A 60,279-nucleotide genomic window follows, 5' to 3' on the forward strand; every position below is an offset into this window, starting at 1 on the left:
ATACTTGTTACACTGTACGAATAACTCTGGCTTTATCGTCTAATACAAATAATAGCTTTTTCCGTCTATATGATCAACTGTATTTGGTCCACATATGACGGAACTTTTCCTAAAATGTCCCAGAACTTAGCGAAGCGGTAAAGTTAAAAACGTCATTTCCAGTCCCACTAAAATGAGTACAGTAACATTTTCACTGGAATGACCTTATTTAACAGATATCGAAAATCTTTAGTAAGGCGGTGTCGTCTTTTTCTTGGCCTCCATGGCAAAGGTATTATATTATAAAAGTGTTCCCGCTACGCCTACATTCTATAACAATAGGTAAAAAGGATCAAAGAAAGTGTAATTATAGTCTGTTTCATACAAGTTTCTGATACCGTACTTCGTCTACTTACCTGGAGTTTACCTATGCGTGCATGTGTGCATAGTAGAATTAGTAATTTACTAGTAGTAATAATAGTAGTTTACTAAATAATTCATCAATATTACATGTACATAATAGAATCGTCCTCATGATGAAATATCATATTATAAAACATTTATTATGATTAATACATTAATGAAAAAAACATGTTGAAAATCATAGTTACTGCAAAAGTGTGTTGTAAAATGCACATTCTTACGGCATCACAATCTTCTTCGTGAAAATATGTGATTTGTTACATCATATTCTCCAGAATTAAACCTGCAGTATGTACACCATTGAATGAAATATCACCTATAACACTCTCTAAGTCACATCATATACCATACCAGTTTGTATATGATGATTTGGAAAGAAGTTAGACTTACAAAAAATATGCATGTAAGTAGGAAATATCATGTTGTATGCGTTCGATTTCAAGGTTTGTCATACCTATTTTTGCTGATTACATGATAGATGGTATTTTGCTATTTTCTTATCTTTTTTATTTTTTTTTTACAAAATTAATGTTAGTTCTCCTTGTGAATGTATTTGCCGTCTATTTGATCAGAAAGTAGACATTTCATAAAAATCCGTATATTTTGTCATGGGTTGTATAACTTATGAACTTAATTAAGGACTACTACTAAGGAAATTTTGTTTCACAATTTTTCATTTTGATATTAAATATAGAAATTCAAAGAGCGCATACATTAAATTCCTTGATACAATAGATTTATAACGGTTATAAAGAATATAACATTGTGGCCTGCAGTTGTTATGGTAAAATATTAACATGATATACATGTAAAATTACTAATTTATGTTTCTGAAACTCAAATAATTTTTATTTTTATAATTTGCTAAATATAGAAAACATAGAGTGCTCATTTAACCTGAAAACTTCGGTTTTATCTTCATAAATTTGGTATCTGAACTCAAGCTCATAATCTCAGTAAAAAATTACATTACATGTATGCATGGTATGAAATTTATGTTTCTGATTGAAAATAATTTTTTTTTTTAAGTTGCAAATAATTTAACTGCTCGTCCGTTATATAACTTCGATTTGTCTTCATAAATTTGTATCAACTCAAGCTCATTGAAATATGTCGTATATTGAAATTAACGCATACAGGAAATTTCTGTTAATCGTTCTATGATTTGTTAATGCATCTGGTTGGACAAGGGGAACACTTGCATTCATCTTTTATTTGCTACAAAAGCCCAAAATCTATTTTTTTTTTCTCTAAAAATATTGTATAGATGGGTAAGAATGGATGTTATATGTACTAACATTACGATGTTTGTCTCTAAGGTCGTATGCTATTAAGTTTTATTAGATTCCATAATATAAGAAATTCATTCGAAATTGATAGAGAAATATTGTCATAAAAATATATATAATGCTGTTATGTGTGGCCAAAAATATCGGTGATAAATATCTTATTTTCATTTGTTATTTTTTGTTCGTCTTTGCAAAAAATATATATATACTTATACCTCTAGATACAATTACCAAAATCCATCTGACGACCTTTTGCCCATAATGCAAAACATAGTATATATGTCCAGGTAAAAAATCCAGGTAGATCACACACAGGTAAAGTTACTTTTATGATACAGACTATAATTGTTATAACAACATACTTGCTGGTAGATGTTTTTAAAATGTAGGCGTTCCGGGATACAGCCATTAGAACTCTTTACCCTATGGCCTTTAGAAGCACTTTCTCTGAAGGACTTAACCTTTCGGTTGGGTTCCCCTATACACAGGCACTTACTACATGAGAACGTGCTCAGAGCCTGGATTTCATTAAGTCCATGGATCATAAGCAGGACATTACGGATGGTTGTAGAGTGAAACATATTCTTATGTGACAGCCCATGTTTGTCAATATGGAATTTTTGACAATAACAATTGTTTATTTCTGAGAACATGATAACTTCAGACACCATTATACAGTGTACCGTACGTGGTGCATTATATATCAATTTAAAGTGGTCATAAGACGCTAGGCAACTTTTGATGTCAATGTTCTCTAGAAAAAAGGGCGGTTAGTAACCGTCAAAAGCGCGGAAGGATTCGTAATGTAACTATCCAGTTTACAGGTGTTATTTTGCTCCCCTTTCCTTTAAGCTCACTTCCACTAGGAGTGCATCTACTTCTGCCTTTTTTTAACCATGCTGGTGTGCCACTTCATCATGTACAAATTATTCTCAAGCAGCCAATTGGACCATTTCACGTAATTTTAAACGTCTATCGAAGGGACGTGGTGGGTTGCAAGTCAGTTTTTACTTTCTCGCGCGGACAGGTTACATAAGTGTACTTGTCTGTCACTGACGGTCTTACATTTACTGTAGTCAAGACCGTATCTACCGGACAAATTTTTCCCATTACCATTTCAGATTGCCAATAAAAATCTTTATTTCTCTATATTTTGAATTTTAGACATAACACATTTATCAGCATCGGTATCTCCATTCGAAAGCCGGAGCCTATCGGAAACTTCCCCCCTTTGTTTCCCTCCTTTCCAGTACGGAACGAGGAGGATTCACTTTGTAGCTGATCATGAAACCGGAGAAGGGGGGTTGAGTTTTGGTCTCTCCCTGTTAACCTAATCAGTGGGCTTCATAGTCAGCAGCTTTATATGGGGTTTTCAGGAGCATCCTTTGCAGTCTTAGACTGGCATTTACATATTTTAATCATATTTCTCTGCTTAAAACAGGCAAGGTTATAGCCTAGTGAGGATGAGCGGAAATGCTTTCTTTCAACCCCCTCAGCCTACGTTGCTGATTTTCTCTTGAATCCTCTTTCTCATATATCACTGAAGCTAGGATAGGTGGGGGGCGGTTCCTAAGAAGGGTGCCGGTGGAGGGTACAATATGTGCTACTATATTCTTCCAACGCCCCAAATAAGGGTGCCGGGCCTTTAAACTGTTCCCAAAAACAAAAATTTATTTGTTCGCTTTTGTAATTATAATACAGTCATCTATATCACACTTTCTGCTATGGTATATTAACACTATCCAGCTCATTATAATTTAGACGATAAAATGGTATTTTTGCTCTATTAAAACCAGGAGCAGAAGAACTTGTATTTTTCCTTTAATCAGTTCGAAAAGTAAACTTTACATCATTACCACCAATGAAAAGTTTTATTTTCTTATTGTAATTCAAGATTAAAAATATTTAAAAAAAAAAAATAATTACTTCCGGAAAAAATTCCATGGCACTATACCCTATATCTCAAGTACTGAATTGTGCATGAACCAAAAGCAAAAATAAAATATTTCATAAATTATATGCATTTTTTTGTGTTAGTTAGGACACATACAAACACGATTAATGTCGATTTATACATCAGTTATTGTTCAAAATGATGGCTATGATCATCTATGCTCTGTCGGCGGGTGGAGCATCTTTGAAATATTATGAATCTAACTAGATGTGCTAAACTTAAGACCTGATTACATTAAGTACTCTTAAAAATGTTCCATGAAAGAATAAAATGTATTCTTTTTAATCCTATGTTTACATTTCAGTTTGAAGAAGACGTTGTCTCGTTAAATCATGATTTCAAGGTCAAATTCCATAATTTTGTACATGCAGACAATCAAAATATGTTAAAAGTCAATATAGCACAGACAATACTTAATTTAATCCATAATCTTTTTCAAGATATTATCTAGAAACTGAAATTAAAGAGTGGGCATGCAGTATTAAAATATTAGTAATGAAATGATAAATTGTTGTAATTTACAGAAATGTATAATCTTATTTCATTAGTGATGGTTTACTGATCAGTTTAATGAAAAATTCAAATATGACATGCCATTATAGAATACTGGCCTGTGTGGTTAACATTCGAAAATCCCTTGTTGGGAAATGATCCATGAATCTAAATAAAACATGGCAGATCTACAGGGCAGGATATGTTTATATTCGAAAAGTTTAACTACTACCTCTTTCGATCCACCAAGGATCCAACTTGAGACCTCAGAATGATTAAATACTAGCTATAGTATGATGCTCATTGCTCAACCGATCGAGCTAAGGAGTTCTCCTTGGCTGAGTGGAATAAAATTATATTGTGGTTAATATTGACCAAGGTTGCACAAAAATGACAATAAAGATATCATGAAAATACATGATTTCAAGAAAAACAAATCATAAAATTAAAATAAAACTCTTTGGATTATCAGTTATAATATGTATGTATACCTTTACGACTAAATATTGTCATCATTTGGCATACTGCGCTCAGTACTGGTTTCAGTACTTTAAAATTACTGTACTTTAAATTATTTAACTACTTTTAATAGTACTGTACATTTTACAGTTTTACTAATATGTATCGTTACATGTACAGTGCACAACTGTTTTTCATTATGACCTAATAAGTATTTCATGATAGGTGAATAAAAGCTCAGGTAGAATTTTCATTAAGGAAATCAAGGACGTATATGAGAAGGATAAGTCACACTGGGTTTTGGGGAAGTCCAAGGCAGGCGCTTTTGTGTTTGTGCACTGACCGTGACGTTGGGCGACGATTAATTTTCCTTTGATATCCGCCGGCGCTGCCTTTGATGTAGCTTGCGGGTGCGAGAGTTACCGTCTTACTTTCTGAAGCGGGGCCGTCATTTCATAAGCTGTCGATTATTTTTAACGAAAATTTAAGACATATCCTCTAAATATTCCGTCTTTAATGCAAGTAATATACTTCGTGAAATTTAATAAACTTTACAATGATGTTTCGTTTGACTCGATAAGACAAGTATTTGTTGAGAAAAACGTTTTTTTTATTCCCGGTTCATAGGCGTCTCGCGTGGTGTTTAGTAATGTAAAGAGACAGTCACGAATCCTTCTCACTTAAAAATCCTTGAGGAAATATATTTCAACGTTTTTGACCGAGACAGAAAGTGAAAACTTACGTTCATGTCTGGGGTACTGCACCTTCAATGCGATCGCTTTTGACCCACCAAGTTTACCGACTGCAACATCCTTGGGAGTCGTAACGGGGTCGTATGCCTCCCTCTTTTCTTTTTGCTTTTCCAACAAAGTTTTGTGTTTAAACGTTTTTACTGCATAATAACGACATAACATGAACGTTTGAAACTGTCGACCCGGCAGGATCCTTACGATTCTTTGATGATGCATGCCCGCAGAACTACAGAACTACTCACAAAACAATTCCGGAAATGTCGTTATGCTTATAATATACTGCACGGTTTACGGGGGAAGGAAATCCGGATTAGTGAGTAGTTTCCCATACGACGTTTCTAGCTTAAACCTGAAATTTTTAAATGCTTATGACACAAAATAAATGAATTTAAAGCTAATAATTATTTGTGGGCTTTTGACATTGTTTTATACACCACATGCTATATACAGTATTGACATTGGTAATTTTATAGTGCATATTGCTATGTTATATTGTCATGTGATTTTTTTTTCTTCAGAAAAATATGAGATTTGAATCTCATATTTTGAGAATACTTTTTTCATATATCATTACATATAATCTTTGTACATATCTATAGACAGTGACGAGCGTGCTAGTTTGGGGGGTCCGGGGTATATATCCCCTGGAAAAATATTACGATAAAAAATGACTGAAATGAGTTTTATGATGTATTTTGATGATTTTGCGAGCGCCGAAGGTGCGATATTTTGGTGTTTGGGGGATCCGGGGGTCTCATTCAGGAAAAAATTGTACGATTTAGAATGGGATAGATGTGTTTTACGACGCATTTTGTTGAATTTGTGAGCACCGAAGGCGTGAGATTTTGTTGTTTTGGGGGTCCTGGGTTCTCCCCCAAGGAAAAAAAATGCGATTTAGAATTGCTGAGAAGAGTTTAACGATGTATTTGATGAATTTGTGAGCACCGAAGTCGTGAGATTTTGTTTTGGGGGTCCTGGGTTCTCCCCCAAGGGAAAAAATACGATTTTGGTGTTTGGGGGTTCCGGGAATCTCCCCATCCCCCAAGAAAATGGCTGAGATGAGTTTGACATTGTATTTTGATGATTTTAAAGTGTTCTTAACACGGAAATTTTTCGATATAAAGTTACCTGCATTTAGAAATGATAATTGTGAATGTCGTCATATAATTATGCAACCCTGCTCGATTTGAACATACCGGCTTCATACCATCGGCACACTGTTCTTTAACTCATAAAATAATGAATTGATTTAATTGTCTTGCTAAGATATATAAACAAATTAATATTTTAAGAAACATTTTTGAAATAGTAGAATCCCTTGATAGACATTTTTAGGCTAGTTCATGTGTATTGACTTTTTGGGTGTGTAATTAGGGGAAAGTTGATAACTTTTTATAATATATGTACACTAATTTTCTTTTGTCGATTTACGGACCCTGAAAGATACGGATCATGCGGCTATATATACATTTTGCCACTGCGACTCCCATTACTCTAATGGTAATCGTGATCTGCATTATGAGCCAATAAATGCAGCCTAGACTTGGAGTAGTAATACCTGCATACATGGATATGAGCATTGTTTACTGATACCATGTTAGTCCGCGCAGGAAAATTGGCATTATAGTTGAATGAACCATTTTGGTTATGAAACTTATGAAAAAAAATCTTTTAAATGTATGGATTATTGAAAGTAAACTGAAAAGCTATTGAAAAACATTGAAATTTTGTGATATTTTCAATTTTTTATAGGGACTGTTTTTTATCACATTGAACTTCGCTGATGAGGTTAACTGACTGAAGCAGGAAATTCAAATGTTCAATCGCATCTAAATTATGTTTTACTTTGAACTAGAAAGTAAAATGTAAATATAACAATTAAAGGAATGTTAGATTGCATTTATTGGAGAAATAAATGCAATCTTGTTGGCAGATAAATATTCATAGCGCCCTAACTTTATCTGCCACCCAGATTGCATTTATATCTCCAATAAATGCAATCTAACAATCCTTTAATTGTTAATTAAGGTTTGAATATTACGTGCTTGAAAGTTTTAGGAAATGCGCCGCAAAGCGGCAAAATTTTCTAATATGTCAAAAGTACGAAAAATGTGCAGGAGGACCCTTTTTCTTCCTACGCCCCTGCAAAATCTTTCATTTTGATTGGTTGGCCAAAATGAATCATGTGCGTTAATTGGTTACTTGCAATTGTTGATGTCATGTTTGTATGATGTGCCACATGGATTATTACAATCAAATGATCATATGATAAACACAGAGTCCGAAGGGTTGACGATTATTATTCTCAGAAAGTACACAAGACGGCGCTGCTTGATAGCAGAAACCAGAAAACAAAATTCTAGAGAGATCCGAAGGTTATCCTGAAGCGTTTTGACATGTGCCTGATTTAGAATAGAGGCCCAGACACACTGTACCATACAATTGTATTGCACTTCGAATATGATGCATTTAAAACACTTGGAAAGTAATAGTCAATGTAGTCGAGAATATATGAAGCCTAATTACTTAAACTCGATGTAATATTTCTTTAATGTCTCCGTAAGCAATTTGTTCCTATATTTTAACCCTATTTTTAGCGTCGGCGAATGGTTATGTAAATTGATATACTTGATAAAATAATATCCAACTTTTGGAGTGTATATTGTTAAATGTGAGGACCTAAACTATTTTTTGGCGACAAACGCACAAACTAGTCAGAAATTCCTCAAGTCTTCGTTGGAAGGATTATGATGCAGGGATTGACTCCAGCTGAAACACGAGTTATATTCAAACACGATAGAATCCATTGTGTAAATTAGGAACAATGTTTTTAAATGAATCTAGGTTATCGACCTGTTTATCTGTTGTATTGTTTCGCATTTCATTTCTCCAACAAAACAAAACCCCTCTTTAACAGAGAGGATCTGTGTGGGTTATACATAGTCTTAAACACAGGGATCTGAGAATTAGTTACAGATTATATAATCATGGACCCACCAGAGAGCCCTAAGACCATTTTAGACGTTTTAGAGCTCTAGATAAAACAAGAGCTGTTGGAGAACAGCAAAGCTCGCCTATTCAGAAGAAGTTGATCTTCAAGTATTTACTATTTAAACATGGAGATATGACAAATTAACAGACTCAAAAAAAAACCTAAAGGGCCCCAAATTGGTTGTATTATCACGTTCAGCATCCATACACATTAGGAAAATAAAATCATAAACATTTATGATGACTTAAGCTTAAACAATTGACGAAACAGAAACTTGCTCAAAAACTTTAACGTGAAATGGGACGCCAACGCTGACGCTAGGGTGACAACATTAGCTCCCGCTATTCTTCGAATAGGCAAGATACAAAGTATTTAGGTTTAGGAAAATAAGATCATAAACATTTATGATGACTTAAGCTTAAACAATAGACAAAATAGAAACTTGCTCAAAAACTTTAACATGGAAATATGACAAATTAACACTCAAAAAACCCGTCATAAAAACGGTTACTACCGTTGGAAAGAGCGATGATTTTCCTTTCGAAATCACCCTACATATCTATACAAAGTGCCGTCATTAAGACAATATAAGCCCCATTATGACAAACACCTTGAACGGCAGCTAATTTGAGCTATCTTCCCTTTTTCGATGTGTCTCTGCTGCGTAGCTGACGCCACACATAAACTACGATTGGCTGGCTATATAAAGTTTCTTCGAGGATGCATTGCCATAAACGTTAGCAATTTTCAGGAACTGCACGACACACTATAATAGTTATTAGTTAAACAAGTATTAGCTTCCCAAGAAGCTAAGAAGGCTACCATACAGCATTATTTATTAGGAAGCAACTATAGGAAAACTTGACAAATTGTTCTATTCACAGTTAGCTGTCATAGTTAACGTTCTTATGACAATTCATTTTTGACGAATGATAAATTTAAATACTTTCACATTCAATGTAAAAGATAATCAACTTCATGACATTCATGAAAGGGCCACTAGGCTACCTTTCTGGGGGAAAAAAATAAAAAGTTTTTTTTTTAAAACGATTTCAATATAATTAAATTGATAATGATGCCCAAAGATGAGGTTAAAACACCAATCAAATTAAAATCTATATATTAATAGTGGAGATACTTGTCTGTTTTAATATGAACTAATTATAAGTTACTAGTCATGATCAGGAGAATGGCATTATGGGTCCGTTCCTTATATAACTGGAAAACCTCAATTACTTATAAAGTCACAATAAAGGTCACATAAATATAGGTCATTGTTGATTATCCAAGCCAAAACTTTAGCCAAACCTAAGCATATATTATAGGTACATGTAGTTTTTTAGGATCTCAGAGTAGGGCCCAGTTGTTCAAAAGATTTCCCATTTGCTGCAAAACCTATGGTTATAATTACAAAAAAAAAATCTTTTAAAAAATTGGCTAAGTTAGTATAAATAGAGAGGATTTTATCTTTATTTGAAAATTATCGTTAAACTGTGATTAGCCTAATCACATTTTGAACAACCGAACCAAGAAATCTAACACTAATTCTAGATCTGTTTATCCGCTTTATCCACAATTGGAGCTGCTTCTTCAAACTTCTGGCTTCTTTTCAAAATAAATTCCATGTGCAATACATCAAACAAGATCTGACAAGACAATACTTTTCAAAAGAATTATTGATTTTATTCTTTTCAACCTTGATAACAGTTTTCATTATTTATACATATACATCAACAAAATACCGTATTTGATCCAATAGGCACCCATGTCCCTAGAAGCGCTCCTCTCCCTTTTGAGGCCTCAAAGTCAATCCCTGGGCATAAAAAAACACCAAAACTGTTTAAGTTTGCAATAATTTTGTCTTATATGCAGCTTTTCATTTGTTTGTTTTTTTTCTTCATTTTTTTCAGTTCTTTTAAACACCCTGGGTGCTTATTGGTTCGAATGCGATATATATATTGCGTCCCCATCCCTTCCAACCCCTTTTCCTTTTGCTATGTTGTACAACCTGGCTCTTATTTCTGACAGAAATTCTGGACTTTCCACATCGGAATCACTGTCATCATTAAAACACACAGAATCTCTGACATTTCCCAACTTCAGCTCACCTCGGTACACCCTTAGCTTATCCCCGGCCTGTTCGAAGAAACCAGCTTTTGCTGCTTCGTATTTTAAAGTCGCTGGTAAACCACTAGACAAATATCTATAATTCACAGCTAACCATGCTACAATGATCATTGTTAAGCTTATTGTTCTGGAGGTGGATTCTTTCCCAGGAATGATAAATGGAATGGCAGAACTCTCCAGCAGAACATCATGATTCGAGTCATAGAAATCTAACACAAGTCCATTTGATGTAATACTGATACAAGGGAACAGCGAAAGTGAAATTTCAGGCCGACTCTGTCTTTGGAGAAATGAGAAACTTACAGTCTTTGCAATGAATTCAGAATTTCTTGAAAGGCGTCTGACGTGACTAGAGAAATGGCCAGGGTCAGAATTCCCCGGATCAGACGTACTAGGATTAGACTCATCGTTTACGGTATTGATGGCCACTTCTTGATTTAGGATAACATCCATGTTACCATGCCATACTTCTTCATTTCCTAACATGAAAAAAAAACACATACTAACGTTGAACAAGAGCATCAGTAACCACATACCAAGCATTGAATGATTTTATATCAAATGAAAGATGAAAAAAAACCACAAAAAAACGCCACATTGAATAAAAATAAACAATTAAATTTTCTAAAGCTGTAGTATTAGTGAAATTAGGCCATACAAAAAAATGTTTGCATTTCAGTTTTTCACTGCAAGAAACTGGGATGAAGAGAAAAAAAATATTCAAAAAAAAAAAAAAATACATTATAATATGTAACCTCTATCTACCTTCATTTCAAAAGGGTGTTACCGGAAACAAGTATTTTTTTATGTATGGTCTTTGTAAATAAAATCTGACTGCAAGTAATTATATATTACACATGTATACACCTTTTAATTATATATGAAAGATATCTATAAAGTGCTTAAAATTAATAGTATAGACAATTAATGGAGAGAGAGGTTCTAATGTAAACAACATTTTAATGGTAATGACAATCTGAACGGAACACATGTACCGGAAAACAAGAGGCCCATGGACCTTAATGGTCACCTGAGTTAGAATATATAATGAAACAAATAATGAAACAAATTAAAGACATATAAACACTATATGCTGGGCCTTGAAGTTGGTCAGTGATTTATAAATTTGACTTTTTAGACTATGAAGAGTATTTGCTTCCATCAAACCTGTGAACTTAGAGGTATTTTTTGAAATTTTAATCATTTTGACCCTGTTTGGTCCTGCCCCTCTGGTCCCCCAGGGGGTCATCGAGGACGGATATGGATGTTAAAATGCTATATCTTAGGCTAATAATTCTAATCAAGTTTGACTAATTTCCTACGAAAATTGGGCAAATAATGTTCACAAATATGTTTTTCCTATATAAACTAAAGTAAACTTGACCCCTCCCCAGGGGGTAACGCGAGACCCCCAAGGTCATATAATTCACAATTTTTATAAAACACCTTAAGACCTTTCCATCTATATTTCTCCTACAACTCCAACGGACCCTTTTAATAACAAACAACACAAACAAATCACTAAAGTGCAACCGGGGCGACCGACCCGTTACTGTTTTATTACACACCACTTTCTAATCAACAATCCTCGTACCAGTACAGTATATGTATACATTATTATCAGAATTCAATAAACTGTTTATGAACAGTGTTACCTTAAAACAAATTTAAATAGTCTCTGCTTAAATATACCCTACAAAAATGTAAATGTACACATAACGTAATTTAATTACCATGATTATATCGCTTATTGAACAAACAGAAACTATTAAAAATTCACCACCACCGAATTAGATGTTTACGGTACAGATGCCGGTCGCCTGAATGACCACGCATTGAAGCACGCACGTGCTTTCCGACCACGCTCACGACGCCACCTGGCGGCCCGTGCTACGATAGGAGAAATTAATTTCGTTCTAATTCCGTTGTCAAACGAAAGAAATAATATTTCTCCTACAACTCCAACGGACCCTTTTAATAACAAACAACACAAACAAATCACTAAAGTGCAACCGGGGCGACCGACCCGTTACTGAACCCAAAGAAAGGGAGCGCATTTTATATACCGAGGTTTCTAGAAACCAAAAGCCTTTCTTCTAACGAATCTTTAACATACCCATCCTTCGCGTTTTCGGATTTCCACCTCCCGTGTCGCTTAAAAATCCTGTCAGACACTTTTAAATTTGCCGCGCTTGTCGCACCGCCAGCCCTCAAGCTATGTAACCCGTACTTAGAAATATCCGGTACAAAAGGAGTAAAGACCTGTAAAAATAATTCGCGCATGCGAGTATACGACAATGGCTTATTGTCATCACGTAGCGTATGTCCGCTTGAGGTCTTCGTAATAGATCGAAATATGTACTGATCGGTACCTGAAATTAACCCCGCGAGAACAATGTACCTCTCCAAATTACACACGGGACATAATTTAGAGTATGTCTTAGCTATAACGACATGATTCCCGTCTCTATATATATCGGTTTTACTCTGTCGAATTGACACTATCAAGTATCCATCATGAAAATCAAGATCACACATACGTAATTGCAATAATTCCGAAACGCGCAAAAAACCAGCATAGGCTAACAAGCAACAACAAATAGTGCGCTGTGAAAATAAGTCGTTATCCTTATAATTGGCACAATACACTGAATCCAACAGTTCTGGAGTAATAGGGTCCTTCCTGTTCTTCGTTGTAGATAGAAGCCTCTTTGCACCCTCGAGAATATTTTTCACTAATAACGAATCTGTTGGTGAATCACTACCAATCACAGAATGAGCCCATTTTATACTATAAAAAGCTTGAATAACAACACTGGGCGTTGAACTGTTCTGCACTAAACTCGCGAGATAGAGGGCTACATGAATGGCCCTAGCCGGAAAACACTGTACCTCCTTAAGCCCTTTTCTCAAAGCCCATTCCTTCCACCGCAAGAAACCCTGATAATACGCTTTGGTGGTACTGTTAGCTTTGCTCTCAACCAAAAGTTGTGGGAGGAGACTGACGTATCCGACTAAGGCCTCAGGCAGCTCTGCTATCTCCCGCTTGAAAGCCTGCGAAAATACATTTAAACAAACGAGAATTCCAAATTAAAATATCAAACTATATTGCATTAAAATGTAAAACAAACACTGGCATTCATCTATGAATGACTTAATTTGTTGTAAATCATAATTTACATCAACAGAAAAAAGTATATACTTTATGTTCTGATATCCCATCTCAAAAACTACTAAAGTTTAACTGTAGAGCAATCATATCGAAGGGGAGATCATTCCTCCCAAAAATGGATTTATTGCCTCTACCTGGAGTATAAGACTCTTTGTTAGTAGGTAAATAGATAAACCCCACCACCTCTGGAATAAACCCATCACCACTTGGACATAAAAATGGCCAAAAACTGGCTGACCTCCACATCGGTACCACCATGGTCCCGTATGCGCCACACTGCTGCATATAACACAGAACCCGATGCACTATGCATACTGGTGGAACAAACCACCCGTTTACTCCATGCCAATCGGCCGTAAACGCATCCGTACCGGATGACCCAACATTCCAATACCTTGAAAAAAACACAGGTAGTTTGTTATTGTTAGTACTAGCAAACCAGTCTATCTCGTGGGGCCCCCACAGGGTATCCAAATAAACAAAAATATCGCTAGACACGCCCCAATCGTCACAATCGACAATACGACTGACATAATCAGCCTTTTCATTTTCGGTCCTAGGGACCCAATCAATATCTATTGATATACAGTTGCGTACACACGTGTCAAAAATAGAAAGGGCAATGCTCTGTAAATCGGCCTTCATACTACCCTTGTTAACAATAGATACGACATTCTGATTGTCCGTGTACCACTTGACCTTTTTGCCGCAAAATAAATGCAACATTGATAACAATACCCGGTCAACTGTAACCAATTCCCGCCAGGTAGAACTCTTTTCCATTTCTGATTCGGACCACATACCATGCGATGTACCCATAGGAGAATCAACAACATAACCGCCAAAACCTGTATGGCTAGCATCGCTATAAACAATAGACTGACATGACTGATCAACCGTGAACTTTCTTTCGTTTATCTTTTCTACACACCTGTCCCAAAACTTGAGTTGTTCCACACTCTGACTGGACAAAGATATACGACAATTCCACGAGGCTGACATGGCCACGTCCATACTTAAATTCCTCGTCATTATATTTACAATATTTCCCAAAATATATGACATGGATATAATCTGCCCAATGACTGAAGAAACTTTCTTCACGCTAACACATCCGCTCCCTGAAATACCTGCCATTACCCCAGAGATGCTAGAATGCAACTTGATCAATCTAACATCAGGTATTTTTAAAATACCTAAAACAGTGTCAATGTAGTTACCAAGGAAAACCAACTGTCTTACAGGTATCCAAGTAGACTTCTCAGGCTTAGGAACAAAACCACTCTGTACCAAATCGTATTTGACCTGTTTAGAAATCAACGTACACATAGCCTCGTCTCGATGAGTACCCAACCCGTCATCTAAATACATAAGTATCTCCTTTCCTTCAGACCTCCATTTTTTAATTAGTGGTCTGGTCAATTTTGTAAAAATGTAACAGGCAGAACTTAAACCAAACGGAAGTACTTTGAATTTGAAATATTTGACTGTTCCTCCAAAATTCCAAGAAAACCCTAAAAACTCTCTATGGGGCTCGAATATGTCAACATGATGATAGGCCGAGTGAATATCAAACTTGAAACAAAAAGCATCTTTCTTAATAAACTGCATTGCAACTCTGATATCTTCAAACTTAACGCTAGTTTTCCATAAATGACAGTTTACATGCCTTAAATCTAAAATAAGGCGTTTCTTTCCACTGCTTTGTACGGAAACGGTTAATGGATTAACAACATAAGGCCTCACTTTGCACACTTCTACTAATTCTCTAGCTATCAACTCTGAAATAGCTTCACCAACAAAAGTTGTATGTTCCATCGCTGAACGATTATTCCGTAAAACTACCGACACAGGTGTAGAATAAAAAGGTATTTTATAACCTTCCCTAATAGTATTAAGGATAAATTCACTACAACCAATACGCTCCCAAAAACCAATACGTTCACGTAACCTGCCCCATACCCTGATATTTGCCTGACCCTGCTCATATTCAAAATAATCATCAGTAAGTACAAATTCAGAATACTCATCTTTTATAAAGTCATTCTTTCCCGACGTTTGGGATAGCCTTTCCTTGGTTCGGGCACTCGTTTCTCCAGTGTTGGAAGGATCCACAACTGTGACAGGCGCCTGATCTACCTTTCCGCTGTGCGTATGCGTGTGTGACACCTGAGTGACCTTGTCCTGTCGTTGAATGGAACACAGGGACCCCGCTAAACCACGGCTCTGGGGGCCCACGAAAGGGCTGCTGGTAAGAAGGAAAAGGCCCACGAACACTGCCGACACCGCTGTGAGACTTGAACCCTGCTGATTTCTTTGCCTGCAGTTTTCCTTTTTTCTTTTTAATGGCACGGTTCTCAGCCCTGTTGATCCTTCCTTCATCGTCTGAGTCACTGGCTATCGGATTGTTTTCGTACTGACGAACTGTCTCCCAGCCGCCCTCACTAGAATCTGCAATTTTTATGTGTTTGTTTCTCTTGGACAGTTTCTCTGAAACACTCGTGACTAAGTCACGTGCATAATCCAACTTTGCGTTGTCCAAAGCCCAACTAATTTGTCCGATATCTTCAGAAATTTCCGCGTTGAAATTATGCTGAACTTTATTACCCTCAAACTTCCACTTGTACGAACTTTCAACTTTCAGCTTCTTAACTTGAGTCGCCACGTTGGCAGCTGACCCTTTGACCTCCGCCTTCAATTGTATTATTTCTTGACGCAAATTGTTGTTAATTGCGCTAATGTTGGTACCTTGCGCCTTCACGGCATGCCAAATGTCTGTCAAGCTAATTTGCTCGTTAGCGGACTGTTCGTTAATGTCATCCATGGAAATAGCAATAATTCACCACCACCGAATTAGATGTTTACGGTACAGATGCCGGTCGCCTGAATGACCACGCATTGAAGCACGCACGTGCTTTCCGACCACGCTCACGACGCCACCTGGCGGCCCGTGCTACGATAGGAGAAATTAATTTCGTTCTAACACCTTAAGACCTTTCCATCTATAATTATTTGATTCTACTACATCCAGAATTTTAGAAGATTTTTGATTTATGTTTTAGCCTATTTGACCCTTTTTTGCCCTGCCCCTAAGGGGTCGGCCAGGACCAATTTGGATATGATATTAAATACTATCTTAGGCTAATAATTCTAACCAAGTTTGACTCATTTCCTATGAAAATTGAGCAAAAAATGCTCATTAATGTGTTTTTCCTATATAAACTTAAACTTGACTCCCTCCCCAAGGGGAAACAGGAGACCCCAGGGTCACATAAGTTACAATTTTTATAAACAAACTTTAAGACGTTTTCATCTATAAAGTGTATTTGATTATACCATTTCCAGAATTTTAAAAGAATATTTTTGAAGTTTTAGCCTATTTGACCTTTTTTGGCCCCGCCCCTCTGCCCCCAGGGGGTCGGCCAGGACCAATGTGGATATGATATTAAAATGCTATCTCAGGCTAATAATTCTAACCAAGTTTGACTTGTTTCCAATGAAAATTGAGCAAAACATGCTCATAAATGTGTTTTCCCTATATTTATAAACTGTAGTAAACTTGACCCCCTCCCCAGGGGGAAACGTGAGACCCCAGGGTCATACAATTCACAATTTTTGTAAAGGACCTTAAGACCTTTCTATTTATGAAAAGTATTTGATTCTACCATTTTCACAATTTCAGAAGAAGATTTTTGAAGTTTTAGCCTATTTGACCCCTTTTGACCCTGCCCCCAAGGCCCCTGGGGTCAGTCATAGAAAATTTGTTAATAGGATTAAATGGCCATCTCATACTGATAATTCTGACAACATTTGACTCATTTCCTATTACAAATGACCAAATAATGCGCAAAAATGTGTAACTATAGTAAACTAGAGACCCCAGGGTCATATAATTCACAATTTTTGTAAAGGGCCTTAAGACCTTTCTATCTATGAAGAGTATTTGATTCTACCACATCTGTGAGTAGAGAAGAAGGTTTTTGAAATTTTACTCAATTTTACCCCTTTTGGCCCCTCCCACAGCCCCCTGGGGGGGTGGGGACCATATAATTCACAATTTTGATTGGCCTTATGCCTTAGAAGGTTTGTGCAAAATTTCATTAAAATTGCTTCTGCAGTTTTGAAGAAGTCGAAAATGTAAATTGTTTACGGACATATGACATATGACGCACGACGACGGACAAAAGGCGATAAGAATAGGTCACTTGAGACTTCGTCTCAGGTGACCTAATAATGATATATTCAATCCATGAAAAAGCAATTAGCAAGCAGTTTTAATTTTATTTTAAATCAATATTAGAAACTTTACGCTTCACTGAATCTGATATTAACTACCTATACTTGTATCTCCAAAACTGCATGGGCTATCGCATCCTGTGTTGCAGGGACATGTCTTTGGTCCAGAGTTGTTTACGTTGATCAGAAATCTTGATGTGGTTGATAACTGCCCAAATAGATGATTAGTGACCACAATGGAAAGTTCCTTTTCCGTGAGATCTGTAAGACTTTTGAGAGGAGCCTGTATTTCTGAAAATTAAAAGCAAAAATAATAAGCACTATGAAATACATACAGTTTAATACATATCCTGTAGCTATAGAATATATACAATGTTAACCTGGTAGGTCCATACTTTTGAAAACTGCGCCAATTCATATGACGCTATACCGGAAGTTTCGGAGGTTGTTTTGAATTCCGGAATGGTTTCCGATACGCCACGACATCCCACCTGGATATTTTTTCAATAGATGAAAATTGTCTACATATAATATTAAATGTTTAAAATCATCAAATAAATCAAATAAAAGCAGTGAAGTGAAAATTATATGCTATCTCAGAGGTTTTTCCGTTTCCTGTCGTAAATGGGAATGGACTTTCAAACATCGGAAGTGCAATTCGTCGCTATAAATGATAAGAGGGGATCCGGCCAGACCGAAATTCCGGAATTCTAAAAAAAATCGCATACGGATTTCCTTTAAACACAAAATTTGGAGAAAATCATAAAAACAAACAGACATAAACCATATATACTATCACAAAAACATATGAACTGATGTGGAATGTTTTTTTTGCTGCATGATTTTCAAAAAATAGTCAAATATGACCCATCTTAGCACTGGATGAAATGGGGGTAGGGTTGTGAGTTACAAACTTCAAGCTTACAAAATTGTGAAATTTTGATCGAGGACCCCATGTTTTTATATGATATTTGAAAAATATATTATCTTTGGCATATCATATACAAATATTGTGAAATTGACATGGGTTTTCATTTCCTTTTTGGCCTATTCATTGATTTTTTACGCGCGAAAATATGGCAAAACATGATAATTACGTATAGAAACGGTCCTGGAAAATAACAAAAAATAGTTAGCATTTGTAAAAATACAAGAGTTTTGTATATTGTTCTATCGTTAGAAATTTAGGACAAAAAATCAACAGGATCGAGACAACATTCACCCTTATATTACAGCAAACATAATTTTATGAATTTTTCTATTTTCGGCCTAAAAAATTTGCATTGATGGTATATTTCAAGCTTAAATATCTCAAAAAGTAATTCGAGAACACCCATTTATCTTTACAGAATTGAAATCTACATGAAAAATGCAAGAAATTAAGACCTGTTAGAAAAAAATGACATGGGTTTTCCCAAAAGTATGGAGCTACATTAAGCTGTGAAAATCATTGATATTGATAATCAATTACAATGGTGTCTGCTTGTATGACCTAACAAGAGGCCCAAAGGGCCTTACCGGTCATCTGACTACCTTGGCAATGGTAAATTTAATTTCATATGGTGTCACTTTGTCAGGACAATGTCAGGATCATTTTCAATTTCTTTCAACAAATTTTCTTTCAAACAAGAGGCCAAAGGGCCTTAACATGTAGGAAGTTAATTAGATATAGTGCCATGGTAGCCATCTTCGATTTGGGATCAACCAGAGATGTAACAACACTTTGTCGGGACGATGTCAGGATCATTTCATGCAAGTTTCAGCCAAATCGCACTGGTAGAACTTGAGAAGAAGTTCAAAATGTGTTTTAAAGATGGCGGCTGTGGCAGCCATCTTGGTTTTCGGATTGACCCGAAAAATAACAACACTTTGTCGGGACCATGTCAGGATCATTTCATGCAAGTTTCAGCCAAATCGCACAGGTAGAACTTGAGAAGAAGTTCAAAATGTATTTTCAAGATGGCGGCTGTGGCGGCCATCTTGGATTTCGGATCGACCCGAAAAATAACAACACTTTGTCGGGACCATGTCAGGATCATTTCATGCAAGTTTCAGCCAAATCGCACCAGTAGAACTTGAGAAGAAGTTCAAAATGTGCTTTCAAGATGGCGGCTTTGGTGGCCATCTTGGATTTCGGATTGACCCGAAAAATAACAACACTTTGTCGGAACCATGTCAGGATCATTTCATGCAAGTTTCAGCCAAATCGCACTGGTAGAACTTGAGAAGAAGTTCAAAATGTGTTTTCAAGATGGCGGCTGTGGCGGCCATCTTGGATTTCGGATCTACCCGAAAAGTAACAACACTTTGTCGGGACCATGTCAGGATCATTTCATGCAAGTTTCAGCCAAACCGCACCGGTAGAACTTGAGAAGAAGTTCAAAATGTGTTTTCAAGATGGCGGCTGTGGCGGCCATCTTGGATTTCGGATCGACCCGAAAAATAACAACACTTTGTCGGGACCATGTCAGGATCATTTCATGCAAGTTTCAGCCAAATCGCACCGGTAGAACTTGAGAAGAAGTTCAAAATGTGTTTTCAAGATGGCGGCTGTGGCGGCCATCTTGGATTTCGGATCGACCCGAAAAGTAACAACACTTTGTCGGGACCATGTCAGGATCATTTCATGCAAGTTTCAGCCAAATCGCACCGGTAGAACTTGAGAAGAAGTTCAAAATGTGTTTTCAAGATGGCGGCTGTGGCGGCCATCTTGGATTTCGGATCGACCCGAAAAGTAACAACACTTTGTCGGGACCATGTCAGGATCATTTCATGCAAGTTTCAGCCTAATCGCACCGGTAGAACTTGAGAAGAAGTTCAAAATGTGTTTTCAAGATGGCGGCTGTGGCGGCCATCTTGGATTTCGGATCGACCCAAAAAATAACAACACTTTGTCGGGACCATGGCAGGATCATTTCATGCAAGTTTCAGCCAAATTGCACTGGTAGAACTTGAGAAGAAGTTCAAAATGTGAAAAGTTAACGCACGGCGCACGGCGCACGGCGCACGGCGGACGACGACGGACGAAACATGACGACTATAGGTCATCCTGACCCTTCGGGTCAGATGATAAAAATACAATATACTGGTGTAATACCAATTTACCCAATGTAATATGCGCCCTCATCTCGGCTGAAGTTGTATTACATGGCTAGCGACGGCTCCTTTACATGTATATGCAATTTAATCATACAATGACGCAATATATAATTAGCAGAAATTTATTAAACAGCTTTTGTAAATATCAAGTCTGTACAACTGTCAGTTTATAATTACGAGCCTTTTTTTTCAAAATTTGATTCATTAATGTTAAGATCGTAAATAGTCATGATTTATAAACATTTATCAAAGGATAACCACAACAATTAACCTCAAGCTCTAACATAAAATATTAGTTATTGAATAATACTAGCTCATATTCATTGACTGACCCGTTTACAAATAAAACACAACTATATATGCATGTACGTACTGTACCTGATACTGCCATTTTTAACTTGAACATCGAGGTGTCTTCAACGTTAACCCAACCGGACACACATCCCTCAAAAGGGACGCAATAGTCGACGTACTAGCTCATATTCATTGACTGACCCGTTTACAAATAAAACACAACTATATATGCATGTACGTACTGTACCTGATACTGCCATTTTTAACTTGAACATCGAGGTGTCTTCAACGTTAACCCAACCGGACACACATCCCTCAAAAGGGACGCAATAGTCGACGTACAGCATGTCTTTGTGTAACCAAGAGGCTACAAACAGATCCATTTAACTGTTGTACTCTTTGCAATATTATACAACCTTAAGCTTGTTGGGTCACTGCGTCAACAAAATTACAGCTATTTTCTCAGTAAAATTAAAAAAAAATAATTTCAGACACTACATTTTTGTCTAGGCTAGTGTTACAATAAAGAAAACAAAGAATGTGACTTGTGTTAACATATATATCATAAAATTTTCATGTAGGGATTATTAATATTTAAAGTGGTGGAATAAATATGTTTCTTTCATACCTACAGGTGTAATACTGGATGGTCTAAGGCAATACACTCATGCCGCCTGAGCTCGAGGCTGTATTGCATGTCTACCCATATGCAATCAAGCCTCGTGACATCACGGCGTTGCACACCCACATACACACATGAACATATAAACATATGATACAAATACAGACAGAAAGACATACAATAGAGACAGGCACAGAGATATAGATAGACACAACACATACACCTTTTCATACACCATCACACACTTGCACACCCACATACACATATATGAACATATAAACATATGATACAAATACAGACAGAAAGACCTACAATAGAGACAAGCACAGAGATATAGATAGACATAAAGATAAAAAAAAAAAAAAAAAAAGGTAGAGAAAAAGAGAGAGATGGGGGATGGATTAATTATTGTCATTATATACTATTAAAATATAAGTAAAAACGCAGATATTGTTTCAAATTTTGTTTCAAAGCCCAGGAGACAAAATATGTTAGAACATATGAGAGAGATAAACAGAGAGGAGAAAGAAAATAAATCAAATATACATTAATTATAGCAGAACAAGTTTTTCCCATTTTTGCCATTCCTTTTGAAATTTTACTACATAAACATTACCTTTGTTATAAGCCAAACATTTTTGAACATTATGATAGTCTTGAATAGCATTAATTAGAGAATTTAAATTTAAATATATAGTGTTTCACTATAATGAGTATTTCATTATCAATTCTACTATTTACATTTTGAAGGAGAAGTCCAAAAAGGAAAGATTCTTTATTGAAACTAAAAGGAATAAAAAGAGTGTCTAAAAGAGTTTCAAGACTCACAAAAAGTTTTTGCACCTCTTGACATTCCCAAAGCAAGTGTGTGATAGTTTCATATTCCGAGTTGCAAAGTGTACACATAGGCGACGGAACAATTCGAGCTTTAAATAAAAAAGAATTAGTTGCCAGAATATTATGATTAACTCTATATTGAAACCACTGAAATTTTGTGTTTGTTGAAAATATCACATAATTTTTCATGTTTGAAAAATTTACTTTCAGCCTTGGATTTCTTCGAATTTATTTCAAAATGGCGGGATATTGTAGATGTAAAATTGCAATAAAACGTCGAGGTATGAAAGAATCAAAGTACTGAAAGTACTGAGACTTAAGCCTAAAAAAACGTTACAAATCAAGAATTCTGATTTGCATTGATAATACAAATGATAAATCTCAATGTACAACAGCATGGCCATCAATTGTTGTCAAATTGCAATGGTTTAGGGGCTGCGGTGGCCGAGTGGTTAAGATGTACCACATATTACCACATGCCCTCCACCTCTATGTTCGAATCCCATGTGGGGCAGTTGCCAGGTACTGACCGCTAGTCGGTGGTTTTTCTCCGGGAACTCCGGCTTTCCTCTACCAACAAACCTGGCACGTCCTTAAATGACCCTGGCTGTTAATAGGACATCAAACTAATAAAAACTAAAAAAACTAAAACAGCAATGGTTACGAAAAATTTTAAATACTTTTTTAGAGTTACTTTTCCATTTCCTTCTACTCAAAACAAAGAACATGCATGCAATACAATAATCCAAAATCATTGCAATTCCTTAGATAAATGAATTTGATATTGGTGAACATTATATCATACACATCATGTATAACGTAAATTCCCAGTTGGACAACTATAAATTCCAGGTAAAAGTGTTGTATTATAAATACAAGCACTCTATCATAAGATGACAATTTATTTCATTATTGATAAACAAATAGCAAATCACAAAGTAGGGTCGACCATGAGTCAATGATTAATTATAAATATTTCCGTCTCTCTTTCTTTTGAGAAAATGGCAAAAAATGTCATTTGTCACTCCAAGATTTTGTTATTATGTGTACCTTGCATTTATCATATCCTTTAAATCCCTTTATGGCAATCTTCAGTTTACTCTGACAACATCAATTGAATAGTATCCTATATATAACTTCTTCGTGCATATGCATATTATTTCTTTCATTCCCGCATATTATATCGATATTGATTGAAAGGCTTTTTTGTATCATTAGCAATGTCCAAGAAGCTAGAGCGCATCATGAAATTTGCCTCCCTCTAGTTGGTATTCATATTGACTATGAATGCCAACTGAAAGCCAATGCTTATATTAATATTTACAACCTGAACTCACTCAAGGTTATCTGTATTTTACACAATATCGGTTATCTGTATTTTACACAATATCATAAGCCACCTATATTTCAAATTATTTTGTAAATGTTGAAAATATCAAAATACATTTTAATTTTCATGTATACTTTTAAAGCCATCATTAGGTAATAGAAGCTTTTTCAGGTATTTTATTTCAACATAAGTATGTTAATTCAACACTGTTTGTGTCTGTTTTTATCATAATGATGGAATTCAGTCTGTTTTATGGAAAATAGGTTGTGGTTTTAATCTAAGAAGCATGCATTTTGGGGAATAAACACAAAGAGTAAATTCTGCAATCATAATTTGAATAATAATAAGGTATCAAACATGAAACAGTGTCTCATTAAACTCAGTGATTTCATTCTGATGTACTGAAAATACAGTTTCTATGGGTTTTTTTTTATTCATATATGATTTTCATATGTATTTGAGGAAAAAGCAAAAAAGATTATTTCAAGGCCATTACATTAATCATAGAAATGATCATGCCGCTCAAGTATATATGGATTTCATGATTTTAGTGACACCTCTAAAGTTGAATCTTTGTTAAGCTAGCGAGATGCTAACAACATATTTCATTTTGAACATTAGTTAACATAAATGTTAGTAGAAATGAAATTGTAGACCATAATTTGACTTCATGGTCTGAACGTATGTACTTGTTTCACTTATAACCATAGATATAAATGTAATATTTTTTTTTGCAATACTGCCACAAATGCTAATATAATTCATAATGATTTTTAGTTTTAATTTATGTTGATTATATGACATTACAAAGGTGTAAGATACACCATTCTGTTTTTACAATTATCATTGTAGTAAAAAAATAATAATTTTCTAATGATAAATATATGACTAATTCATCATAAAAAACATTAAGCTATTAGGCAGATTTCTATTCCCCAGAAAACAGATACTGTGTGTTATATGAAAATTAAGCTTAATTCAAAGCTTTGTGTATCTATCAGCAGTCAAATGTCTTGTGACCGACTTTGACATCATTATTTCAACAATATTCAACTGATCACAGAAAAACCATATATATGTTTTATGTTTATTTGACATTTTTCTTTATCAAAATTTTTATAAATAAAAGAAAAGATTATAAAATAAAGAAAGCAAAAGTCTTATATTCATTAAAAAATGTTCTTTGTACTACACTCTTGTGTTGCTCACTTATCTATGCAAGTAAAACCATGCACACATAATGGCAGCCTTATATTGTCTTTAACCTCAGGTCTGTTTTCAAAAGCATTATTTAATGTAAACAGAAAGAAAGTCTGATTAATTTACTTTTTTTAAAAATTATAACTTTTAGGTATATAAGACTTAGATAGCAAGATCAATAACAGAGATTATGTGTTTAAGTTAGATGGGGGAGTCACCATTGTGATTAGAGTGTGTGGACAGCAGTCAGCTGGAAGGAAAGGTACTAGCCTAGCTGTGTATTAGGTGCCATTATACACATGCAGGCACAGGGGGGGGGGGGGGGGTAGGGGGGGGGGGGGGGAGAGGAGGATTGAGATGTAGTACACAGTATATATCAACAGCATTTAAATTAGAGGAGAGGGGTGAGATGTAGTACACAGTATAGGTCAACAGCATTTAAATTAGCGTGTCATAGGTCAACAGCATTTAAATTAGCATGTCATAGGTCAACGGCATTTGAAAATTACTGAGTTGAAAGGTTACTGAAAGTATGCCTATGACTCAAGAAGTAATGTTCTGAATACAGGTTCATTGTTTCTTTTCTGAAGGAATTTTAATATTAACCTCTAAATCCCCTATTAGGCCCCACCCCTCCTGCCCCCAGGGGGTCAGAGCCAAAATTTATACAAGTTCTGTTCCCCTTCCCCCATGGATGTTTGTGGCCAAATTTGGTCACAATCCAAGCAAAACTCTATGACTAGTAGCGATTTATAGGATTTACCTCTATTTCCCCTATTGGGCCCCACCCGTCCTGCCCCTGGGGGGCCAGAGCCAAAACTTATAAAAGTTCTGTTCCCCTTCCCCCAAGGATGTTTGTGGCCAAATTTGGTTACAATCCATACAGAACTCTATGACTAGTAGCAATTTAAAGGATTTACCTCTATTTCCCCTATTGGGCCCCGCCCCTCCTGCCCCCCGGGACCAGAGCCAAAATTTATACAAACTCAGTTCATATTCTCCCAAGGATATTTCTGGCCAAATTTGGTTACATTCCATGCGGAACTCTATGACTAGTAGCGATTTAAAGGATTTACCTCTATTTCCCCTATTGGGCCCCGCCCCTCTTGCCCCCGGGGGGGGGGTCATAGCCACAATTTATACAAGTTCTGTTCCCCTTCCCCCAAGGATGTTTGTGGCCAAATTTGGTTCCAATCCATGCAGAACTCTATGACTAGTAGCGATTTAAAGGATTTACCTCTATTTCCCCTATTGGGCCCCGCCCCTCCTGCCCCCGGGGGGTCAGAGCCAAAATTTATACAAGTTCTGTTTCCCTTCCCCCAAGGATGTTTGTGGCCAAATTTGGTTACATTTCATGCAGAACTCTATGACTAGTAGCGATTTAAAGGATTTACCTCTATTTCCCCTATTGGGCCCCGCCCCTCCTGCCCCCAGGGGGCCAGAGCCAAAATTTATACAAGTTCTGTTTCCCTTCCCCCAAGGATGTTTGTGGCCAAATTTGGTTCCAATCCATGCAGAACTCTATGACTAGTAGCGATTTAAAGGATTTACCTCTATTTCCCCTATTGGGCCCCGCCCCTCCTGCCCCTGGGGGATCAGAGCCAAAATTTATACAAGTTCTGTTCCCCTTCCCCCAAGGATGTTTGTGGCTGATTTTGGTTACAATCCATGCCAAACTCTAGGACAAGTAGCGATTTAAAGGATTTACCTCTATTTCCCCTATTGGGCCCCGCCCCTCCTGCCCCCGGGGGGTCAGAGCCAAAATTTATACAAGTTCTGTTCCCCCTCCCCCAAGGATGTTTGTGGCCAAATTTGGTTACAATCCATGCAGAACTCTAGGACAAGTAGCGATTTATAGGAAATGTTGACGGACGGACGGACGGACGGACGGACGACGGACGACGGACGCCGCGCCATGACATAAGCTCACCGGCCCTTCGGGCCAGGTGAGCTAAAAAGTTCGATACATCGAGAACTTCGATTCATAACACTTCGATTCATACATGGGTTAGTTAGTAATGTTATATAGTGAAGAAATTCGGGACCAGACAAAAAGTTCGATACAGCGAGAAATTCGATTCATCGAAGTTCGAATCATCGAGGTTTGACTGTATGTTCTTCTCAAAAATCTAGTGAAGAAGATTTTTGAAGTTTAAGTTTTAGCCTATTTGACCCGTTTTGGCCCCGCCCCTAAGGCCCCTGGGGATCAGTCATGGAAAATTTGGTAATAAGATTCAATGGCCATCACATAGGGATAATTCTGACTACAATTGACTAATTTCCTATTATAATGACTAAATAATGCTCAAAAATGTGTTTTCCCTATATAAACTACAGTAAACTTAACCCCCTCCCAAGGGGGAAACCTGAGACCCAAGGGTCATATAATTCACAATTTTCATAAAACACCTTAAGACCTGTCCATCTATGAAGAGTATTTGATTCTATCATTTCCAGTATTTAAGAAGAAGATTTTTAAAGTTTTAGCCTATTTGCCCCTTTTGGCCCCGCCCCTCTGCCCCGAGGGGGTTGACCAGGACCAATATAGATATGATATTAAAATGTTATCTCAGGCTAATAATTCTAAACAAGTTTGACTCATTTCCTATGAAAATTGAGCAAAAAATGCTCATAAATGTGTTTTCCCTATATAAACTATAGTAAACTTGACCCCCTCCCCAGGGGGAAACGTGAGACCCCAGGGTCATATAATTCACAATTTTCATAAAACACCTCAAGACCTTTCCATCTATGAAGAGTATGTGATTCTATCATTTCCAGAATTTCAGAAGAAGATTTTTGAAGTTATAGCCTATTTGACCCCTTTTGACCCCGCCCCTAAGGCCCCTGGGGGTCAGTCATGGAAAATTGGTTGATAGGATTCAATGGCCATCTCATACTGATAATTCTGACAATATTTGACTCATTTCCTATTACAAATGATCAAATAATACTCAAAAATGTGTTTTCCCTATATAAACTATAGTAAACTTAACCCCCTCCCCAGGGGGAAACCTGAGACCCCAGGGTCATATAATTCACAATTTTTGTAAAGGACCTTAGGACCTTTCTATCTATGAAGAGTATTTAATTCCATCACATCTGTGAGTGGAGAAGAAGATTTTTGAAATTTTAGTCAATTTTACCCCTTTTGGCCCCTCCCATAGCTCCCTGGGGGGTGGGGACCATATAATTCACAATTTTGATTGGCCTTATGCCGTAGAAGGTTTGTGCAAAATTTCATTGAAATTGCTTCAGCAGTTTTGGAGAAGAAGTCGAAAATGTAAATTGTTTACGGACATACGACGGACGACGGACGACGCACGACGCACGAGGGACGACGCACGACGACGGACAAAAGACGATTAGAATAGGTCACTTGAGACTTCGTCTCAGGTGACCTAAAAAACAATTATTTGTATTAGTTTTTCAGCCTTAGTTTAAGTCCTGTTTTCTTTGGATCGTTTTCCAATTTGCAGTTATACTGATAATATAACCATTGACTTATCAATCTTTAACACTCGAATCAACTCCTATCATCCAGAAGTTTTACCGCAGCAGTACTTTCAGTACCTTTGATTTTAGATGATATTACCTTTTATTCTTTTTTTGTAATGTAAAAGTGTAAAATTAATATACTTATATTAAATTCATTATAAATATTCTGAAATATTAAAAAAAAAAAAAAATAGCACTCGCTTGACAATTGGATCCCTTTGCCTCTGAAAATCTGAAAATGGATATTTTATTAAAAACAAAAAAATTTCACTCGCTCACTCCCAATTTTTTTCGTCAGGTCCTGAAGAACAACTGATTAATTTGGTGTGGCCTTATGGTATTGGACCACATTCAATCACTGCATTTGATCAGCCAATGACAGGCCAGATCCATGGATAAAGCAAAATAGTCATTGTAGAACCCTATATAATTTACTCAACTCCCCTTTATGTCAGGGTTCTCTGTACAAAATTTAATCAAAATCTGTCAAGTAGTTTCAGAGGAGTTGTGACTACAGACAAACAGACAGAGATGACATCAGAGAGACAAACAGACCGACAATCTGATTCCAGTATACCTACTTTGTTGTGAGGGGTATAACAAATAACCCCCTTTAAGTATTACCTCTTATATTAGAAGCTGGTAAGTAATTTTTTTTAACTTTGACTCATACCAATCTAAAGGACACTACCTGTCTGATTCATGTCATTCATTATGTATTGTATTGCTTGTAGTTTTCATATGTTTCAATATAGCGTAACTCCATGTACCTGGCAAAACATATCCGCAGAACTACGCGTACTTATTATAGCTGACTTTGTTAACATCCAATATAGTTACTTGTACATTTGTTCTTTTATTAGCTTTTAATTAGTATTAAAAACGATAAAGCATGATTAGATTGAGAAATGTTTGAAAGTTTAAAGCTTTCTCAAGACACATTATCGTGAGTTTTTTTTTCCCTATTATCAGCTAAAAGAGAAAATACATACATATTCCAGTGTGATTTTGAGATAAAAGTACTCAGGAGCTTTCCCATAGTCCTCCACTCCCCACCAAACAGGCTGTGCTTTATTATGTCCTGTATCTGTTGAGGGCTGCTGGTATGGAGAACTCTTTCCGTCTAGAAAGTGGAGCAAGGGTGCAACAAAGAGCCAAGAGGCGTTATCCGTTTTGCCACACAAGAGGTTGGTCATCTGCTGAAGTGTGCTTGTAACAGCACTAAAATGTAGACAAAGGAAAACATCTTTAGAATGATAACTAAGAAATACCCCAAGTATAGACTTACAGGTTTATAAAACATGTTAAATACATGATGGAAATATCACAATGTATTGTACTCTGTTCTGGCTATTCCTGCCTCAATAAAAAATATATTAAATTAAAGAGACAATTCAGTCTAAGAGAACATTAATCGGAAACAAACCAGTTCTTATGGAAGTCAGATTATTTGCTTCTACTGTGATATGCCAAAAAAGCCCACTGTAGTGAAATGTGTGTGAAATGTTCAAACTTGGTCGCTGTCCGCCATATTACACATTGTGGTCGGACATCTTGTATGTCAAACTCTGACCCTTGCTAGTGAAGTAAAGCAAATTTTGTCTAGAACTACTCAAATCACTCCTACAGCAGTGTGTTTACCTTATTATGAGTATGTTTTTGTCTAAATAACAATTGTATCAACTCCTTGGTATTTATGTATTGAATTTGTTTAATTCACATGACATTACATATGGCTCGGGTATAGGTACAGCATACGGTACATATTGTATTTTCTTAAAGATGCTCCACCGCTGACAGAGCATAAATGATATTAATCATTTGAACAATAATTGGTGTTTAATCATGTATATATATGCCTAATTAACACAAAAAATAATATAAAATAATTTATTTCGCCTTTGGTGCATGCGCAATCAGTACTTCATTCCATATAGGATATAGTGTCACGGAATTTTTTCGGGATGCAATTAATTATTTTTCATATTTTTAACTTGAAGTAAAATTAGAAGCTCAAACTTTTCAATGGTGGTAATGGTGTAAAGTAAGTCACTTTTGTAACTGAAGAAAAATACTAAATTGTCTGCTCCTGTTTTTTATAGTGAAAAAATACCATTTGTCAGCGGTGGAGCATCTTTAATCGTATTGCTATACAATTTCGAATTTCAATGGTACCGAGTAAAATACTTAACAATGTTGTGGAATTTGTCAATATTTTTTTTTTATATGTTTCATAAGGAATGTAGAACAAAACATTTATACCATATTTTGATTCATGGTTATGAAACAGAATTTGCCTTACTGAATTGTCCCTTTAAAGCTTAAAAGAAAAATGAAAAAAAGAAGTTTCAAATATTATTCCAATGAATGATTATGTCACTCCTGCATTATTACAAATACTTAATTACTTTTAGTTAATGCCTTAAAAACTTAACGAAAAACAGAAAAAGAATCATCACCTGAGTTTGGAGGGAAATAAACTTTTTAGATCATCAATCAGCTTTGTAAGATTATCTTTGTCTGATGGTTGAAGTTGAAGACAAAGGCAAATTTTTTCCATGTCTTTTGTTTCCTTTTCATGAAACACAGAAGTAGGCATGATAATGTGTATCAAAGTAATGATGATTCCAAGCCTGAGATGTTCTGGAATATTCAAATCGTTACTGGCTGCCTCTTCTGTGAATGCCAAACCTATCTCCTTTAATATCTGAAAGAAAGACATTTATTAATTATAATAGATATTGTATTATTGATATATATAAGATACAGTTAACTTAACCCTAACAAGAGAATATTCAGCATTACACACATCAGTGGCAAAATATATATAGCTTACTAGTTTTATTTTCATTTTATTTTCATACAGGCAGACATCCCCTAGTATTGACAATGAAGGCCAAATGCGAACACAGTATGTATAGATGTTTTTTTCTCCCATACTTCACAGGGATATCCCATGGTTGCTACAGGGATATCCTGTGGTTGCTAGGGAAAAGTTATCTCTTCTATCTTACACAGGGGGGTGTAAGACAGCTCACACACGCTAGACAATAACGTGACGTCATCAATACATGCGGCGTGCAATGTAGATGATGTCATCAATTTTGACGCATAACGACGTTCCTGTGATAATGGCGCCGTGAAAAAGCTGGAAACCAAGTGACATTTCATCATTTTTTCTGCTAAGTATGGGAGAAAAAGAATCAAACATGGATCAGTGAAGTGGACAGGGATTTCTCTTACCCCAGATAGGGATATCCACAGTTTTACCGGTGTGAGATTTTTCTATCTCACCCTAGGGTAAAGGCAAGCTACACGAGATCTTTGCACCTGCCCCACAATGGTATGAAGTCACGACAACAGTATCATGACCTCGTGGTAATAGTATGATAACATCACGACTACAATGAATGACGTCACGAAGACGGCGACTCATTGAGGTCATGCATCCTCGCTTGCATAAGTGATACGTTTATTAGAGACATAAAGTGGTGCACAACTAGATTAAGAGAAAAAGAATCATTCATCCTTTTTGGGGTGAGACAGGAGATCTCAACCCTCTGGATAAGATTCTTAAGCTGTCAAACACTCGGCAAAGCCTCGTGTTTGACAACTTAAGAATCTTACCCCTCAGGTTTAGATTCTTCTGTCTCACCTCAAAGGGGGTGAAAGATTCTATTAAACTCAACCCTCGGGAAAAACTTTGGCGTTAACCCTCTGCAAGCATCGGGTTGACCAACCAAAATCTTTCACTTGGGTTGAGATATCCCTGTCCTCTTCACAGACTCATGTAAGATTCTATTAATCACCATGTGTCAGAAATACTTAAGATGAAGTTTTACATGAGGATTGTTAGAGCAAGTCTATATAGTTTTTGGAGATATGTATGGCCTTATTTACAAGTCTAATGGTTATTCCAAGCCTACATTGTATAACCAAATCTGACTATTGAAATCTTGAAGTCTCAGCTGAAGCTCTCAATTAATGAATGAACATGGGATGAAAAACATTTTCAGTTCAAAATGTTGAGTCTTTTATTTACCTTTCCAGCAAAATAATCAAAGTCATGTGCATAACTCCACAAGCTGGCTCTTCGATAGTATACATATGAAAGCCCATGCATCAAAGTATGAAACATTCCGATGAAATCCTCAGGTGCAGAGTTGCTGGATTTAAGTTCAGACATCATTTCGTTGAAATAGAATCTCAGCAGTTGTTCAAGATCTTTTTTCATATTTTTCTTATGATCGTCCATTCCAATAGCCTTTTTGAATGTTTTAAACCATGTTTTGTAGAAAGGTGATTCGAGCTTCCCATAAACAATCCCATCATACTGATGTTGAATGTTATCTGTAAATAAAATTACATTATATTTTATAATACAAATCATTTTTTTCTTAGATCAAAAAGAAAGTTTTAGTAGTAAAACAACTATGGATAAATGTTTGCATTTAGTAAGGAATCATGACAATTAAATACACATCTTGATGTGATTACCTGTTACATTCAGTACAACTTGCTTGACAAAACAGTCACTGTAGGTCAAATATGAGTAAATATCTTATTTTTGAGATCATAACTACCATAACAAACCTACTTGTCAAAAAATGGTTAAGAAAGATCAACTACCAAAATCAAATTAGATATGTCAGCGATCTTGTCATATCAGTTCCAAAATGCGATATGCCCAAGTATAGACCCAATAGAAATCTACATATAGATTGAAGCAGTTCCCTTCAGCGCTTTCTAAGAAATATCAGTTATAAAGTTCAACTATCAAAATCTAAGAAGGCTACCTATCAGTAATACATCAAATAATGCTTCAAATTGGTATTTAAATGCAATTGGAACAATAAGAGACCAGGAGAAACATATATGAATTGCTAAAAGATCCCTTTGAGAAATCAGTGGAATAAGCAAAACTTAGGGATGAAACAAGAGGCCCATGGGCCTTAACTGTCATCTGACTCATGGCACAAAACAACAAAGTCACAGTATAAAGTAGTGGTTAATAATTAATATAAGCAATACAAGGAACTCCTTTGTTGAATATGTAAGTTTCTGAAATAGGTAAAGGTCATTTGTTGAACAAACTTGGTAGCCCTTCATCCATATATAGTTGTAACCCATTCCAGGATTAAGGAGGAGTAAGATTTTAAAGCCAAATTTCAGCAAAGCTCCCATTTTGGACCCCCGCGGTTCCATCCCCATGTTTGCATGTTGTTTGCCATCCCTTGAAACCCCTATAGATCAATTTTCGTTGAGATCAGAGACCGAAACCTGAAAACAGGAAGTGGGCCAGCGGCCATTTTGGAATACCAAAATCTTTACGAATATGTTTGCATGTTGTTCGCCATCCTTTAAAACCCCTATAGACCCATTTTCAGTGAGATCGGAGACCGAAACCTGAAAACATGAAGTGGACCAGTGGCCATTTTGGATAACCAAAATCTTTATATAAAATATGATTGTCCTTCCCTAATGATGTTTTACACCAAATATGGAAAAAAAGCCACTCAAGAGTTAAGGAGGAGTAGGATTTTAAAGATAAATTTCATTGAAGTTCCCCCTTCTGAGCCCCACCCCTTTGTCCCCAGGGGTCAGACCTAACTCGTTCATATAAAATATGATTGTCCTTCCCCAATGATGTTTCACACCAAATATGGATGAAATCCATCCAAGGATGAAGGAGGAGTAGGATTTTAAAGCTTAAATTAAGAAAATTTGCCCTTTTGGGGCCCTGCCCCTCTGTCCCTAGGGGTCGGACCTATCTCATTTATATAAAAAATGATTGTCTTTCCCCAATGATGTATCATACCAAATATGGATGAAATCCATCCAAGGATGAAGGAGGAGTAGGATTTTAAAGCTTAAAATAAGAAAATTTGCCCTTTTTTGGGCCCCACCCCTCAGCCCGTAGGGGTCGAACCAGATCATTTATATAAAATATGATTGTCCTTCCCCAATGATGTTTCATACCAAATATGGATGAACCCAACCTCCGATCCACCCCCCAGGATCCACCCCCCGCGCCCCCACCCCCACCCCCCCCACCCCACCCTCGGAGTACCCCCTTTTAAAGCTTAAATCCTCAAAAACAAGAGGCCCAGAGGGCCTGTAACGCTAAACTGGTTTGTAATGTCAAGTCATGTTTGAATACAGGTTTTCATTGTTTCTTTTCTGAAGGAATTTGAATATTTACCTCTTATTTCCCTATTGGGGCCCCGCCCCTCACCTCCCCCAAGCGCCCCCCGCCCACCTACCCCCTAAGCCCACCCCCCCCCCCCCCATAACCTCCCCGAACCACCCCAGGGAGGGTCAAGAGCCAAATTTATTCCCTAACACAAGTTCTGTTCCCCTTTCCACAAAGGATATTTTGTGGGCCAAGAAATTGGTTACAATCCCATGCAGGAACACTAGGGACAAGTAGTCCAATTTACTAGGATCTTAACCCCCACTCTATTTTCCTTTTCCCAATTTCCATATTGAGGAGGGCCAAAGCAGCCCCTCCCTCCTCCATCCCCCGGAAGGTCAGAGCCCCAAAAAATAAAATTTAATAACAAGTTTCTGTTCCCCCTTGTCTTCCCCCTATGGATGATTGTGGGACAAATTTGGGTCACATTCCATTGAAGAAGACTCTAAAGGATGCAAGTAGCGTTTTATAGGATTTACCTCTATTTCCCCTATTGGGCCCCGCCCCTCCTGCCCCCAGGGGGTCAGAGCCAAAATTTATACAAGTTCTTTCCCCCTTCCCCAAGGATGTTTGTGGCCAAATTTGGTTACAATCCATCCAGAACTCTGGGACAAGTAGCGATTTATAGGATTTACCTCTATTTCCCCTATTGGGCCCCGCCCCTCCTGCCCCCGTGGGGTCAGAGCCAAATTTATACAAGTTCTTTCCCCCTTCCCCAAGGATGTTTGTGGCCAAATTTGGTTACAATCCATGCAGAACTCTGGGACAAGTAGCGATTTATAGGATTTACTTCTATTTCCCCTATTGGGCCCCGCCCCTCCTGCCCCCGGGGGGTCAGAGCCAAAATTTATACAAGTTCTGTTCCCCTTCCCCCAAGGCTGTTTGCGGCCAAATTTGGTTACAATCCATTGCAGAACTCTAGGACAAGTAGCGTTTTATAGAATTTACCTTTATTTTTCCTATTGGGCCCCGCCCCTCCTGCCCCCGGGGGGGTCAGAGCCAAAATTTATACAAGTTCTGTTCCCCTTCCCCCAAGGATATTTGTGGCCAAATTTGGTTACAATCCATGCAGAACTCTAGGACAAGTAGCGATTTATAGGATTTACCTCTATTTCCCCTATTGGGCCCCGCCCCTCCTGCCCCAAGGGTCAGAGCCAAAATTTATACAAGTTCTGTTCCCCTTCCCCCAAGGATGTTTGTGGCCAAATTTGGTTACAATCCATGCAGAACTCTAGGACAAGTAGCGTTTTATAGGATTTACCTCTATTTCCCCTATTGGGCCCCGCCCCTCCTGCCCCCAGGGGGTCAGAGCCAAAATTTATACAAGTTCTTTCCCCCTTCCCCCAAGGATGTTTGTGGCCAAATTTGGTTACAATCCATGCAGAACTCTGGGACAAGTAGCGATTTATAGGATTTACCTCTATTTCCCCTATTGGGCCCCGCCCCTCCTGCCCCCGGGGGGTCAGAGCCAAAATTTATACAAGTTCTGTTTCCCTTCCAAAAAGGATGTTTGTGGCCAAATTTGGTTACAATCCATGCAGAACTCTAGGACAAGTAGCGATTTATAGGATTTACCTCTATTTCCCCTATTGAGCCCCCGCCCCTCCTGCCCCCGGGGGGGTCAGAGCCAAAATTTATACAAGTTCTGTTCCCCCTCCCCAAGGATGTTTGTGGCCAAATTTGGTTACAATCCATGCAGAACTCTATGACTAGTAGCGATTTAAAGGATTTACCTCTATTTCCCCTATTGGGCCCCGCCCCTCCTGCCCCCGGGGGGTCAGAGCCAAAATTTATACAAGTTCTGTTCCCCCTTCCCCAAGGATGTTTGTGGCCAAATTTGGTTACAATCCATGCAGAAACTCTATGACTAGTAGCGATTTAAAGGATTTACCTCTATTTCCCATATTGGCCCCGCCCCTCCTGCCCCAGGGGGGTCAGAGCCAAAATTTATACAAGTTCTGTTCCCCCTCCCCAAAGGATGTTTGTGGCCATATTTGGTTACAATCCATGCAGAACTCTATGACTAGTAGCCATTTTAAAGGAATTGTTGACGGACAGACGGAACGACGGACGGACCGTACGGACGAGACGGACGCCGACGCACCCGCGCCATGACATAAGCTCAGCGGCCCTCCTTGGGCCAGGTGAGCTAAAAATTCGAGTTAAACCGTGTGTTCAAATTAAGTGAGTAAATTTTCAAGTCTATATAGATCTACTACAGATCTGTAATTTCGTGTCGTAAAGCAATATCTCTCATACCTACATGTGTAATAGTGGCTGGCAATATATTCATGTCGCCTGAAGCTCTATTGCATGGCTACCCATGCAATAAAGCCTCGTGACGTCACAGCGTCAACAAAATTTCTAAATTTCAAAATTACTATTTTCTCGGTACAATTAAAGCTTTTTTTTCAGAAAACTAGGCTGGTTAATTCAAAAGATACAAACAATAGAATTTGTGTAGAAAATTTCACACAATTTTCATGTATGGATCATTGACTTGCAGTCCCTTTTTTTGTCAAATTTATTTCAAAATGGCGGTAAATCATAGTAGTAAAATTGCAAAAAAAGTCGAGGTATGAGAGAAAAATATTCTTCCATACCTTGATATGACGGATAGGGATATTCTACTCTTGGGATCACAAGATGTTGTAAATTAAACCCTCTGCAAGCCTCGGGTTATTCAACATTTTATGACCCTCGGGTAGAATATCCCTATCCTGTATATCCACATAAGAAAAAGTCTTATAGTATGCAAGGAAGGTGTTAAAATTGTTGATGGTGGTTGCAAAATTATAACAACAAGAGGCCCAGAGGGCCTGTATCGCTCACCTGGTTTTGTAATGCCTAGGAATGTTCTGAATACAAGTTCATTGTTTCTTTTCTGAAGGAATTTGAATATTTACCTCTAATTCCCCTATTGGGCCCCACTCTTTCTGCTCCAGGGGGTCAAAGCCAAAATTTATACAAATTCTGTTAACCCCAAGGATGTTTCTGGGCCAAATTTGGTTAAAATCCAAGCAGAACTATATGACTATTAGCGATTTATAGGATTTACCTCTATTTCCCCTATTGGGCCCCGCCCCTCCTGCCCCCAGGGGGTCAGAGCCAAAATTTATACAAGTTCTGTTCCCCTTCCCCCAAGGATGTTTCTGGCCAAATTTGGTTACAATCCATGCAGAACTCTAGGACAAGTAGCGAGTTATAGGATTTACCTCTATTACCCCTATTGGGCCCCGCCCCTCCTGCCCCCAGGGGGTCAGAGCCAAAATTTATACAAGTTCTGTTCCCCTTCCCCCAAGGATGTTTCTGGCCAAATTTGGTTACAATCCATGCAGAACTCTAGGACAAGTAGCGATTTATAGGATTTACCTCTATTTCCCCTATTGGGCCCCGCCCCTCCTGCCCCCGGGGGGTCAGAGCCAAAATTTATACAAGTTCTGTTCCCCTTCCCCCAAGGATGTTTGTGGCCAAATTTGGTTACAATCCATGCAGAACTCTAGGACAAGTAGCGATTTATAGGATTTACCTCTATTTCCCCTATTGGGCCCCGCCCCTCCTGCCCACGGGGGGTCAGAGCCAAAATTTATACAAGTTCTGTTCCCCTTCCCCCAAGGATGTTTGTGGCCAAATTTGGTTACAATCCATGCAGAACTCTAGGACAAGTAGCGATTTATAGGATTTACCTCTATTTCCCCTATTGGGCCCCGCCCCTCCTGCCCCCGGGGGGTCAGAGCCAAAATTTATACAAGTTCTGTTCCCCTTCCCCCAAGGATGTTTGTGGCCAAATTTGGTTACAATCCATGCAGAACTCTAGGACAAGTAGCGATTTATAGGATTTACCTCTATTTCCCCTATTGGGCCCCGCCCCTCCTGCCCCCGGGGGGTCAGAGCCAAAACTTATACAAGTTCTGTTCCCCTTCCCCCAAGGATGTTTGTGGCCAAATTTGGTTACAATCCATGCAGAACTCTATGACTAGTAGCGATTTAAAGGAAATGTTGACGGACAGACGGACGGACAGACGGACGACTGTCGAACGGACAACGGACACCGCACCACGGTATAAGCTCACTTGCTCTTTTGGCAGGTGAGCTAAAAATTAGGTACAACAATGTCTATAATTGTATTTGCACTTTACACATTTAAATTATGATTCAATCTACATGTTGACAAAAATTTGTCTTTTATTTTCGAAATGGCAGCTGCGGTTAGGATCATCTCAGGATCATTCATTTTATGTAGCGTTTTTTATCAATGAAAACAATATAATTTATATCAGAAAAATAAAACAAAAATAAAAGTGGACCTAAAATGGATCCCTGCTAAACTCCAAGAACAAGGTAGAAAATTTGGAAGTTCGATTTTTTTTTTGCATTATTATGGTATTTTTCACTTCAAAAATTTTGAATCTGATTTAAGCTATACACTGTATATTGAAACCGATTCCAGGCAAATCGAAGCAGTAGATAAATATCTACAGGCAGTTCGATTTTGCACAATGAAAGGCTGTGGCAGCCATCTACGATGCTGGTCAGAAAAAATGAAAACGGTCGACACATCTGCAGGTCAGATTTGACTTAAAGTTTTCAAGAAAATGGTCGGACAAAGTCGCGGCAGAAAAAGAAGAACAAGAAAAAATAAGAACAGATCAAACACTATAAGTTCCCCACTCCATTGGGGGAACTTAATTAGAGAAGAAAGAAATGATTTACCGGAAGGATGGACAGAAGGATGGTGGACAATGGACGCAGTGCGATCAATTCTAATAGATTACCACTTTCATGATGGTGGTAGACTTTAAATAACAAGTGACTATGACCTTGCAAATTTGAAATTTGGACTCTCTATAGATATACATACAATGTATGTGCAGCTCATTAAAAGGAAGTTGCAAGAACAGTAAAAAGCTTAATTATTTGAATGGAAGGAGGATAATATAGCATTCCATCTCATGATTCTTATAAGCCATCACCAATTTACTTTTTATTTGCAGTAGCAACATTTTTTAGCATAAAAACATAACTACCTGATGAGATGGTGTTTGTTTTGACCTCAAAAAAACGTCCACTGTTACTATGGGCTGAATCGTAGAACATTTCAGAAGTAAAGTCTTGAACTCTGTCCAAAGCATCCACATCTACACAGTATACATAGTTGACAGGTTTATCCAAAAGTCTTCTTGGTAGGTCATATTCGACTGTGAATTCTTGAAATCTATCTCCAATATTTCTGATAAAGAGATAAAAAGAATTTAACTTTTAATTTGTTATCAAACTAACAAATAACAAATGTTTCATTTTTCCAATAACACTCATATGAATCTCTATGAAAAGTTACAAATACCATAATGTATATAAAAGCATGCATAGAACAATAAAACCTAAAAAAAGACCAGTGAGAACTTTCTATGTCTAAACCTTTTGGCCTACCAACTGAAAATATATATATATATATGAAGCCATGTTTTATTAGGCTTGAATGTAATGACAAAAGAAGATTTGTTGATTGTTCTCGTACCTTATTTTTTTCATTCTTATGTGCGTCGGATCATGTGGTATCAACAGATATATGTAGGCACCACCTTTGACATCATTCAAAATGGATGGAGAAAACACAGCATGAAAAACCACTTTCACAGTATTTGTGCGAATCCTTGTGTTTGGCCTAAAATAAAAGAACAAATAATATGTTTTATACAAAAACTTTTGAAAGGATTTTCAAAATCAAATATTGAAACTCTCTTGAAATTAATTAAAGATGCTCCACCGCCAGCTGAGCATATTAAAAACAATACTCATCATTTGAACAATAATTGGTGTTTAATGGTGTATATTTATGTCAAAGTAACACAAAAATAGATATAAAATTATTTATTTTGCTTTTGGTACACACACAATCAGTACTTCATTCCATATAGGCCATAGTGCAATGGAGGGGGGTCAGAGCCAAAATTTATACAAGTTCTGTTCCCCTTCTTCCAAGGATGTTTATGGCCAAATTTGATCACAATCCAAAAACATGAGGCCCAGAGGGCCTGTATCGCTCACCTGGTTTGTAATGCCAAATAATTTTCTGAATACAGGTTCATTGTTTCTTTTCTGAAGGAATTTTAATATTAACCTCTAAATCCCCTATTGGGCCCCACCCCTCCTGCCCCCTGGGGGTCAGAGCCAAAATTTATACAAGTTCTGTTCCCCTTCCCCAAAGGATGTTTCTGGCCAAATTTGGTTACAATCCATGCAGAACTCTATGAGAAGTAGCGATTTAAAGGATTTACCTCTATTTCCCCTATTGGGCCCGGCCCTCCTACCCCCAGGGGATCAGAGCCAAAATTTATACAAGTTCTGTTCCTCTTCCCCCAAGGATGTTTTTGGCCAAAGGACTAGATACGGTAATGGCTCTTTTTGGCCCCTAAATCTACCAAAATTCAAATTAAGTATTAAACTAAGTTGCTGCGTTTGAAATATTGAATACGCCCCTGATAAAAACTTAATGATATTTTTGTTGACAGAAAGTATGTTTTTGCTATATAACCATGGTAACTTTGCATAAATTATGCAAATTTGAAAATTTGGTCAATTTTGGCATAATTTTTTCTTTTAAAAGCAATAGAGCGCAACCTAGAACAAACTTTATATTTTACAGGAATTAGCAGACACGAATAATACATCATTTTGAGAAATATAAAGTTTGTTCTAGAATGCGCTCTATGTTTACTAGATGAAAAAACTGCATTAAAAAGGTGAATTTTGATGAAATTTTCACATTTTGCATGATTTATGTGTAACAAGTTAAACAAGAGGCCCAGAGGGCCTGTATCGCTCACCTGGTTTGTAATGCCAAGTAATGTTCTGAATACAGGTTCATTGTTTCTTTTCTGAAGGAATTTTAATATTAACCTCTAAATCCCTATTGGGCCCCACCCCTCCTGCGCCCAGGGGGTCAGAGCCAAAAATTTATACAAGTTCTGTTCCCCTTCCCCCAAGGATGTTTATGGCCAAATTTGGTCACAATCCAAGCAAAACTCTAGGACAAGTAGCGATTTATAGGATTTACCTCTATTTCCCCTATTGGGCCCAACCCGTCCTGCCCCTGGGGGGGCCAGAGCCAAAATTTATACAAGTTCTGTTCCCCCTCCCCCAAGGATGTTTGTGGTCAAATTTGGTTACAATCCATGCAGAACTCTAGGACAAGTAGCGATTTATAGAATTTGCCTCTATTTCCCATATTGGGCCCCGCCCCTCCTGCCCCCGAGGGATCAGAGCCAAAATTTACACAAGAGGCCCAGAGGGCCTGTATCGCTCACCTGGTTTGTAATGCCTAGGAATGTTCTGAATACAAGGTTCAATTGTTTGTTTTCTGAAGTGATTTTTAATAATTAACTCTAAAATTCCCCTTATTGTGGTCCCACTCTTTCTGCCCCAGGGGGTCAGAGCCCAAAATTATTACAAGTTTTGTTCCCCTTCTCTCCAAGGGAGGTTTATGGGCCATATGTGGTTACAATCCATTCTGAACCTCTATGACTAAGATGTAGATGCTGATTCTAGAGGATTGACATCGTATTTAACCCCTTATTGGTCCCCGACCAGCCTGACCCCGGGGCGGTCCTGTGCACCACAAATTTTTTCAAGGTCTGTTCCCATTCACCTCAAAGGTTGGTTGTGGCTAAAGTGGTCTTCAATCACCATTCAGAACGCATTGGGAATAGTAGCGATTTTTAAAGGATTTTACCTCTGTTTTTCCCCTATTTGGGCCACGCCCCTCCTGCCCCCAGGGGGTCAGAGCCAAAATTTATACAAGTTCTGTTTCCCTGCCCTCAAGGATGTTTGTGGCCAAATTTGGTTACAATCCATGCAGACCTCTAGGACAAGTAGCGTTTTATAGGATTTACCTTTATTTTCCCTATTGGGCCCTGCCCCTCCTGCCCCGGGGGGGTCAGAGCCAAAATTTATACAAGTTCTGTTCCCCTTCCCCCAAGGATGTTTGTGGCCAAATTTGGTTACAATCCATGCAGAACTCTATGACTAGTAGCGAGGTTAAAGGAAATGTTGACGGACGGACGACGGACGACGGACGCCGCGCCATGACATAAGCTCACCGGCCCTTCGGGCCAGGTGAGCTAATAAAAATGGTTGCCATGGCAACTAGAACTGCTATAATACCTAATAACACTATCAAATATGCCGTGCATGTAGTTAAGATTTGAAATGCAATATTTACATCTTAAAATAACAGACTTTAAAAAATAGCGGATTTGGGGGCCACAAAAGACCCTTACCATACCTAGTCCTTTGGTTACAATCCATGTAAAACTCTAGGACAAGTAGCGATTGATAGAATTTACCTCTATTTCCCCTATTGGGCCCCGCCCCTCCTGCCCCCTGAGGGTCAGAGCCCAAAATTTATACAAGTTCTGTTCTCCTACCCCCAAGGATGTTTGTGGCCAAATTTAGTTACAATCAATACAAAACTCTTGGACAATTAAGTAGCAATTTATAGAATTTACCTATAATTCCCCTATTGGGCCCCGCCCCTCCTGCCCAGGGGACCAGAGCCAAAATTTATACAAACTCAGTTCTTATTCTCCCAAGGATATTTCTGGCCAAATTTGGTTACATTCCATGCAGAACTCTATGACTAGTAGCGAATTAAAGGATTTACCTCTATTTCCCCTATTGGGCCCCACCCCTCCAGCCCCCGGGGGGCCAGAGCCAAAATTTATACAAGTTCTGTTCCCCTTCCCCCAAGATGTTTCTGGCCAAATTTGGTTACAATCCATGCAGAACTCTACGACTAGTACCAATTTATAGGATTTACCTCTATTTCCCCTATTGGGCCCCGCCCCTCCTGCCCCGGGGGGGGTCAGAGCCAAAATTTATAAAAGTTCTGTTCCCCTTCCCCCAAGGATGTTTGTGGCCAAATTTGGTTACAATCCATGCAGAACTCTATGACAAGTTGCGATTTAAAGGATTTACCTCTATTTCCCCTATTGGGCCCCGCCCCTCCTGCCCCCAGGGGACCAGAGTCAAAATTTATACAAGTTCTGTTCCCCTTCCCCCAAGGATGTTTGTGGCTTATTTTGGTTACAATCCATGCAGAACTCTAGGACAAGTAGCGATTTAAAGGATTTACCTCTATTACCCCTATTGGGCCCCGCCCCTCCTGCCCGTGGGGGACCAGAGCCAAAATTTATACAAGTTCTGTTCCCCCTCCCCCAAGGATGTTTGTGGTCAAATTTGGTTACAATCCATGCAGAACTCTAGGACAAGTAGCGATTTATAGGATTTACCTCTATTTCCCCTATTGGGCCCCGCCCCTCCTGCCCCCAGGGGACCAGAGTCAAAATTTATACAAGTTCTGTTTTCCCCTTCCCCCAAGGATGTTTGTGGCAAAATTTGGTTACATTCCATTCAGAACTCTATGACTAGTAGCGATTTAAAGGATTTACCTCTATTTCCCCTATTGGGCCCCGCCCCTCCTGCCCCCAGGGGACCAGAGTCAAAATTTATACAAGTTCTGTTCCCCTTCCCCCAAGGATGTTTGTGGCCAAATTTGGTTACATTCCATTCAGAACTCTATGACTAGTAGAGATTTATAGGATTTACCTCTATTTCCCCTATTGGGCCCCGCCCCTCCTGCCCCCAGGGGACCAGAGTCAAAATTTATACAAGTTCTGTTCCCCTTCCCCCAAGGATGTTTGTGGCCAAATTTGGTTACATTCCATTCAGAACTCTATGACTAGTAGCGATTTAAAGGATTTACCTCTATTTCCCCTATTGGGCCCCGCCCCTCCTGCCCCCAGGGGACCAGAGTCAAAATTTATACAAGTTCTGTTCCCCTTTCCCCAAGGATGTTTGTTGTCAAATTTGGTTACATTCCATTCAGAACTCTATGACTAGTAGCGATTTAAAGAATTTATCTCTATTTCCCCTATTGGGCTCCGCCCCTCCTGCCCCCGGGGGATCAGAGCCAAAATTTATACAAGTTCTGTTCCCCTTCCCCCAAGGATGTTTGTGGCTAATTTTGGTTACAATCCATGCAGAACTCTAGGACAAGTAGCGATTTAAAGGATTTACCTCTATTACCCCTATTGGGACCCCGCCCCTCCTGCCCCTGGGGGACCAGAGCCAAAATTTATACAAGTTCTGTTCCCCTTTCCCCAAGGATGTTTGTGGCCAAATTTGGTTACATTCCATTCAGAACTCTATGACTAGTAGCGATTTAAAGAATTTATCTCTATTTCCCCTATTGGGCTCCGCCCCTCCTGCCCCCGGGGGATCAGAGCCAAAATTTATACAAGTTCTGTTCCCCTTCCCCCAAGGATGTTTGTGGCTAATTTGGTTACAATCCATGCAGAACTCTAGGACAAGTAGCGATTTAAAGGATTTACCTCTATTACCCCTATTGGGCCCCGCCCCTCCTGCCCCTGGGGGACCAGAGCCAAAATTTATACAAGTTCTGTTCCCCCTCCCCCAAGAATGTTTGTGGTCAAATTTGGTTACAATCCATGCAGAACTCTAGGACAAGTAGCGATTTATAGGATTTACCTCTATTTCCCCTATTGGGCCCCGCCCCTCCTGCCCCAGGGGACCAGAGTCAAAATTTATACAAGTTCTGTTTCCCCTTCCCCCAAGGATGTTTGTGGCCAAATTTGGTTACATCCCATTCAGAACTCTATGACTAGTTAGCGATTTAAAGGATTTACCTCTATTTCCCCTATTGGGCCCCACCCCTCCTGCCCCCAGGGGACCAGAGTCAAAATTTATAAAGTTCTGTTCCCCTTCCCAAAGGATGTTTGTGGCCAAATTTGGATTTACATTCCATTCAGAACTCTATGACTAGTAGCGATTTAAAGGATTTACCTCTATTTCCCCTATTGGGCTCCGCCCCTCCTGCCCCCGGGGGATCAGAGCCAAAATTTATACAAGTTCTGTTCCCCTTCCCCCAAGGATGTTTGTGGCTAATTTTGGTTACAATCCATGCAGAACTCTAGGACAAGTAGCGATTTAAAGGATTTACCTCTATTACCCCTATTGGGCCCCGCCCCTCCTGCCCCTGGGGGACCAGAGCCAAAATTTATACAAGTTCTGTTCCCCCTCCCCCAAGGATGTTTGTGGTCAAATTTGGTTACAATCCATGCAGAACTCTAGGACAAGTAGCGATTTATAGGATTTACCTCTATTTCCCCTATTGGGCCCCGCCCCTCCTGCCCCGGGGGGGACAGAGCCAAAATTTATACAAGTTCTGTTTCCCCTCCCCCAAGGATGTTTGTGGCCAAATTTGGTTACAATCCATGCAGAACTCTATGACTAGTAGCGATTTAAAGGAAATGTTGACGGACGGACGGACGGACGGACGGACGGACGGACGGACGACGGACGCCGACGCCGCGCCATGACATAAGCTCACCGGCCCTTCGGGTCAGGTGAGCTAATAAAATTAGAAGCTCAAACTTCTCAATGGTGGTAATGGTGCAAAGTAACTAACTTTTGTAACTGAAGATAGAGGAAGTCTGCACCTCTTTTTGATAGACCAAAAATACTGTTAATCAGCGATGTAGCATCTTTAAGATGATAATCTAAAGGGAAATTTGGACCAAGAGTGGTCATAGAATTATAACCTTAAACTAAATCATGTGCCTGGAGAGCAGAGTGTATTCTGTTGAAAGTCATAACCTGAAAACATTTTTTCTGTGGTTTGATTTAAAAATACACGCAAATGTAGGTACTGCTTCATCCTATGAACCCGTGAAGTTCAAGCAACAAGCACTGTAGGAAATTCAAGCTATTTCCTTATTGCATTTCATGATCTACAGAAAATGTAGCTACTTTTGGCACTGATACCTCTACCAGGTGAATTTGTAAAACCTTAGTACATGTAGTATTAAAGGATAGATCCCTGCTTGGACAGGACCACAACGTATAGTGTCTAATTTAATCAATGCTGATTAACTGTGAACCTGAATATAATTCATGACTTTGTGACAAAATTTTGATTCTCTCTATATGACATGGCCATTAATTTAACAATCACCAAATTGAATATTTTCATTAAGACTTACCGCTTTTCACTGTTTGATGTTGAACTGGTCTGGTCTCCAGATTTTCTGCCGGAATTTTTCTGAAAGAAAACAATTTACATAAATGTATCAATTAATGTTTTAAGATTTATGTAATTATCAAGCTGGTTACAATGAAAATATATTTGATTAAAGATGCTCCACTGCCGCCAGAGCATAAAAGATAATCATCATTTAAACAATAAGTGATGTTTAATTGTGTATTTATGTGTCTAATTAAACACAAAATTACACATCAAATAATTTGTTTTGCTTTGGTATATGTGCAATCAGCACTTTATTCCATATAGGGCATAAGTGCCATGGAGTTTATACGCTGGAAAATTACTCTATTTTTAATCATTTTTTATTAAAGTGGTCTTCGAAGCTTAAACCTCTTTCTATGAGGTGGACATGATATAAAATTTTGTTGCTGGAGAAAATAACTACCATATTTGCGTCTGCTCCTGTTTTTGATAGTATGAACAAAATTTAATTCTGTTAATGGGAGTAGCTTCTTCAAAGTTCAAATAATTAAATAAATTACTGATTTTAGGTACATCTGAAGCGAATATTCTATTTTCTATACTAAACACAAATTATCATCACTGGTAACATAAATTGTCGACTTTTAACGTACTATGAGAATGGAATGACCCTACAATTCCATCATTTTTTAAAAACACAATTTCAATGTAGCCTGTTTTTTTTAATTGTATCATAAATTCACTTTCACAAACTTATCTATATCCATAAAAGAATTTTATTAGATTAAAAAAATCTTTTCATTTTTTTTTTTTTTTTTTTTTTTTGGTTAGTGAACCTTTTCTCAAATATTAAAACTTCAGGTGTTCTATGGTCCAATATGACCTCTTTGCATTTAGAAAGATGAGTAACCTTTTTGTTTTGTTCAACATCAGATTTATGGTTAAATTCATACATTTACCACACAACACCCCTCGGATGTATTTGGCACTTTAGATTTAGCATTTGAACCACTCCTCCCACTTTTTCTTCCAGATGCTGAAAACCATCTGTAGCGTTTTGATTATTGTCATTGTTTGGCTGTGATGGACCATTATCACTTGTCTTTGCCTTTTTCTTTTTGTTCTTCATTTTCTTCCTTTTTCTATTCTCTATGTTTTTGTCTTGCTCGATTTGGTGTTGCCTGCTTATATTCTTTTCTATGAGTTTATTCTTTTTAGAATCTTTCTCATTTTTGGTTAAGACTGCTGGTATAATCATGATCTTCCTAAATCAGTACATTTGATTACCACTGTCTCCATCATCTTCTGTCCCACTAATGAAGCAGTATATTGATTCCTGCTGCTGGTAATCTAAATTACCACTGTCTGTATGTGCAGGAGTTGTATTTACTACTTCCTATCTGAATTTGGACTCGTAGGAAGGAAAAGCGAAGCAAGGTTTTGTAGATGCGCTAACACTGTGGTCTGGAGGGCGAACTCCATGTTTTGCTTCTTCTGGGACCTGAAGGATTAGCGTCACCAAAACAAGTTACATTCATCCTTTATTGATCTGAGATTACTCTCGAACCATCCTATCTGGATTCTGCATTTAATATTATTAACGGTAGTTTGTGTAGAGCCTCAGTAAAATTGAAATTGCCTTTCTAGTATGTTGTGGACTCTGTGCATTTTTCTGATGTAATCTCCCCTGGTTGTACATTGCTCTTGCTGATGCAGGAGGGTCTGAACGAGTTATATCGGACATGCCTTTCGTGTATCAGATAAATAAGTTTTCGGTACTGGCATAACACCTTTCTCTGTGCTATCGGCTGGACTAGATGGGGACTCCTCTGTGATACTAATCTAATTTATGGGAGTATGAATCCTCTGAACATTATGATCTAGACTTTCCCTGAAAATTATCAGAGAGAGAAAGCTTTTTTTTGTTGGTGTTTTTTTCTGATGTTTTTTTGTGAAAGTTGAAAAGCAATTAAAAAACTGATAAATGTTGGGCTTCCATGCTATCTATATGTTTGTTTATCCATTGAATTTTTTCAGACTAGATTATATCGCGTGGTTTTTCAGAATGCTGATGGATACCTCATTGATTTGACAATTCTGGTTGAAACATAACAACATCATTATATGTAGGAGTTGTGAACATCCTTCGTGAAGGGGCTTATTCTTATACATTGACATTACAAACTTTTGGACATTTGATATTGAAGGTTGTCGTTTTGCTTCCACCTGTTGGACTGATCTGTGTCACTTCCAAAGCCAGGAGTTGTGTTCCCTCGGATTAGACCTGTTTTTCTTTATCGATGTTTGGCTTTTCATGCTTCCTATTACAATAAATTCAAAATTTGCTCCTGAGGGCTGCAATTTATGGTTCAAGTGTTAATATTGTGGCATTCCTTGTCCTTGACAGTGTTTTCTTTTCTCCAACCCTTGATTCTTGTATTCCAGGTTCTATCCACAGCAGTGTCCATCTTAGTACAGCCATCTTATCTGTACCTTGTCGAGGAATTTTGAGGTGGTGAAATCACGCATCAATCTTGGTCATGTCTCTGCCTGACTAAAATGGTTGAAGCGAGGTTTTTTACCATAGTGACTGTCGCAGAACGTTGAAGGTTTTTGCATCAATTTCAGGTTCAATGTTTAGGACCAAGTCAAATTCATAGTCACATTGCTGTTGTACAGGTGTGTGTTCTGGTTCTCAGGGCTTAGCAATGGTTACTGGTCCTTCTGTACTGCAGTTTGTGGACAACCTTTAATACTGTAATAATTGAGAATATGTATACATTTATATAATCTGGGATAAGTCATAAGTTCACTATCAACATTACATTATAATTGCAACAAAATATGGCAATTAATCTATTGGAGAAATGTCCATTGATTTCAATGTTCTGTTGTTGATTACCTATGCCGTAACATGAACATATATCATTTATTTGAATCGGAAGTACTACCTTGACCAGATTAGCATGAGGGTACTGAACGTCTAATTTTCCCATGATGTTTCCATGTAAACCTAAGTTCTCTCCAAACTGATGGCCAAACTTCTCGAGATGACCTGATTCTAAACTAGACTGTGACCAACTTTCAATCCATCACATAACTTCTACAATAAATGTTCGACGTTCTTGTGCTATGTATTTATTGCTGCAAATGGCTTGCATTCATCTGTTCAGACGCTGGAAAGCAACACAGTATTTACGTATGGCACAACATCATTTTTCTATGTGAGCCCTGTGTACCAAACCATTCTGGACAGCTTTTTGGACCTTTTTGATACTTCAACTCACATAGGCTCACACAACTTAACTTCAAAACTTGACAACTTCTACAAGTTCCTCAATGGTTTTATAGTTCACACTAGATACACACACATCAACATATACAAATAACTCTGAAAATCCTTAGAATCTATGTTGTCTTTATATACCAATAAAATTTATTCATGGTTGTTCATAGACTACTTTACTCCAGTTTCTGACTGCTTCAATTTTTGAAATTGTTTTCAAAAATATGTAACATTTATTCCACATCATTTACAGCTACAAGAAGGACTTTCCATATTGTCAGATTTACGTCCAAAATAATTCTTTTTATTTTTATCGTACCTCCGACACTATGTAGGAACCAATTTCATGAGAAATAAGGAATATTCAAACGGAACTTGTAAATAATGTTGTTTTGGTATTAAAAAATATTCTTATTACCAATGATTTATAATTTATAAATATATATTTTAACTGTCTTTTATTTAGTGCTCCCTGTATGTAAGTTCTGTGTATTCACTATGTATCTATAATGAAACCTTTGTTGAGGTCAATATGGTGTTTTATTAATGATCATCATAATTTTGCTGTTTTTGAACTTGGTTTGATAAATTAGCATAATAAATTATCAACACGAAATAGGTGATACAAAAAACAAGGAAGTGACAGACTGTACAGTGTTCAGTTATCTTTTTTCAGTTCATGCAGTAACCTAGCTAGCTGTGTCTTAAACACAGGTCGAAGGGACATCATCATTCAATTTTAGAGGTTGGTATCAGTATAATATAGCTAGATTGTACCTAAATGTAGAGTAAAAAGACTTCAGAATTTCATGGATGCCAGGTATTAATATTTTTGTGACTTCATTATAAAGTCAGCAAGATATCGGTAGAAGGAAAACTCATTTGTACTTTGTTCAATCGCTGATTAATGCCTATGAATAATGCACAATAACGGTTCACGAATACCAGGGCAAAGATTACTGCTAATAACAACCTTTGTGCATTTAGTACTGGATAAATGATAGTTTTTTAGATTTGGAAAAAACTTTTATGGAATTCGGGACATATTACATTCGCTCCTGCACAAAAATTTTGAATTGTCCGTCCTAGTTAATTTTTTAGGATAAATGTTTGTATTGCGCGGTCTTAATAAAGTCAATAAATAGGAAGAATGCTATTGATCATCACTATGAATGGGTAACATGTTATAGGTGGTAGATAGTCTTAAGATATCATACCTCATTGTTTCCCCATTTTTGAAAATCCAAATTAACTATTCATCTTATGAGATCACAACTGGAATTGATTATTGATTGTGTTGGAGTCACATTCATCCTTGGACATATTCATGATATTCTTGGTTATTCATAGTTTCCTTTGGAAGTAGTGTAACTCTGGCATGTTCTTTATCTATTTTTTTATATCTCAGAGCGAGGTTGAAAAATTGAAGACACTTTACTTAATGAAACAAGTAATCTATGATAGAAGATAGGTCAGGGAAGGATTTATGAAAACGGACCTTGCGGACAGGTAAACATGCTAAAGGATTAAAAAGATTTTTTTATAGATTCCTTGGAAAATTACTACACATTGTTAACCAGTAACCTGATTACGCTTTATGAGAAATCGACAACGTGAATAGTTGGTATCTTTAATTGTTGCCTTTTCAAGTAGTTTCGCTCATTTAAGGATCAATTTAATTGATTAAAATATATGTGTAAACTCTTACTTATATTCACATACAAAGGTTCTGACACATCTAACAAACCCTTCATAGATATACTTAACTATTTATGTGAACATGATATATAGAGATATTAGGCAACAAACCAGCAATCCCTTCATGTGGATTGTGAACACTGGTGGAGTTGAACAAATTCTTTTCTCTCTAAGTTAAAATTACACACCTGTATGTTTTCAGCCCTGTCACATATATGAACCGAAACATAAGTATGGGTCTCTAAGATCTAAATTATTTCTCAATTTAAAATACTCTTAATCTACCAACTGTTAAGATTATCTATTTAAATTAGAAATGCCTTACAATATTCTCAACGAAAATGGACTCAAATGACTCTTATCGATTATAGTATGCTTTGACTCTTGTGATTCTCCAAAACTTAGATTTATAATGGTAAGGATATCTATTCTTCGATAGTTAAACAATGATATTATGTGAGTTGTTATGGGCATAACAGATAAGAGGGAAAATATTCTCTTTCAGCCCTTTTCTATGGCTATAGGACAATGAGAACTCAAATTGAGGGAATGTTATACTTCTTACACGTTACTGAGCTACCTGTTAACTAGTGCTAAGGAACCGAAAGTTAGATGGCTCCAGCTTGTTGCTTAGGCACGATCTTCTGATTCACTTTTCAAGATTATGGCTTGACGATTGTCAAATTCATGAGGCACTTTGCCAAGAGTTTGGACAAGTAAGATAATACTATTTATGCCCGAGTTTTGAGAATCTTCACAAAAATGAGAGTGAAAGCTTTCTTTCTGCAGTTACCCCAATTTGTGTCTCCAATAATGATAATGTTCGTATAAAACCGTACAGATAGCATGTGCAAATGCAGTTGTATTATCATCTACGCCATTGTGCTGGAATAGTTGCATTGGTGTACTGAAAGTCATATACTATATTGTTATCGGGAAGTTTTAGATTATTAAGGTTTGAAGGACAAGAAAATTGACTGAAATGTCAATTTCTCCAATGCCACTGAAAATAACCTAGTAACTTCGTTCCTATACGAAATACAATTTTGGAACAGGCATTCCATCAATTGATTTACAAAGCCCATAAATCAATTTTCCATAAGAAAAGTAAGTTATGAAATATCTTTAGAAACTTTGATTATCAACTGACAGTGTCGAATACCTCTATATTTATTAGTTAACTTACTAGCTCCGACTATCTTTGTGTATTTAGTGTTTTATAATTTCATTTTTCAATGCTTATTGTTAAAGGATTATTTTAATTAGTTTTGATGATGTAATGCTGAGATTACTGTACCCAATACATGTGAACCCACTCCAATTACAAACATCCAAACAAGATTCGCCATTTTGTTTCAATGGGCTTTAAATCGAATTCACATGGTGATTAAAGTCACAATGACTATAAATCAAACACAGATTCGCCATTTTGATCAAACTGGGCTTTAAATGAATTCACATGGTGATTAAAGTCACATGACTATAAACAGACTGAACGTTGTTGTCCAAGAAAAAAAAAAGTGTATGTATTGCAGGATATTTTGAACAAAAATTAATCCTGTAGTTTGCAATATCTTTTATTGTAAAACCCAATCTAGTTTCTGAAAACTAATGTTAATAATTTTAGAGAAAATCATAATTTGTAGACGAGGTTATATTGCATAAGTATTCATGAAATGTATGCATTAGAATGACACGAGTGTGTGATAAACCTGTATTACACACGTAAATTGTAGGCCTGAAAGATTAATCTACATTCTTAGTTAACAAGTTTCAATTTTACATGATAAAACTCATATTTGATCATATTTGCTTTCTTATCTGTATGATTACCATGCCAATTCACATAAAGTAATTCTGATAGAAGACACTTTCTTATAGTCCATTATGATTTGCACAAAAAAAATTGCAGGGCTTGACATAAACCATTGCTCACAATGCCCCTGGCAGGTTGGACCTCCTGTCGGGCACCGTTTGGACAGTAACATGTCTGTGACTTGTGGAGGTGGAGATTTTAGTGAGGCCTAAATTAAAATATTGTTTGTTTGTGCCCCTCCTCCAACAGACCCATGACAAAATCAGCCCGACTCAAAAATTTTATTGAAATATTCTAGTGAAAATTTTTTTTATGTCGTGTACTTTCAGTGCCGTGTGAAAACCTTTTTGATGAATCGTGGTATAAATTTTTGTTTCGCCTCGTGATCAATTTTGACAATCGCGGTAATTTTCCAATACTGGGTCTTTGATTACACTTTCATATATACGGACAGTTTCATTGAGTATTCGAAGCGCCTAAATGATATTGAATCCACACACGGCGCGCGGTCAAGATGTCAGAGGACCGCAACAGAAAAAATCTAAAAGTTCAGATGAAAATCTGGTAATACTGTTGTTGTACGGTGAAATTTATCGATCATAATAAAACTTTCTGATACAACAAGTTCAATCCTATGCAAAAAGGATCCTAGAATTCTAAGAGGGATGACACATGGGGGTGACGTGTTGGATGAGGATTTTCAACTTGAATTCATCTCGAAGTCCATTCCCACCCGGGGAAAAGCGATTACCGTAGACACGTGTTTGTCATCGAAAACATCAGCTGAGACATTTCGTTACCACACATCGAGGAACCATTTTCCGTTGCGTTTAAACTTTGACAAATCCTTTTAAATATGTGACATTCGAAGTTACTAAATTCCATGATGAATCGCTAAAATGTCAGTACAAACTACAAGTACCAGAAACAAAAGCAGGCTAAGCCTAAAAATGAGTTCCCAGAACAGGTGAGTTGAGTGGCATTCTGTGTTTAATGGTTTTAAATTTACCAAGCCTGCCAGAATGTATTCAAATAAAAGCTGATCTCTGAGGACATTTGTCTTTTGATTTTCATTGTAGCTTTTGTTTATATCCCCTCGCAGTGTATGCAAAGAGATTTATGTATCAATTCAAATTTTGGTGTGTCGTAAATACTAATTACTATTAAAAGTTGAATCATTCCATGGCTCTTCAAAACGTTTTGGTAGTCGGATGTAACATGGTTCGAATGTCAGAATATTGGGGTCAAGAGTCAAAGATAGAAGTCCACCGTCAGAGTAATGGATTTTTTTTTTTAATATTCGGTAGATGTACGATGGTCCAGAAAATTATTTTAAAGACGCTATTTCGCGCGGGTATAGACCGTTCAATGTTAAGAAAGCCTCGAACAAATACGCCCATCGTTTGATTATATTATTCTTAATACGTCTTGTACTAGTACGGACACTTGATCAAGTGTAGTGTGAGTCGGGCAGGTTTAAAGTTTTTGTGTGTCACTGTCGCCGACCGGGCAAGTCCTTAAAAACGTTAGATATGTCGATTCACCTGAAAATTGTCCTGTAAATTTGAGTGTGCTTATTCGAGTCCCATGCAATAGGCGTGAATTGGTCGCCTGAACTGGCATTACAACAGCATATACATAGTGGTCGACCTACAAATGTACCTGATACTTTTTTGCAATGGTGTCCAATTCAAGATGAGAAATTAATCTGTTTAAAACCAAATATGACAAAAAACAATACAACACATTCTGCTCTAAACAAAATAAGAACAAAAACTGTTTAAATAACAAATCCATGTTAGTTTTGGCTGGGATTTGGTTGAGAATGAATTTCTACTTCCTCGGGTATTTCCATCCCGTCGACAACATGTCCGACTTGGACGTTTTGCTCATGATCCTTTCGATGTTACAATAAGCGAGAGTCATTATATTTCAGAGAATTAATGTCTTAGAAAACGACTCTGGAATATCAACAACGTAACTACTCAACTCTCACTCAGTTCAAATTTTTAATTACATTCGTCAATTGTTATACTTAGACAATCTATATTAATGTTTTCGTCGATGCTCCCCATGAGTCCTGCCAATTTGCGGATATGGATGCGGCCAGAGTGCGTGTATGCTCACTTGATCGAGATATTAACAACGCAAGCAATAACTTTACGAAGACACTGGAGAACTCAAACTTGGGTAATCAGTGATAAAAATCTTCACAATTATTACTAGATATCCATAAAATAGAAAATAAGCACATAAAGTAAGGGGTCGAGAAAAAAAAAATCATCATGAATCATAGGTATATAGCCTTTATATGTATGAAAACGAAAAGTGAAAATAGATTCTCCTGTGCAGTACGACATAGATACACAAGATTTCTTCTTGAATACTCTTATTTCGATAAAATCGACTATCTTTTTATTCTTTTGTAATTTGGATAAAAATCTGAGTCTGAATTATTTCTTCTATAATAATATTTATATAACAATATATACTGTCAACATTGTCATTTTGGACAACAATCATATAATTATCATGTTGGAAATTCCCAGCTTTCACATTCGTTTCCTGAGCAAATACGGAGCACGTTATAGGCCTAATGTACAGCATGTGTCAACTGTACACTACTAGTTTGTTTGCGTCTTACCTCTTGAAATTTTACTATAAAAAGCATGCGGTATCAATACGTCATTATATATATATACAAGAACATGTATAAGCGCACATGTTTACATAAAAGTACCTAAAGACATGTACTCACACTCATAGAGCATGTCTATTTAGTTCGATTCAGGACGTACCGCTTGATTCGCGCAAGTTGCTAAACAACTTCGTCCGCTAAACCTGTGAAATAATTCGGCTTATAGGCAACCAAACATAACTAAAATCGTTTTTTATCGGTCAACAAAATAACTAAAAAGACCTAATAATCTAGGCAGCGTTTACTATAATTAGCGGGTACTAACTATATGACTGAGCCTACATAATATTCTTTTGTAATTTATAAGCTTAATTAAAAATCGCTAGGTTAATGCTATTTTAACTTTAACACAGTACCGGTTTAGATATTTTTAACGTAATTTTGTGAGTTTAGCCAAAATGTATACAATAATAGCTCAAAATCTATACATTGGTGAACATAGTATAGAGATTTCTTGAGTTATTCGTTTCACATAATTGGGTGGAATAACAAGCTTTTCCCAAACGTTGCCATGAATAATGAGTAGATAAAAATAGGTATAAACAACCCATATTTTTATTAATTTCCCTTAACGACAGAAACATAATACAGTATGGATCTATAGAATCAAATACTGTATTTCATATTAATAGTGCCGAAGTGACTACATATGTATCGTTAGACTGCACATATCCCTACAAGATCCCGTGGTATGGGTTAGACACTTCACCGAGCCGGATTTTCTCAAGACACTTCTCCTACATTAAGTGCGTGGTTGTAGACTTCCTGGGGTACAAATCTCCAAAAATTATGTTTATTTTAGATAAGATTTAATAATATGTTGCTTTATGAACTTTCCTGTGTATTCCTGAATAAAGTCATTTGTGTAATGTAATGAATGAAAAACAAAGTCTCAAAATTTTTATTGGAATTCATTTATATCAGTTTCTGTAAAGCACCGACAGACATGTTATTAGCGGAGACGACTAATTCAAACATTGTTTTACAGACGCGATATAGTTTATAATTTTTATATTATAGACCAAACAGTACTATATATATATATATAATAGTGTGTCACGGATACATCCATATTTATTGTAGCTGTCTGGTAAACATTATTCCGTGCCCATGGCTCGCCTCACTTGTAAAGGCCTTACCTTGAAATAGTTTTTATCCCGTCTTTATCTCGTTGGTTTCGTCCCTGTTGGACTCCCTCATCTGCTGTGTTTAGTTTCATGAAGCTTGATGAATATATTATTCAACGGCCGATATTTCCTGTTTGTAGTAATAATCATGTTATTTCAATATATGCTTGGGGCGTAATTTAGATATTTTCTAGGCTACATGATAAAGTATGTTACAGCATGGCTACTTGAACATAAGAAATACGTGATCATTAACTCTCAGTTTAGGTTCTATAGAATTAAACAACAAATATAAAATAATTTAAGTATTTAAAACAAGACATAGCCGAGTATGAGATAAGTATAGATGTAAACGTTTTCTTGGAACATTCTTTTTCTATCTATTTACCTGTAATTAGAAACGCTGTACAGTGTAGTTCACGCAATTGGACGAGTATCGGATGCCGTAGATCTAGTTTCAATTCAATTGGGCTTCAACTTAATGTTAATTCATTTCACATATCATCCAGAAAAATCGCAGTATTCCTTCTTCAGACCATTCCTCGTATGTTTTTCCCAATTCATCATCTTGATGAACAACTTCATCAGATTCGGGATATGGAAAAATCGAAGGATTTTCGGGGTTCTTCATCTTTTATTTTTTAAGCCCTAGCAGACGACAAATATTCTACAAACGCACGCGATTGTTTAAATAAAAAAAATGTCCAGTGTTTGAACTATACAACACTAAGAAATATTATTTTAACTTTTTTTTGCCTAATAAAATTATGCAAAAAATAAATTTATTTAAAAAAAGCCTGATAGATGATATAGGCCATTTTATAGCGGAGCGTCACATATTAATCATGCACTTAGTTAATTTTGTTTTTTTTGACAACCTTACCAAAACTCACTAATCTAAGTTAGCAAGAATCCTCTCAATTAGAAGCAGCACGGATAGTTACTGGTGGAACGTAGGACTTAACTAGTAAGGGTAAAACTACTATCTCGAGACACGACTTTGCTTCCCCCCTAGAGCAAAGACTTAAACCAGCAAGATAATACACTTTCATAAAACTAGTTCATGGCACTCACTTCGCACATTAATCTTCAAGGTCTACTTCCACAGCGCAACACAACGACAATATTACATGATTATGAATACTAGATTAGGTAAGAAAAGTCCGTCCACCATTCTGTCCACAAAAGCCTTTTCATGAAATCCTTTCTGCCGTCTGTAATAAAATCTTTGGAATGCACTTCCCGATGAAATCGAAATCAGTCCTCAACTATAACAAAACTTAACACTCATTTAAACGCACAAAAATTATAAGTCCCCACCATATCTATCTAATCGGCATATAGATTTGGGTACAGATTCACCATACGAGACTGAGGATGGAGTGCAGTTCACTTAGTATTATTAAGTTCCGTAGGTAATCTCGATCATTCTTCCTCCACTAATTTCGCAGCGTTTAGAGAACATAAAAACATTGAAAACAAAGTTTCTTATGTAATTGTGAATTTGATGGGTCATATATCTCTACTTTTTAAATCCAAAACGGGTGGCTTTTATATTATCTCATATACAAGTTCAACTCGTCACACGATCATAGTTTGGTAAAGAACAGGATCCGTTACATTGTTAAAATAACTAAATTGAGGTATTTTTATTTGGACATGCCACAAGTATACACTTAAAAGAAATTTTTTAGCTTTTGGTTTGGGATTTCTTTGTTTACATTCAAAGGAGATTTGTCTGTCTCGAAAGCTAATTCTTCTACTTGTACTGTATGACTAATTGACTAACACTGTATCTAAATGAATGATTTCGTAGTATTGCTAACAAATTAAAAGTTCTAATCCAACAATGAATCAGTGGTAAATTATACACTTGTACCAGATTAGAGACATTTTGGTGATCGAAGTACATGTTACAAGTTTACCGTAGATGTCTCACCTTTATTGATCATTTTGGCACTAATTTGCGATTTCAGTGCTAACAAAGCCTCACCTTAGAACTTATGGAATTCATGTCTACTTGTAATACAAAAGACGTTATTTATCATTCTAAACACGACAATGAAAAGTTCTTTTAATACGCTTACTGAATCTACATCGTTACATACTTAACAGTTGAAACATACAGAAGACGACTATAATATTAGCACTGTAGAGATTTACGTGAAAACCGATAAATAAAAAACGGTTCGCTATGTCCCGGCACAGGCTGTGACTATTGGTTTGTGTATGATTAAATAGTGTGATTGTGTTCGAATTGGTTAATATTAAAATAGTACCAATAGTATTTTTTGTGTATTCTAATAATTTATTCTTATTATCAAACTGTGCTTATATCATCATAGAATTAAATTATCAGTAATTTTTTATATTCTGTATAAATCACAAATAACTGTATCCAGGCACGATTAAAAATCCTTTATTAAAAAAGTAACGTAAAAGTTACATACTAAATAATAGGACTGTAGACACCGGAAGTATTATTAATTTTATTCTCTGTTTAAATAAATACATCATAAATGCATCAAAGAAACATGTATTTTCCAGCCGGTTCACCTCTCTACAATATGGTTACTATTCGATGATTTTTGCCTAACATTAAAGCCTCTGGTAACGTAAACTGTTATCTTCTGGGTAATATATGTCTTAACGCAGTATTA

At 37.1% G+C, this 60,279-nt stretch overlaps 3 protein-coding genes across 4 annotated transcripts; all 3 read right to left on the reverse strand.

Annotated features, from left to right (window-relative positions):
* Positions 1-10,001: 10,001 nt before the first annotated feature.
* Positions 10,002-21,787, reverse strand: LOC138312587 (uncharacterized). 2 transcript variants are annotated; one of them, XM_069253395.1, is made up of 3 exons: positions 21,353-21,787; positions 17,975-18,166; positions 10,002-10,946 (listed from the first exon to the last, which is right to left on the reverse strand). In XM_069253395.1, exons 1-3 carry the CDS (start codon positions 21,378-21,380, stop codon positions 10,273-10,275), a joined length of 894 nt encoding a protein of 297 aa, XP_069109496.1. In that variant the 5' UTR covers positions 21,381-21,787; the 3' UTR covers positions 10,002-10,272. The 2 variants fall into 2 exon arrangements, with proteins under 2 accessions (XP_069109496.1, XP_069109497.1); XM_069253396.1 differs by lacking the exon at positions 21,353-21,787 and adding an exon at positions 20,981-21,117.
* Positions 11,990-16,616, reverse strand: LOC138312588 (uncharacterized). The gene is given in 3 exon segments (XM_069253397.1): positions 11,990-13,521; positions 13,774-15,694; positions 15,696-16,616. Coding segments are annotated over 3 exon segments (2,721 nt in total). The 5' UTR covers positions 16,464-16,616; the 3' UTR covers positions 11,990-13,489.
* A 7,124-nt stretch (positions 21,788-28,911) lies between the features above and the next one.
* Positions 28,912-47,228, reverse strand: LOC138312589 (E3 ubiquitin-protein ligase rnf213-alpha-like). The gene is made up of 6 exons (XM_069253398.1): positions 47,011-47,228; positions 40,467-40,613; positions 39,976-40,178; positions 32,798-33,105; positions 31,215-31,462; positions 28,912-29,976 (listed from the first exon to the last, which is right to left on the reverse strand). Exons 2-6 carry the CDS (start codon positions 40,478-40,480, stop codon positions 29,724-29,726), a joined length of 1,026 nt encoding a protein of 341 aa, XP_069109499.1. The 5' UTR covers positions 40,481-40,613; positions 47,011-47,228; the 3' UTR covers positions 28,912-29,723.
* Between the last annotated feature and the right edge of the window lie 13,051 nt (positions 47,229-60,279).

The sequence above is a fragment of the Argopecten irradians genome, unplaced genomic scaffold (genome assembly GCF_041381155.1).
Source record: "Argopecten irradians isolate NY unplaced genomic scaffold, Ai_NY scaffold_0379, whole genome shotgun sequence".
Classification (NCBI taxonomy): domain Eukaryota; kingdom Metazoa; phylum Mollusca; class Bivalvia; order Pectinida; family Pectinidae; genus Argopecten; species Argopecten irradians.

Bases quoted from the DNA above. Each gene is read 5' to 3' on its own strand.
- LOC138312587 (XM_069253395.1), bottom strand. From the start codon at position 21,380: ATGTTCAAGTTAAAAATGGCAGTATCAG. The intron at 18,167-21,352 runs GTACAGTACGTA...TTTAATTTTCAG, and splicing joins GTTAAAAATGGCAGTATCAG to AAATACAGGCTCCTCTCAAA. The intron at 10,947-17,974 runs GTAGTTAATATC...TTTTCATGTTAG, and splicing joins TTTTGGAGATACAAGTATAG to GAAATGAAGAAGTATGGCAT.
- LOC138312589 (XM_069253398.1), bottom strand. The intron at 31,463-32,797 runs GTAAATAAAAGA...TCTTTCTTTCAG, and splicing joins TTGATTATTTTGCTGGAAAG to ATATTAAAGGAGATAGGTTT. The intron at 29,977-31,214 runs GTGATGATTCTT...TCTACATTTTAG, and splicing joins TTATTTCCCTCCAAACTCAG to TGCTGTTACAAGCACACTTC.